The 71,290-nt window shown below is 34.1% G+C and overlaps 6 protein-coding genes across 20 annotated transcripts in view; 4 read left to right on the top strand and 2 right to left on the bottom strand.

The window, feature by feature from the left end:
- Positions 1–316: 316 nt before the first annotated feature.
- Positions 317–3,414, top strand: LOC18428260 (calcium ion-binding protein). Its single transcript, XM_006837296.4, has 4 exons — positions 317–424; positions 1,958–2,069; positions 2,457–2,517; positions 2,787–3,414. The coding sequence occupies exons 1-4, from the start codon at positions 394–396 to the stop codon at positions 3,102–3,104; spliced, it is 522 nt and encodes a 173-aa protein (XP_006837359.1). The 5' UTR covers positions 317–393; the 3' UTR covers positions 3,105–3,414.
- A 20,532-nt stretch (positions 3,415–23,946) lies between these two features.
- Positions 23,947–32,999, top strand: LOC18428259 (nudix hydrolase 8). 2 transcript variants are annotated; one of them, XM_011622885.3, is made up of 10 exons: positions 23,947–24,647; positions 24,933–25,043; positions 26,087–26,349; positions 26,467–26,532; positions 27,106–27,243; positions 27,487–27,564; positions 30,636–30,686; positions 31,155–31,189; positions 32,215–32,323; positions 32,643–32,999. In XM_011622885.3, exons 1-10 carry the CDS (start codon positions 24,605–24,607, stop codon positions 32,817–32,819), a joined length of 1,071 nt encoding a protein of 356 aa, XP_011621187.1. In that variant the 5' UTR covers positions 23,947–24,604; the 3' UTR covers positions 32,820–32,999. The 2 variants fall into 2 exon arrangements, with proteins under 2 accessions (XP_011621187.1, XP_088712301.1); XM_088856175.1 differs by lacking the exons at positions 23,947–24,647; positions 24,933–25,043; positions 26,087–26,349; positions 30,636–30,686 and having other exon boundaries at positions 26,485–26,532.
- A 5,125-nt stretch (positions 33,000–38,124) lies between these two features.
- LOC18428258 (deSI-like protein At4g17486) lies at positions 38,125–44,795 on the top strand. The gene is made up of 5 exons (XM_006837294.4): positions 38,125–38,315; positions 39,191–39,389; positions 42,916–43,203; positions 43,334–43,414; positions 44,340–44,795. Exons 2-5 carry the CDS (start codon positions 39,245–39,247, stop codon positions 44,486–44,488), a joined length of 663 nt encoding a protein of 220 aa, XP_006837357.1. The 5' UTR covers positions 38,125–38,315; positions 39,191–39,244; the 3' UTR covers positions 44,489–44,795.
- A 4,308-nt stretch (positions 44,796–49,103) lies between these two features.
- LOC18428257 (alpha/beta-Hydrolases superfamily protein) lies at positions 49,104–57,227 on the top strand. Its single transcript, XM_006837293.4, has 12 exons — positions 49,104–49,452; positions 51,729–51,813; positions 52,488–52,539; positions 52,698–52,718; positions 52,808–52,861; positions 53,856–53,906; positions 54,320–54,382; positions 54,808–54,873; positions 55,257–55,295; positions 55,881–56,003; positions 56,119–56,211; positions 56,851–57,227. Exons 1-12 carry the CDS (start codon positions 49,356–49,358, stop codon positions 57,064–57,066), a joined length of 960 nt encoding a protein of 319 aa, XP_006837356.1. The 5' UTR covers positions 49,104–49,355; the 3' UTR covers positions 57,067–57,227.
- A 4,632-nt stretch (positions 57,228–61,859) lies between these two features.
- On the bottom strand, positions 61,860–65,712 carry LOC18428256 (Ribosomal L18p/L5e family protein). 2 transcript variants are annotated; one of them, XM_020663691.2, is made up of 3 exons: positions 65,392–65,712; positions 62,343–62,757; positions 61,860–62,115 (listed from the first exon to the last, which is right to left on the bottom strand). In XM_020663691.2, the coding sequence occupies exons 1-2, from the start codon at positions 65,563–65,565 to the stop codon at positions 62,362–62,364; spliced, it is 570 nt and encodes a 189-aa protein (XP_020519350.1). In that variant the 5' UTR covers positions 65,566–65,712; the 3' UTR covers positions 61,860–62,115; positions 62,343–62,361. The 2 variants fall into 2 exon arrangements, with proteins under 2 accessions (XP_020519350.1, XP_006837355.1); XM_006837292.4 differs by lacking the exon at positions 61,860–62,115 and having other exon boundaries at positions 62,309–62,757.
- A 5,128-nt stretch (positions 65,713–70,840) lies between these two features.
- The window catches only part of LOC18428255 (alpha/beta-Hydrolases superfamily protein), a 6,646-nt gene continuing 6,196 nt past the window's right edge, over positions 70,841–71,290 (bottom strand). For all 13 annotated transcript variants that reach the window (XR_016047940.1, XR_016047943.1, XR_016047941.1 and 10 more), the window contains exon 10: positions 70,841–71,253. Coding sequence is in view for 6 of the 13 variants with exons in the window: in XM_011622884.3 (XP_011621186.1) it covers positions 71,182–71,253 (72 nt within the window). In the remaining 7 variants the exon portion in view is untranslated. The remainder of the gene's footprint in view (positions 71,254–71,290) is intronic.

Raw genomic sequence — 71,290 nt, forward strand, 5'->3', positions numbered from 1 at the left:
GACCGCATATTGTACAAATGCGGTCCAGCCCGCATGAAACAATTGTTCATGAAAATAAGATGCTTACATTAAAAAAAAAACACAAGATTTAGACTAAGGAATTTGTGTTAGGGTTAGGGTAATGTCAAAGGAAAGGGTTGGTACTAGAGCCTTTATAGAGGCAAGTGCTAGTTTTAGGGCACAATTGGATTCAAACTTGGAAAAGGCATGGATACCTTGCTTTTAACTTTCATTTAATGAATCCCTCTCCAAACAAGCCATTCCCCTCTTCATGTGACACTCAATAGGTGCCTTCCCAACTGTATATATACCAGACTAGGCACTGGCCTCTCATTGGGAATTTGCTGTTGTCTAAATTCAATTTCTCTAGGATTTCCACCCAAGTTTGCAACAATGAATCCTTTGGCTTTAACAGGATTCAAAGGTTAGTCATTCTTCTCCTTTCTCTTCTTCCATTGTGGTTATATTTAAAAAATGGATTGGTGACTGGGATTGGACATCATAAAAACCGATCCGGATTGATGAATCGGCAGTTCGGAACGCTGTTTTACTATGTGGAAAAATAGTGAACGGATGAAAAAACACACGCAAAGTAGTGAACCGGTCAAAAACAGGTCCGGATCGGTGAATCGGTGTTATTATTGTAGCAAAATGGCGTTATTAGCAAAATGTCGTTTTAATCTAGCAAATCGCTAGTTCTCTTTTAGTCCCAGACAATTTCATATATATTGATAGAATCAGCACTAGGTGATTGATTCCCGAGTCAAACTTGGCGATTCCGTGCCGACCAGGAATCTTTTAAATCATTGGATTTTTCACATTATCAAGAGATAAACCAATTATTGTTTCAAATAGAGAAGGTAAGCTCAATTTTGTAGACAATCAAGGTTGAGATTTTCAATTTTCCCAAATGTGAAGTGAAATATAGGGCTAACAGGCTAGTCGAGATGCTTGAATTAGAAAATAAAATCTTTGAGAAAAGTTTTGAGAAATAAGAAAAAGTAAAAGAAGTATACAATGGGTGAGGTTTGCACAAAGCGCCGACCTTATAATGTAGGAGTAGGGCGCATGTAGTTCCAATATGGGAAATCTAAAACCGCTTGTAAACGTATATTATCCCTAATTTTTTAAAATTTAAAACTTCAAAAATGGTACAGATTGAGATTGAGTAGATCTTTAAACACTTGAAAATCTTCAAAATGGATTGTCAAGATAATTTATTACGAGATGAAATATTTTTTAGAATTTGGATTTCTGTTTCCTCTTCATATCCGCTTATCTTGAAGTCGAGATGATCAATTTGAAGGTTCTCCAACTTTAGAACACCCTCGTCTACAGGATTTTTTAGGTGCATCTTACTTTAATAGTATAAAGTTGCAACTTTTTACAATTCTCCATGATAAAATATTCTAACTTTGGTTAAACAAAAGATCACATACACTATGGCTTCGTGCCAAATGACCTTGAACAGATAAATGGGAAAATATGAATTAAATAGTCAAAGGACCTAATAAAAAACTTATGAATATGGTCAAATAATCTCGTGTGGTCCAATAATCTCAATTAACATTAGAAATTATTGTTTTTTGGATTATATTTTAGTCAATTACCTCTTTAAAAGTATAATAAAAATAACCCAATTGCCCTTATTAAATATAAAGAACTCTAAACAACCAATAAACAACCAATAATATATTGGTAATTTAGCCCCCTTAACTGGCCCAAGTCAAATTGATGTAAGTATGGCTGTCTAGGGTTAGCAACATGGAGCTGCCAAAAGATAAAAATACATCTGATTGTTCATGGTTAGCGACTCAGAAGTCTTATTTTTTTTATTGTAAACCCTTGTTTCATGTTCCTAACCTTGAACAACCAAGGCATTTTCGTCCTTTGATCCAGCCAAAAATAATAATAAATACTCATGCGATGTATTTTTTTTTTGCTTTTATTTGTTCAGGATGGCGTTCGATGCCGGATTATTCGAATAAGATCTACAACAAGATTCTTAATGAGGCCAAAACAGGTGTTGAATTCGAGGAAGTTCATATAGCCGTTCTTGAAATTATCAAGTACTACATCTACCATTTTATAAGAATTGTACAATAAAATTGTTTGCCTTTGCTTAAAAAAGTCACAATCACTTTAAAATGTTGAACGTGAAATCAGTTGGTTGGGGATGTGCCATTGATCATGCTCAAAACTCAAGAAATTTTTCTCTGTTGTAAGGAGAAGTGATATGCCTCAGCCGTTGAATTTCACATATGACAGCTTGAGGTGGTTGTGAACTTTGTCTACATAGAAGTAGCAGTATCACCATATTTAGTCCTTTTTCTATATAATCCCTTCTATTAATATCATAAATCTCCTTATACACTTTGTGCTAATATCATCTTGAAATTTAAGGAAAAATAGATTTTGTAGCAATATTTTGAAACTGTGATGGCTTTGTGTGACAGCCAATTCAACAAAGTAATGCCAGGCACTCATTTCGATCCACCCTCGAGGAAAGTTGTGCAAGTGAGTTTTTTTAGTCCTAGTCTATATATATATATATATATATATATATATAATCTAGTTCCAACAATGCATTTTTTGGATCAAGAAAATGCAACCCAGTTATATTTAACAAAGTTCTTGCTAAAATAATAATAAATGAGAGACTCGAGTGATTATGGGGTTTTCAGACAAAATTGCCGACTTCCCAATCCAGATCGACTCAAGCAATTCCCGATTCTAACTGACGATTTTTGAATCACTGGCTAAGCCAATTCTCTTTCCATGGCCAGGAATTCTACAAGAGTATTTTCGAACCAGCCGAAAAGAAGGACAAGAAGGAAAGGCTGAAGGAGTTCATCAGAGCTCATCTCAATGTTACAAGAGCATCTAGCAAGTCAAATTACCTTATTGGATTAAGTGTTCCCTATCTCTCTCTGCTTGGAAAGAGGGCAGCCCAAAAGGTGCCACAAGTGAGCATGGTATCTGTAGTGCCAGATGTGGTTTTTGTGCCCTTTGCCACTCTCTTAGCCTTGGTGGGTGCAAAGTTCTATGAGCAAACTGGAGGTGGGGTTGATAATTTTCTACTCCCTTCTGGCCCCAAAAGCTAAAGCACCAATCCATCTACATGAGAGAGAAAATACATCTATAGGAGAGAGAGAGAGAGAGAGAGAGATAGAGTTGAATAACAAGTAAATTGCTCAGTTTCATAAGTTGGCTATAAAGTGAAGTGTCACAAAGTAAATTGATTTGTTTCATGAGTTTGGCAGTAAAGTAGGGTGTGGAATTGCTGAGATATGGGGAATATGATGAGGTGCTTGCTCACCATAAATAATTTGAACATCCGAATCCAAGAGGGTTTACAATGGTGTGTTTTTAATGTTGTTTGGTGTTCAATTACTTAAGAATCATTGTTTAGAACTTTGGCTAAGTTGATTATTTGTGATGGATTCTAGTGTGAAAATTGCGATAAAAATTCTCACTCGAGAAAAATCAAGGATTTTAAAAAAATCGTTGGTCTTGATTTAGAATCGCTCGAGTTGATTATCAGCTAGGGAATCCGGTTTTAGGAACCCCATAATCGCCCCGATTCTCCAATTTCAGCTTATTTTTCCAAAAAAATTCTTTGTTAATACCATTAAAAAAAAAGAAAAAAAAAAAGGTTAATTACTAGCCTGATCTGCTTGGCTATCGCTCGAGTCTGACCGATCAGATTAGATTTGGAACCCTCGCAAGTTTGACCACAACTCTTATTTTTGAGGGTGTGGTTTATATAAGGTTCCAACTTTAAACAATCAAATTAAGACGCACCTCCAATTTTTATTATAAATATAATTTTAGTGTACAAAATGCTTAGAATGGCTTGAGAATCTATTTTCTTCTCTAAATATAAAATATTAAACTCTAAAAATGGTTCAAATCAAGTAGATTTATAAACATTTGAAAATCTTGAAAATAGACGGTCTAGATAATTTGTTGCAAGATAAACTATTTTTAGGACTCGAAATCCTTGTTTTCTTTTCATATTCATACGTCTCGATGTTGAGATGATCAATTAGAGGGTTTTCCAACATCAAAACAACCTTCTATGTTGGAGTTTTTAGTTGCCCCTTAATTCTACATTTTAAGGTTACAACCTAATATAAACTTTTTCCTGTTTTTTAAACATTAATAGAAATGTGCAGTGTGACATAAGATGGGTATCTTCAATAGTGTATATCTATTGTTTGTACTTTAGGATGGGTCTAAAGCTAGGAAAAATTATCAAAATACACACAAGAGATTAACTATTTAACATTGGGAAAGTATAGAATGAGACCATTTAGCTTTATACAAGGTGATCACATTAATCTTGACCATGGGATGTAAAATTGGGTGGCTGCAATTATTCCATTGGCACCGCTCTCGAAAGAAATGTTTTCGAAGTTTGTGACACATCCAAACTATCAAATTTCACATCGGATGGTTGTAAGTAATTGTGACCACCTTATATCAAAGGTAAATAGTCTCATTATATACAATCCCATTAACATTTTACCTATATATTTTTATTTAATTCCGTAATACCTATCATGAGTTGAAATAGTTGAAAAAGAACAAAGTGTTGATTTTAAAAAAATCTAAGTGTATTTTGATAAATTTTCCTTGTTGCGAAAACAATCTATCTAAAACAAAAATATGATAATTACATCTATCTCCATGTCATATATATAGATACATTCGTGGGTTCGAGAGAGAGAATGTGCTGTGTGTTTTTTAAACTAATGTCTCAGACTCCAACTTTATTGAAAAATAGAAGAAAAATATTTCAATAAAATCCATGACATGGTTAAATAAATAATTATACTATAAAATGGTTACTTTTACAAATTATTTCATTATATGTACCTCCTCAAGAATACGAATACACTTGTTTTGTAACTTTTGAACAGGTGAATGTAATTGGGCAATTTGACTCAGTTATGTCACTTGAGTTAAATGATATAAATATTAGTAGATCTCATACCAAGTACATGTTTTTACTATAAAATTTTGTTGGAGATCAAAACATGAAACCAGTGTAGATCTTGTGATTTTTTTAAAAACATTAGGGATATTTTAATAATTTGCTCCCACTTTAAGTCACCCCAACAAAATAAAAATTTAAAAATAAAATAAAATAAAAAATGTTAATATCGTTGCTTGCTCCATATTATAAATCCAAAACAATTTTTTTAATAAATTACCCAATTTTTAAAACACTTTCAACAAATTAGTTCATAGAATGTTAAGTGAAGGGCACATATGCTCTGCTTCTGGAGGAGCATACTACAAATTTACTCCCTTGGACATAAAAGTAACTTGGGAATGTTTTTCTTTTTTTTGGCACTGAATTTTGGGAATCGCCTAAAATACACTGGATTATTATATTCAAAAGAATAAATTTGAATTTTTTAGTTCTCAAGCAAAAAATGTTAAAAAACATTATAAAAATTATTATTAATAATAAATGTATATCTAAAGTATGATTAAGCAAAACCCTTCAAAAAAAAATAGCTTTAAAAAAAAAAACAACTTATAAGTGGTGATAGTTTTCAAATAATTTAAAAAAATATAAAAATATAAAAATAAGTATTTGCCAAAATGATAAAAATATAAAAACTCGGCCTGATAGAAACTATTCGGCCAATTTTGCGAACACTGACTTTAATAGAGAGAAATAGAGAGGGGGGAGTGAATCAGAGAGAGAAAGAGAGACTCGGGAGAGAAACCATGTGACCAAATGAGAGAGAGAAGAGACTCAAGTGACCAAAATAGAGAGAGAGACAGAGGGGCAACGCACCTCAACTTTTAACATCTCTCGTGGTTCAAGTGTTGCTATGTCTATGCAGGTACCAATAATTTGTTGCCACCTCACCATGTTTCTTGTTGCTTTTATCTCTGTCTCACGTGTCATGGTCTGCTTCCACAATTTGTAAACTCACATCCTACGTCCTTTCACTCTAAAAAATAAAGAAAATTGTTTCATGCGGGTTGGATCGTATTTCTACAATATGAAGTACAGATGTATAAAGCATCCGTATTAAAGATAGATGCAGATAGGTAGTTCATCTAAAAACATGTGTAACTAATCATGCGGATATTTTTTTAATATAATTATTATTTTTAGTTTTTAATTTTTTTTTTTTCATATTCATGACCTCCATAAAAGATTATATATTTTCTAAAAATTAAGATCAAATTATATTCAAAAAATATATTTAGTGCAAAGCTCGCATTTTCTACAATATGTGAGTTGGTGACACCATGTCCTAAATATAATATGTGGCAAATAATAATTAAAATTAATCGTTCACATCTAATCTCACAACATTATTATTATTAAAAAAAATATTAAATAAGGGGTTGAAATCATTCATAACATTTCAAAGAGATCAAAAGATTACAAATTCAGATAAGGATACATGTTTTTAAGTTTCTACATCAATTTGGTGCACTCTCAAAAAGCTATAAAAAAATTCTTAAATTGTCCCTGTATGATGCTCAGAGGCCTAATCAATTAAGGGTATTTTGATAATTTTACCCAAAACAAGCCTTAATCAAAGGATAATCAGGATAAAATTACCAAAGTACTTTGATTATCCTAGCTTGCAACACCGAACAAGGGCTATTTGAGAATTTTTCAAGTTTATTTAAACTGTACTTGATTGGTATAGTGTATACAACGATACCATTTACTTTTAGTGCAAGAAGGTCACAATTACTTATAACTATATGATGTGAAATCTGATTGTATAGTGTATACAACGAGACCATTTACTTTTAGTGCAAGAAGATCACAATTACTTATAACTATATGATGTGAAATCGGATAGCTAGAGTATGTCATAAAATTCGAAAAAATTTCTTTTGAACTTTGAGTTTGGTCAAAAGAATAAATATAACCACCTAACTTCACATCTAATGGTCAAGATTAATTGTTAGCACCTTGTGCCAAAGGTAAATGATCTCATTGTATACTTTTGCAATTTAAAAACAAGCCCTTATATGCAATTTGTAATATTTTAGTGATATTTTAATGACTTTCAACCCCTTCTTTTTATATTTTTCATTGCTACTATTACACTTTCGTAATATTTTAATTAGTTTCAACCCTTTTTTTATATATTTTTCATTACTACTGTTATTATTTTTATGGATACGATCTCTATGAATCAAAAACTCACTTGTAGAAATGAGGGTTCCTTAATAATTTATTTTTAAAATAAAATTTAATCCTAATTTTTTGGAAATATATAATCTTTAACATGTAGATTATTATTATGTAAGCATAAATAAATTTAAAAAACCAGAAATTATATTATTTGGAGAAAATATTTGAACCGTTGATTTTACTTTTCCTTTTATTTATGGTATACATCTACACTTTCTTTGGTGGATAGTGTAGATCTCCAGGCCCACATAGTAACACGTGCGGGCTTGGATGCACCAAACAATTATAGAAAACCGGGTCCTTATAGAATTGTATGCACAAAAACCATTTACTTATCATACAAGTAGGTAATTGTACACTTGTCCATCAAAATTTAAATCGGATGGTTGTAAAAGTGTCACTGACTTTACTCAAAATTCCAAACTATTGCGCCTGCTCCTACTATTGTTACTACTATTGCTATAAATCCAATTTTTAGGGATTCATAATCTAAGCCATATGATCATGAATATAAAAAAAATAAAATTTTGAAAATTTTAAACATGCCCTTTTATGGGAATTATTTTGCATTGTCTATGCAGTCTTTTTTTGGACGTTGAGGCTTTTGCACCCACTCACTCATATAAAACTTGCCCAACCATTTGAAAGCATAAAATATTGCAATTAAAAATGTATTTTTAAAAAATTTAAAAATAAAATTAATTTATAAAAAATAAAATTTCTTATAAAACCCTAATTCGTCGTATTATTTCATAGTAGACTCTTCTTCCGTTTTTCTTTCAAACGGCATAAGATAACCCCTAAAGATTTCACCATGCCCCATCATCTTTTATCTCTATTTTATTGACTTTTATTCATAAAAAATAGTCTTAATAAAAAATTTTATACCATTTCAACCGAAAAAATTATTTAATAAGTGGAAAGAAAAAAAGATGGTTAAAAACGTGTTTGGGATGAAATGGATTAAAAAAAAATTATTGGGACTAATTTTATGGTAAAAAGTCAATAAAAAAGGGAGATAAGAGAAGAGGGGGTACAATGAAATCCTTAAAGATTTCTTTATACCACTTGAAAGAAAAACATAAAGAGGGTCTACCATAAAATAGTATGAGAAATTATGATTCTATACGAAAATTTCCCTTATAAAAATTTATGGCACTTGCCTCTCATAAGAGGGTCTACCATAAAATAGTATGAGAAATTATGATTCTATACGAAAATTTCCCTTATAAAAATTTATGGCACTTGCCTCTCATAAGGGGCCATGCATTGAGTGAAGCCTCAAACGATCTCATATAATAATAACATATAAATATAAGGAAAAGTATAACCATTTACCTTAGGTACACGATAGTCACAATTAATCTTGACCGTTGGATGTAAAATTGGGTAGCTGCATTTATTCCATTGACCAAGCTCAAACTTCAAAATAAATTTTTTTGAACTTTGTAACACACCCAAGTTTTTAAATTTCACATAGGATGATTGTAAGTATTGTGATCACCTTGTATTAAAGGTAAATGGTTTCATTATATACAATCCCTAAAACTAAAGTCCAACAAATTAGATATGTGATATTATAAAGTGTAAATAAAATAATTTAATATATTTTTAATTATATTAAAAATATTTAACAATAAATTAGTAATTTAATATAGATTTTTTCTACTAAAATAGAGAATTTCATAAACTATTCTTGTAATCATTTAGTATCTAGGAGTCTATTAATTATACGAATAAGCCAATCATAAAATTTACGATAAATAGTTGCATCCCTTTCTAGAATAGATGTACTAAATCGTATAAAAACGTCATTAGTGAATTATTTAATTTTATCTGAATTTATATCTGCTTTAATCAATGAATTGTTTAATTTTATCTTCATTTATATCTTCTTTAAATAAATGAAATATTAATATAATTAATGCAAATTTAATAATAATATTAAAACTATTAACTTTTTTCATTAAATATTTCTTTTTTTATTTTTTATTGGAAATCTTAGGGTTTTATTAATTATATCCTCCATTGATGTTGAAGAGATAATATGTTTTTAAATCAGTTACTGTGAAGTTCATTTACCCATGAATGATTACAAAGGAGGTTCAAGAAAAAAAATGATGTAACCATCAATGAATGTTGGTGCACACCATTATTTGTTAAAGCATCAACTTCTATATTAGTCTCCTTAAAACAATGAGATAACTTAAAAGAACCACTACTTAAAATTAAAAAGATTTAATTGAAAATGCTGCATAATCTCCAATTCTGGCTTCATTTCTCATTTTGCCTTGATATTGCCTGAATCACTTTCAATCATCTTTTAGCCCTCAAGGTTTTTTATTATCTTTAAACCCTCTAAAAGAGCTCTTGCTTCAGCTTCATTCACTGTTGTATGTCCACATGGTCCCTAGTAGGTGAATTTGTAATTACCCATATGATCTCTAATGGTACCGCCATAAGCTGCTGGCCACGAGTTTCTAATCGAGCTTCTATCAAAGTTGAGTTTTAAGCAATTTTCATGAGGAGGCATCCAAATAGTATTTCAAGTTTGTCTGTCATTATTAAACTTAGCAACTTCAGATGAGTTTTAAAAAATATGTGATTTTGAGATAAACTTACGATCCTTGTTTGTTGAAAATCATTCAGTTGTTGTTGCTAAGATGTTGGATTTCAAAACTTCAATCTCACTTTGTGTCCCTTCAAACATTCTTCTATTTTTATCTTTCCAAATATTCATAATACTGCTCACCCATAAAGCTCTCTATAGCACGGTGCCAACTTTTGACATATCAAGGTTCATTCATTGAGAGATGATCAACTCTAGGCTTTGTGAAATCAATATATTTAGATTCAACTACTTTCTATTAAAATCCCACAAGCTTAGAATGAAAAGACAATGTAAAAGAATATAGTTCACACTTTCGTTATCCCTCACACATAGCCTACAAATATTGACAATTATGAAACATCTCTTATGAAGGTTATCCACTGTAGGCAGCATTTTTTGAAGAGCTACCCGCAAAAGTAACTAAACCTTCAGCGGCACCGGCAAATTCCAAATTCTTGCCAAACTATAATCAATGGCTCTATGATTATCCTCATGTAGCAGTCGATAAATATACTTAACTGAAAAATCCCCTGAAGTTATGAGTTCCCACACCAATCGATCATCTTCATTTGGAACATATTATGCAACTGATTCATATGCAATTAGAACTGATGAAAGAAAGAATTTGAGACCCCCATATGCCTACAAACAATATTTTAAGAAGAGTTAGTAAAATCAATTCTTCTGAGATCTTTCACTGAGGCAAATGGATTGTCGATGTAACAATCCTAAAATTTCAAAAAAAAAAAAAAAAAAAAAAAAAAGGGGTGGGAATGATGCTTTTAATAGGTGATGGTCTGATTGAGTATGATGGTCCTTGGGGACTATCACTATTTTCAAAACTTTTACTTTGGTTTAACTTTTGCTTTGCCTGCTTTTGCCTCCTGCTGCTTGCAGTTGGCAACGTCCTTTAGCGGACGTGGTTTTCGTACGATAAAAGCAGACTTTTAACGCGACACCTCAGGTATGAGGTAGAGCGTAATAAAATAATATAATAATACGTTATAAGAATTTAAATAGGGGATGTAAGCACTCCCACCCTAAAACAAAAATTTGAGATCTCTCTCTCTGGTCGAAACACAGTGAACTTCTCTCTCGAACCGAATTTTTTTTATCGAAAGCTCCCTCTCAAATAATTGTGGGTAAGTGACATCGTCTTCCTGAAAAATAGTCTGTTTTTAATAAATAGTGATATTTCCGTCCAAGATCTTTATTTTATAAGTTTTGTGTGTAAGTAACCCCATTGTCTCGAAAAATAATCCATTCTTTTTAAAAATGAAATGAAATAATTATTTTTGCTTATTATTATGAATTTTAGGCGCGATAAATTTTATGCGCACGTGACCTCATTATCTTGAAAAATAATGTTTTTAATAAAAATTGTGATATTTTATCTATGTTAGAAATTTTGAATGCTGTAAATTAGAAAAATAAATTTATTTATTTTTCTTGTCTATTGATAGAAATAAATGTGATATTTCTGCTTTTAGTAAAATTGTGATATTTCTTTCTACTGTTTTGAATATTTAGACATTGTTAAATTCATGTGCAAATGACTGCCTTATTATTTAAAAATTGACATTTTTGCAATTGATTATAGTATTGTTGTGAAATGTTTATTTGTGAATTGATATTCCATAAATTGTGATAATTCCGTATTCTTGAATTTTTATAAGAGTTTTTCTATACATATTAAATTGGCAATTATGCTAGAATGCCTTTACAAACTGCTACCTTTCTAAATTTGAGCCCAAAATATTTGATTGGTTATTTTTGAAATATCATAGAGAGTGACTGTTATTAATGGTTTAAGTGAAATTCATATTAATGGTTTCAGTGATATGTTGAGTACATGATATTGCTGCTTTCGAATGTTTAAAGAGATTTAGAAATAATTTAAGTATGCAAGTGGACTCATCCTATTCGCCGGTGAGGTATAAGTGGACCTATCTGGGACGCCGGTAGGGATTAAGTGGACTCATCCGGTACGCCGGTGAGGTATAAGTGGACCTACAGGGATTAAGTGGACCTATCTGGGACGCCGATAGGGATTAAGTGGACCCATCAGGACGCTGATGGGGTATATAGGTGACCTATTTGGGACGCCAGTAGGGTATTTTGTGAAATCCTTTGAATTATGTACTGCCGTTAAAGTGTTATAAGCATTTCAATTACTCAGATTATACTTAATTATGCATTTATTGAAAGTGAAACTGTTGATGCATTTCTGTTAATAGATCTCATTTTGGAAAATATTGATATCTTTCAATCATGATTATTTTTAGGATTATGATGATCACTTACTGAGTAGCTAAACTCATCAAACTATGGTAAACATTTTTCAGGATAACTACGGATTCATTTTGAGTGCTAGTCAATATCAACCTTGGAAGATACTGTTGTTGTGCTAGCTTTCTTTATTTACTATGTAAGACCTCGCCACTGTAAATTTGTCCTATCAATAGATGTATATATGTTTTGTCTGTCACATCTCAGGAATAACGGTACTGTAAATTCTTGGGGTGTGACAATTATGGTATCAGAGCAATAGGTTTAAGATCCTTAGGAAATTTAAAAAGAATGTACTTAAAATCACATTTATTGTGTGTACAGACCGGGATAAAGTCAGGATCCAGAATAACTGAAGCCAATATGGAAGGAATTCACAAAGCCTTGGAAAATATGGTTGCTCTAATGCAACATCAGATGGAAAACAACAATCCACCCAGGCAGTCAGTTACAGGAAATGGTGGGAGCAATATCGAACAATTTAAGAAATTAAACCCACCTTCTTTTAAAGGTGCTGTAAACCCACTGGAAGCCGAGGGATGGATTATGCAATTGGAAAAAATATTCGAGGTTATGGAATGTCCTGATGATAGGAAGGTGGCCTGGCAGTTTTTATTTTAGAAGGTGAGGCACAACACTGGTGGCGAATGGCAAAAGGAGTATTGGTCAAAGAAAATAAAACCTTGACTTAGGAAGTATTTATAAAGGCATTCAATGAAAAATATTTCCCAGATTTTATTCGAGACAAAAAAGAAATGGAATTTCTAGAATTAATCTAAGGAAATAAGACAGTAGCACAGTACGAGGCCAAGTTTACTGAATTTGTCAGGTTTGCACCACATATGATTAATAATGAGGCAAGAAAGGTGAAGAAATTTGAAAGGGGTCTCAGGCCAGCTATTAGAAGCAAAATATCAGTCTTGAAATTAAGAACTTATGCTGAAATAATGGATCGTGCCCAAATTGTCGAAAAAGATTTTGAAGATTACCAAAAGACGAAAAATCAGAACAGTCATGTTAGACCTACATCATCTAATCGACAACAGTTTGAAAGGCCAAACAAGAAGCCAAGGCCCTCGCCATTTCAAAACCCAATAGAACCATGTAGAAAATGTGGGAAAAATCATGGATCAAGCCCTTGTTATTGAAATACCGGAGCCTGTTTTAAATGTGGAAAATTGGGACACCAGATTAAACAATGTCCTAGCTTACAGACACAACAGCTTCCAAAGCAGGGAGAGATAGCTCCGAAGCCTCAAATGAAGGGAAGAGTATTTGCGATTACCGAGCAAGACGCTCAGACCTCAAAATCAGTGATCCAAGGTACTCTTACTATCTTCAAAAAAGTAGCTCATATTTTGATTGATCCTGGATCTACTCATTCATTTGTGTCACAACACTTTGCATGCCACTTAAAGGTAGAATCAGAACAATTAGAATACATTCTAGAGGTAGCCACACCGATGGGAGATTCAATTAACACCAATATAATGTACAAATCATGTGTAATAAAGATAAAAGAAAATGAACTGTTGGTTGATTTAATACTCCTGGAAATTCAAGATTTTGATGTAATCTTAGGCATAGATTGGCTCTTTGCATACCATGCAAGTATTGATTGTTATAAGAAAATTGTTACCTTTAGTATTCCGAATCAACCAGTATTTTACTTTAATGGTGTCAAAGAAGACTCCCCATCATATTTAATCTCTTGTATTCGAGCTAATCGCCTCCTTCGAAAAGGGTGTCAAGGCTTTCTTGCATATATCAAAGAAGATAGGAAGGAAGAAATAAATTTGGATACCACTTCGGTTATCCGAGAATTTCCCGACGTTTTTCCTAAAGAATTGCCAGGATTACCGCCTAACAGGGAAATTGAATTCTCCATTGAATTATTGCCAGGGGTAACACCAATTTCTAAGGCACTTTACAGAATGGCTCCTGCAGAACTTAAAGAACTGAAACAACAATTGGAAGAATTATTAGATAAAGGTTTTATCAGGCCCAGTGTGTTGTCAAAAAGAGAGATGGGACTATGAGATTGTGTATTGATTATAGACAGTTGAACCAAGTGACAGTGAAAAATAAGTATCCATTACCTAGAATTGATGATTTATTTGATCAATTACAAGGATCACAAGTGTTTTCAAAAATTGATCTTAGATCTGGATACCATCAGCTTAAGATTAAAAGTGAAGATGTACTCAAGACAGCTTTCAGAACAAGGTATGGCCATTATGAATTTTTAGTCATGCCTTTTGGATTAACCAATGCACTAGCTGCATTTATGGATTTGATGAATCGGATCTTTAAGCCCTTTTTGGATTAATTTATTGTGGTATTCATCGATGATATTTTAATTTATTCCAAAAATCAGAAGGAACATGAGCAGCACGTAAGAATAATATTGCAAATATTAAGAGAGAAGAAATTGTATGCCAAACTTAGTAAATGTGAATTTTGGCTTGAACAAGTGATATTTTTAGGACATGTCATATCAAAAGAAGGTATATCAGTTGATCCTTCAAAGGTTGAAGCCGTTGTTAATTGGAAACAACAAAGTAATGTGACTGAAGTTCGAAGCTTTTTGGGATTGGCAGGATATTACAGAAAATTTGTAGAAGGATTTTCTCGAATCGCAATCCTATTGCCTCGATTGACACAGAAAAATGTCAAATTTGAGTGGACAAGTGAATGTGAGGAGAGTTTTCAAGAACTAAAAGTTCGATTAACTTCAGCACCTATTTTAACTATTCTTGAGGGGAGTGGGGGATTTGTGATTTATAGTGATGCTTCATATAAAGGTTTGGGCTGTGTATTAATGCAATATGGGAAAGTAGTGGCATATGCATCCAGACAGTTGAAAGAATATGAGAAAAAATATCCAATTCATGATTTGGAGCTAGTTGCAATAGTATTCGCTTTGAAAATATGGAGGCATTATCTATATGGTGAGCAATTTGTAATATACACGGATCATAAGAGTTTGAAATACCTTTTCTCTCATAAGGATTTAAATATGCGGCAGATAAGATGGATGGATTTATTAAAAGATTATGATTGTACAATCCATTATCATTCAGGAAAAACTAACGTTGTGGCCGACGCTCTAAGTAGAAAATCTACGGGAGACTTAGCTCATCTAATGATCCAAGAAATGCGATTGTTAGAAGAAATAGTGGATTGGCATCCAACTCCGTCCATTAATGGTGTAGTAAGTATGATTGCCAATATTAAGGCGGAACCCCAATTAATCCAACAAATTCGATTGGCACAAAAGAAAGACCATCAGCTTATAACAATTATAGAAGAGGTGAAGCAAGGAAAGAGAGATGAATTCTCTATATGTAGTGAGGATTTGTTAAGATTCAAAGCTCGGGTTTGTGTCCCGAATGATGAGAGTGTAAATAAAGCTATCTTAGAAGAAGCACATCATTCTCGTTGTACAATACATCCCGGAAGTATTAAAATGTATCAGGACCTGAAGAAAACCTTTTGGTGGAATAATATGAAAAAGAGGTAGCACTATTTGTGTCTAAATGCCTAACATGCCAGCAAGTAAAAGCTGAACATCAAAGGCCCGCTGGGTTGTTGCAGCCTTTACCGGTGCCAAAATGGAAATGGGAGCACATCTCTATGGATTTTGTCTCTGGCTTGCCTAGAACAAATTCAGGACATGATAGCATTTGGGTCATTGTGGACCGGTTAACCAAAGCTGCCCACTTTATACCGATTCGCACGACGTACACTTTGGATCGACTGGCTCAAGTGTACATTAAGAAAATAGTGCGGTTGCATGGAGTTCCTGTCAGTATTGTATCGAACAGGGATACTCGGTTTACTTCTAAATTTTGGGCTAGACTACAGTCAGCCATGGGGACGAGACTCGCCTTTAGTACTGCCTTTTACCTCCAAACTGATGGACAATCAGAGAGGACCATCCAAACCCTGGAAGATATGCTGAGGGCCTGTGTTATTGACCTTACAGGAAGCTGGGATGACCATTTACCTCTGATTGAGTTTTCTTATAATAATAGCTTCCAAGCCAGTATTCAGATGGCACCATATGAAGCCCTATATGGAAGGAAATGCAGGTCACTCATATGTTGGGACGAGGTTGGTGAAAGAAAGCTTTTGGGGCCCGAAATTGTCCAGATAACCACAGATAAGGTAGCATTAATTCGTGAAAGGCTCAGGACAGCTTAGTGTCGGCAAAAGAGTTATGTCGATAACCGAAGGAGAGATCTTGAATTTGAGGAAAGTGATCGAGTTTTCCTAAAAATCTCACCAATAAAGGGCATTATGAGATTCGGCAAGAAAGGAAAGTTGAGCCCATGTTACATCGGACCATTTGAAATCCTGGAAAGATCGGAGGTGTCGCTTATAGACTTCCCATACCACCCGAATTGGCAAATGTCCATAATGTCTTTCATGTATCTTCACTACGAAAATATCAGCCCGACCCATCCCATATCTTAAAATATGAACCTTTACCGATCAGGAAGGACCTATCCTTCATTGAGCAGCCAATTTTGATACTGGATAGAAGGGTGCAAGTGTTGCGTAACAAGGAGATTCTTTTAGTCCGTGTGTTATGGCAGTACCATTCAAGAGAAGAGTCGACTTGGGAACGAGAAGATGAAATCAGAGAAAAATACCCCTATCTTTTTCAGTAATCAGGTACACAAATTTAGAGGACTAAATTTCTTTAAGGAGGGAAGAATGTAACAATCCTAAAATTTCAAAAAAAAAAAAAAGAAAAAAAAAGGGGGGGAATGATGCTTTTAATAGGTGATGGTCTGATTGAGTATGATGGTCCTTGGGGACCATCACTATTTTCAAAACTTTTACTTTGGTTTAACTTTTGCTTTGCCTGCTTTTGCCTCCTGCTGCTTGCAGCTGGCAACGTCCTTTAACGGACGTGGTTGTCGTACGATAAAATAATATAATAATACGTTATAAGAATTTAAATAGGGGATGTGAGCACTCCCACCCTAAAACAAAAATTTGAGATCTCTCTCTCTGGTCGAAATACAGTGAACTTCTCTCTCGAACCGAATTTTTTTATCGGAAGCTCCCTCTCAAATAATTGTGGGTAAGTGACATCGTCTTCCTGAAAAATAGTCTGTTTTTAATAAATAGTGATATTTCTGTCCAGGATCTTTATTTTATAAGTTTTGTGTGTAAGTAACCCCATTGTCTCAAAAAATAATCCATTCTTTTTAAAAATGAAATGAAATAATTATTTCTGCTTATTATCATGAATTTTAGGCGCGATAAATTTTATGCGCACGTGACCTCATTATCTTGAAAAATAATGTTTTTAATAAAAATTGTGATATTTTATCTATGTTAGAAATTTTGAATGCTGTAAATTAGAAAAATAAATTTATTTATTTTTCTTGTCTATTGTTAGAAATAAATGTGATATTTCTGCTTTTAGTAAAATTGTGATATTTCTTTCTACTGTTTTGAATATTTAGACATTGTAAAATTCATGTGCAAATGACTGCCTTATTACTTAAAAATTGACATTTTTGCAATTGATTATAGTATTGTTGTGAAATGTTTATTTGTGAATTGATATTCCATAAATTGTGATAATTCCGTATTCTTGAATTTTTATAAAAGTTTTTCTATACATATTAAATTGGCAATTATGCTAGAATGCCTTTACAAACAGCGACCTTTCTAAATTTGAGCCCAAAATATTTGATTGGTTATTTTTGAAATATTATAGAGAGTGACTGTTATTAATGGTTTAAGTGAAATTCATATTAATGGTTTCAGTGATATGTTGAGTACATGATATTGCTGCTTTCGAATGTTTAAAGAGATTTAGAAATAATTTAAGTATGCAAGTGGACTCATCCGGTTCGCCGGTGAGGTATAAGTGGACCTATCTGGGATGCTGGTAGGGATTAAGTGGACTCATCCGGTATGCCGGTGAGGTATAAGTGGACCTGCAGGGATTAAGTGGACCTATCTGGGACGCCGATAGGGATTAAGTGGACCCATCAGGACGCTGATGGGGTATATAGGTGACCTATTTGGGACGCCAGTAGGGTATTTTGTGAAATCCTTTGAATTATGTACTGCCGTTAAAAGTGTTATAAGCATTTCAATTACTCGGATTATACTTAATTATGCATTTATTGAAAGTGAAACTGTTGATGCATTTCTGTTAATAGATCTCATTTTGGAAAATATTGATATCTTTCAATCATGATTATTTTTAGGATTATGATGATCACTTACTGAGTAGCCAAACTCATCAAACTATGGTAAACATTTTTCAGGATAACTACGGATTCATTTTGAGTGCTAATCAAGATCAACCTTGGACGATACTGTTGTTGTGCTAGCTTTCTTTATTTACTATGTAAGACCTCGCCACTGTAAATTTGTCCTATCAATAGATGTATATATGTTTTGTCTTTCACATCTCAGGAATAACAGTACTGTAAATTCTTGGGGTGTGACAGTCGACTTTGGAGAAGACCTCAAGGAAAGAATCTCGAAGGGCAAGGTTTCTCAGACACTTATCAAACCAGAACAAGATGCGATCTCCCTTTCCAATCACTTTGCGACGATGACGAAGATATAATGATCGACATGCATCAATTTATTCCCAAATACTTGAAAAACTAACTTTAGATATTGGACTTTTAAAGTGGTCAATCAATACATCTACTCTATATTTTTCTTTTAATACCTCTCCCCATAAGCTATCTGCTAATTTTAGAAGCGCCACCACCAATTAATCAATAGGCTAGTGTTCATCAATGTAAGTTTTTTAACTCCTAGACCCCCATCTCTCTTGAAAGTGCATATATTTTCCCAATTCATGAATTTCATCATTTTTCTTATTCCTACATTGACTTCATAATATGTTCCAAAGTCTTCACTACCTGCTTTGGCATTATGAAAATGGACATAAAATAGATGGGTAAGTTGGACAAAGTAGAGTTGATAAGAGTAGATCTTCCTCAAACTGATAACACTTGAGATTTTCATAGATCCAGTTTCTAATTAGATCTTTCAATAATAGGATCCCAAATAACCGTCGATTAGTTTTCTTTAAATAAAGGAATACCCAAATATGAAAACTTGCTAAACCCACATCCAATAATTTATGCTAAAGATGCTACTACGTGATCTGAAATTCCAATTCCAATCAAATTTGTCTTTTTTAAATTTACTTTGAGGCCCGTTGCTATTTTCATACACTTTAAGAACACCTACAAATTCTTTACTTCTTGTTCCTCTAGGCTACAAAATATAATAGTATTATCTGCATATTGTAAGTGAGCGATTGTTAGTCTACCAACATTAAATCCAAAAATAAGGCCTCTACTAACCACAAAGTTTAGCATAATATTAAACCTTTATGCCACAATAGTATATAAGTATGGGGACAAAGGATCTCTTTGCCGAATGCCTTTTGATGCTTTAAAATAACCACAAGATTTTTTAATGAAAAAGATGGAGAAATGAGTTGACTTCAGACATTCATGGATCCATACTCTCTTTCCCTTTATATCTTAACCTTGTTTGGAAACTTATAAATATCTAAACGCCCCACTTGCTTCTCTTGCTTTCCCTTCATCTGTCTTGTTCTCATTGCTTTCATTGAATTTCCATGTTTTTGGTGCTCTCTCTCTAACCTTACATGACCAAGCAGCAAGTACTCTCCCTCTTGCATTTAATAAGGTACTCTATCTCTTCTCCATTGTTATCTCTCTATTTCTCTCTCTATTATCATTTATTATCTCTTTTTTCTCCATTGTTTTCTCTCTTCTTCATTGTTATCTCTCTCTCTTTTTCATTGTTCTCTCTCTTCTTCACAGTAGAAAATATCTAACCAAAATAAAAAAAGTTAGCTATGTCCTCGGACCGTATTTTAAATATTATTTTTCATTGGTAGGGTAGTGCTTGAAGGTTTGGGGCACTTTCCAAGCAGTCTGAGGTTCAAATATCCATTTTTTTAAACATTATTTTTTCCTTCTATTTATTATTTATTATTATTTTTTAATTCTATCTTATACCAATTCGCCCCTCTTTTTTTCTTCAATTTTTTTTTAATTTTTTTAATTCCCGACATAGCCTGTCTAGCTAGCCAGCCATAGGAGGAAAAGACCGTGCCGACCCATTACCAGCCCTACTCATGTATGTTTATGTCTCTCTTTTGTTGGTTTATGTAGTCTTTAAAGGCCTTATGAGATACTGTATAAAACATATTTAATAAATGAAACATAAACTCAGTGGGAGTGTAGTTCTTTTGTGGACCATACTAGGAAAATATTATTTGTTGATACTCGAACTAGGCTCGACGAGCTAGGCCAGCTGAGGTTTGGAAAAACCTAACATACCTTGGCATAGGGATCTAACCGAGAAGAGTTTAATGAGTTAACCCTTGATGAAGTCGGTGTATGCTTGGATGAAAGCCAAGGGACCGTGTGGCCCTTGTGTGTGATGAATAACCTTTAGAGACATGGCTAAAACCTCATCACGACATGTACATAGATAGTCATTTTGAAATTTGCCAATAAGAGTGAAATATGCACATATGGGAGAGATTACCCCTATGCACCATAAAATCATAGTTACATCATGGTCTAGAGGACCATGATTTTTTTCTCTAGGGAAGAACCTGAAATTCATAAACTAAGATTGCATCCCTAGTCTATTTGTAGGTGGTCGAATCATGAGTCTTTACAGTGGACTGTGGATCATGAGAACTGCTGCATCAGTTTGATAAAGCTAGACAGATTGTGATTCGCCATTGAAGGTGAAGTGCTCTCATGCATTAATAATTTTCTAGATCTAACGAACCCGATTCTCATAAAAAATAATTAATTTTATGTTATGTAATTTTTAGAATGTTTATTTAGATTTTTCTCATGTATTGATAAATTTCTAAATCTAACAGATCCGATTCTCATCAAAAGCAATTAATTTAATGTTATGTGCTTTTTAGAATGTTTATTTGAATTTTTGTGAATATTCTAATATTTTATTTATATTATTTTGATTTATAAATTAAGAGAAATTAATTTTCAATATTTTAAATAAAATATAAGATTTAAAATTTCTAAATATGAAATAAAATATTTTCTAAAAATATATGGGGCTTCCATAAAATATGGGGCCAAAATTAAAATATAAGTAGATTAGGTCGGGTCCACACATGACCATCAAAAGGTGGCACGTTCCCATCTATTTACATTATTCTTCTTGGAAGAATGTTTATCTCTTAGTTGACTTCAGTATAGCTAACTTATGTGATAAGGTTAAATATTTGAGATATTTATAATAACTTATATGATAAGGTTGATTATTTTAGATATTTACTAAATATTTGTGTTGGTTGATCCAATAATTAAGGATTGGATATATTAAAATATAAAATTTTAATATTATTTGATGGGAATAAATTTAAGAAAATGAGGATAAGGCTCTACCTCACATCTATAAATTTTGATGGTACATCAAGATGAATGATTGAAATCTCTCACCCCACAAGTTTCTTTAAAAAAAAATCTATAAAAGAAGATCTCTCATTTATTAAATTACATAGGTATTATCTTCTCTTTTTTTAAGAATTATCTCTCTCTTTACCCCAAAATTAGCTCTCTCTATATTCCCTTCCTTTCTTTTCCTCTTTTCTTATTTTCTCTCTACCCTTAATTTAACTCTCAATATATTCCCTTTCTCTCTTTATCTCTATCTTCCTTTTGTTTTTTTCCTACCCCAAATTCAGCTCTCTATATATTCCGTCTCCCTATCTCTCCTTATCCTAAATTTAGCACTCTTTATATTTATCTTAAATTTACCCCAAATTTGGCTCTCTCTCTATATTTACCCTAAATTTAAGGCTCTCTCTCTATATCTATATTCCCAAAAGGAGGCTTGCCCCAATTCATCTCTATTTTTATCTCTCCTTCCCTCTTTATTTTTATCTCTCTTTCCACGTTTTCATCTCTTTAAAATCAATTCTTATCTCTTGTTGTATCTCTATTTTTATCTCTCTATCCAAATTGTCATCTCTCTAAAATCAAACTCCAGATTTTTATCTCTCTCCAAGTTGTCATCTCTCTAAAATCAAACTCCCCAAGTTGTCATCTCTCTATTACAAGCTCTTATTTATCTCTCTCTCCAACTTGTCATCTCTCTATAACTTGTCATCTCTCTACAATCAAGCTAGAAGCTCTCGGTTGACGCCGGCAATTTTATCTTTTAAAATATTTATTTAGGTATGTTTTGATCTTTTCTTCTCATAAAGCAATAAAGTATAGTTTTATATAAAAAATTATATGTTTTTAAATATTTATTTATGTTTTGATCATCTCTTCCGATAAAGCAATAAAATATAGTTTTCTTTTTTGAATAAAGAATGCTATTTGAAGAGATAGCAATTGAGAACCGATTTTATTCTTTTTTTATTCTTTTTTTTTTTTCATAACTACTTTGATTGTATTTGTACATTGTAAGTGATTTTACTGGCGTAGAAATAAAGAATTTTTTTTTAGATATATGCACTTAGCTTCATGACAAAAGTCTTTTCATCTGAGGTGGTCCATGCTCATGGGTTCTCTCTCTTCCCCCTTCTTTGTTAGGATTTGAGAACCAGAACCAACAAAGGCTGGTACGAGAGGAGGCGGATAGGCCTCAAGAAGCAAGCCTATACTTCACAATTAATGAGCATGTTAACCTGCAATGTCGCTGGACACCAGGGATTACAATACATGGCACATGGTGAGATGACCTTCAAACTTCCTTTGAGATTAATATTTGAGGGTTTTCATTTGAGAAAATTTATTTTTAAATTATTTTAATCTTACTGGTATATTTTTTCGTTATTATATTTGTATCTGTTTTCTACATGTTATTGTAATAATATCGCACAAATATTTTTAAAATAACCAAATTGCCCACTTTTGGATGTTCAACATCAAAAAGAATTGTATTTTTGAGTCTCTCAATATTTATTTGAAATTTTTTAGATTTTTTAAAAATTGAAATTGCATTTTAGCGTCCCAATAATTTTAGATTCTGAAAATTGAATTTTATTTTGTTGGGATTGAATATTGAGTGTGAAAAACTTAGAATAATACGTCAAATATGATTTTTTAAAAATATAGTTTCATTGCATCACAATGACGAGCAGCGATTTCATGCTCTTTTTTTTTTTGTCTTTTTTTTTTGTTTCTATTCTCTTATCCTTTTTTGTATTTTTCATTTACTCAATCAAAATTATCGTTAACATTCAAAAAATAAAAATAAAAATAAAAAAGGGGGCTTAGGTAGCTACAAAATATTTCTAGTTATTGGAGCACCCGATTCAGATAAATCCAATTTTTTCCACTTTTGAAAAAAATGGATATAACCACTAACAGCTCCATTCAGGCATGTCCAATTTTGGGTGGCTTTGGTGATTAACCGGTATGTAAAAAAAAAAAAAAAAAATGTATATAAAATTTTTAAATAAGAAATTTCATTTATAATGTATTTTTTAATATTCTTTACATTTTGGTAAAGATTAAAAATTGTTTTGATCATTAATATTCACTTTTATATTTTGTTATTTTTAAAAAAAATTTAAAAAATACTTGTAAACACAAATCGAATAATTAAAATTTATTTTTTCATTAATTTTCAATTTTATTTGATTTTTTATATACTTTTCATATTTTTAAATTTTTTTAATTTTTTCAACAATTTTTATCGCTAAAAGCCTTGTCCAACTGAAGCAATCAACCGATTTACTAATTAGGGTAGTTAAACCGCTTTGGCGTCGACGCCTTCGGCAGCAAGGCGGAAGAAATTCAAAACGTGCCGAAGCAACGTTTTAAACACCGAACCGAAATTACATATGACGCCCTCTGTCTCTCTCTTCAAAAAATCGGATCTCTCTCTTTCTCTCTAGTTACATACGACTCCTCTGTCTCTCTCTTAAAAAAACAGTCTCTCTCGTTACATTCCATACTTAGATGTGACCCCTCTCTTAAAAAAATCTGATCCCTCTCTCTTAAAAAAAATCTGATTTGTCTTCTCTCGCTTCAATTTCCGCGTTTAATCTCGAGCCATAGCTCTCCTGACAACCCACAATGATTTTCTTGTTTGTGGGTCTCTCCTGTTCTGGACTGTAAATCTCTCTCTCTCTCTAAGTTTTCTTGTTTGTGGGTCTCTCTCTAACACACACAAAGTCTGGTGTCTTCTTCTTCTGTCGTTGGTGTCACGAACACGTACTGAGTTCCAACTGTAAATCCTAACTTTGAGCCATGGATGTCTCTTCATTTTTTTCTCTCATCAATTCTCCATGTTTTTCATCACTTCCACTATTGGCTATTTCGCATGCTTTCAGCGATGGATGTCTCTTTCATATCCTGCCCCATTTCTTGTTTTTGGGTCTCTTCGAGTCCAGCAAATGGAGGCCCCCAGCAATTTTATCTAATATCTTTTAGTGGCTGAGATTGCTCAAAACCCTATTTTTTTGTGTTTTCTACTTTGTTTCGATGAGACCGACGTCCAATCTTGTTCTAGAGAGAGAAACGCCAGGTATCATTGCTTGTTTTGTTCTAGAGTGACAAACATGGTGTTATATGGGCTTGAGATGTTGCATTTCTGAAGACCCATGTCTGTTTTCTTGTTCTAGAGAGAGAAAATGGCGCTATCTGGGATTGTGATATACTATTTGGCAAGATTTTTTGAGAGTTATTTAATGGTTTTGGCATTGGTTATGGATTGGTGTATATGTAACACACTGTATGGATAAATGCTTCTTGTTCTGTAGCTTTTGGCTTTGAAAAAATTGAATTATGGGTTGTAACTTGTTGGATTCAGGCTCTGTTTTGGCTCTGAAAGCTGCTAGTTTGGTGAAGCCATGCTCGAATGAGTTGAAGCTTATTTACAGTGCAAGCGTTACACCAAGACCATGCTCCTGTTCTTGCAAAGGTTTTTCCTTTATCCTTTTTTTATGCACTATTTCTTCTTTTTTGAAAAATTGGTTTTTTTTTATTTTTTATTTTGTTATTTTGCTAGGCAAATGAAGAATTCTGCTTTGTATATCTTGCATTTTTTTTTTTTGCATTTTTTTTTTAACTGGGTATGTTTAAATATGTGTGATATTGTTGTTTCCATCATGGAATTGTTGGGCTTCATGGAATTCCACGTAGTTTATATTTGAGCTCTGGTTTCAATTTCTATGAATTTATGAAATGAATGTCATTTACTTGGGTGTCCTTTTGTTAATTTATCCCTTTTTTATGTTTTGCCTCTCTCTCTCTGTTTGTCTCTGTGTGTGTGCGTGTGTGTGTGTGTTTGTCTCTGTGTGTGTGCGTGTGTGTGTGTGTTTGTCTCTGTGTGTGTGCGTGTGTGTGTGTGTGTGTGTGTGTGTGTGTGTGTGTGTGTGTGTGTGAGAGAGAGAGAGAGAGAGAGAGAGAGAGAGAGAGATGTGCCCATAATTGAACAACCATTGCCTGCATCAATGGCTTCTCTCGGAATCTGTATGATTAGAGTATCGCGTCTGTTTGCACATTTTGTTTGCTCTGGTCATTTGACATAAACTTTGGGAGAATTTTATGTCGTGTCACATTTTTCTCACTAACATTTAGTGGGTTAGTTATTTTCAGAATTCAATCAAAACCATGACCAGCATGTTCTTTCCACTGAATCATGGAAAAAGATATATAAAAAGAAAATAAATTTTGAAAGTATCAAGAGATTTTATTTCTACTCCCATAAAAGCCAACAAAACCATGAAATCTTGTATTGTACCATAATTAATGAATGTCAGCCATACAATTCATACAAAATGAGCAAATCTCATTGCCATAGTTTGGAAATTTTTTTCTTTGGTGTACATTTGAATTTGGAGTATTTCACCTTAAAAAAAGTGTAAACTTGAACTAACCCACTTAATGCTCTGTAATTTTAAAGCATATCAGGGTTTCAAATAATGATCTGGTGCATGGTGTAATTTTTTTGGTTTCTGATAGATTTCAGGCCCTCTTATCCAAGTGCTCAGGCTTCAAAACCAAGTATTACCATAGCTACCAATACATCATGGCTTGGTGGCAATGCATCTGACCAATTCCGAAGTAATGGGGTGTCGACTTCCTCCATAATTGATAATTTCCGTGGGCTTGATGCCTCAGAAGATGAATACGAGGGAGTGATAGTTAACCCAGAGAGGTTACCAACAAATCCTAATGCATTTGCTTCCATCCTTAGAGTCTCACTTTCTCATTGGCAATTGAAGGTACTCTCATTTCTCTCATGGAATGGAATATTGAATAAGGGGAAATATTTATGCTGGACTGGTGGTTTAAATGTTTAAGCTTTGGCCCTTTGGCTAAGTTGTTAATATTTGGTACAGGGAAATAAGGGAGTTTGGCTCAAGTTGCCAGTAGAACATGTTGATCTTGTCCCTGTTGCAGTCAAGGTAGAACTCTATACTTCTTTTCTGATTATTTATTATATGATACAGATAAACTTTGTAATATAAATAATTTTTTTAAAAATTGTACAAAGAGCTTTAGAGGATTATTTCTTAACTTATGTTCAAGTATGGCATATGACTCCCTGCCTCTAAACTGGTGTGGCCATTTTGTGAGATGAGTGCCAATAGATCCAAAAAGTTGTGTAAACCAATGCATGCATGCATGCAGCCTTAACCAGTTCAAAGTTGAAACCAAATAGAGAGGATTTTCAAAGTTGATAGTGTGGCATCTATTCTCACTACCGTCTAAGCTAAATTCTCTAATGAATGTCTTTCAAAATGCAGTGCATCTCCTTATCCTGACCCCTGGTCATGTTATTTTAAACATTGAATGCTAATTATGCTATAGGCAAAATGTCTTATAAATGTTAATCTCTCTTTGAGGGTACTTTTGCTACTCTTTATTATTTATTTATCTGATTGATTTGGTCGATTGTATGTATGTTATTCATTTCCCTATATTTTGAACCTTTCTTTTCTCATCATTGAGACCTAAAAGTATTAATATGATGATAGGAAGGATTCAAATACCACCATGCAGAGCCAGGATATGTAATGTTAACATATTGGCTCCCAAAAGGGCCTTGCATGCTTCCTGCTAATGCCTCACACCAAGTTGGAGTTGGGGGTTTTGTCATCAATGACAAGGGAGAGGTTAGTATCAAAACTTCATTTGAGAAAAAATAAATTATTGAAGCTATAATATTTATATATTACTTTTTAGAGGCATTAATCAGTTGCACCAGTTATGAAGAAATATTTGCTGCTTATTAAGCACTAACTAATGTATGAAAGCAGTTACAGTTAGAAATCAACCCTTCTTTTTTTTTTTGCCTTTTATTTCTGAAAGGTTACTTCTTACCTTTTGAGGAGCATTGTGTCATTTGCTTCCAACAGGTACTTGTGGTGCAAGAAAAGTATTGTAGTTCAACATTTTCGGGTGTTTGGAAGCTACCAACAGGTTTTGTTGTTGAGGTATTTCTTCTTTCCAGTTAGACCTGTTCGCACGGAAAGAATGATGTTCTTCAAACATCATAGATTTTCATTTTTCCAGGACTATAATCCAGTGAATAGTGGCTTTTGGAGTGTTGTCTATCCATGGCACTCCCAAGCAGTTTCTTTTTAGGATTAGAATTTCCTGCTCATGTAGCCCCCCAAAAAACAATGTTCTTTGATTTTGAGGCATGTCTGTGTGCCACTAGGTGGCCAACACTCTCATAAGCAATCGTGTGCATGTGCACCAGTGTTCGCAAAATCGAACCGGAAGGGATTTAATCGGCCCAACCGGTAAACCAGCCAATTCAACCGTTCTAACCGGGCAAGTCCCGAACGATCAAAAAAGTGTTGAAAAAAATAAAAAAGATATAAAAAAAATCTACTAAAATATGAAAAGCATATAAAGAATGTGATTAAAACAAAACACACTCAAATGAAGTTGAAAATTATTGAAAAAAGTGGATTTTAACGAATCGATTGGTGCCTAGGGGTATTTTTAAAATTTTCTGAAAAAGATGGGAAAATATAAAAGTGAGTATCAATGACCACAATTTTTTTTAATATCGACTTGACCAACTCTTTTTTTAAAAGAAAATGAAAAAAAATTAAGTTATATATAATATAGACCATTCTTTTTGTAAATACATAGTAAATGACATATTGGTTAATAGATCTAATTGGCAACTAAATAGTACAGGTTGCATTGGTTAGTGGGTTTAATAACAAATTATTTCTTTACAAGAACTTTCAAGTTCGATTCATGTGGGCAAGTAAATTATTTGAACTTCCTACCAATGTAATGAATACTTAGAATTGTTAAAATGAACCACATCAATGTTTAAAAAGAAAACCGTTGATGGCGGGATTCGAACCAATGTTCGTATACAGTATAGTCGCCAGCGCTCACCAATACGCCATTGTAAAATATATGATATAAATGTGAAGTAATATTCTATTTAAACTTTAAGAAATCAGTCGATCACCAAAACCGCCCAAAACCGGAACCGGCCACTAGCCGGTTCCGATCTAACCGGGTGGTTAGCGGTTAGATCAGCCGGTTTTGCGAACACTGGCGTGCACGCACACAATGAATACTTGGAAATATGTGCATTTTCTTGGAAATATGTGCATTTTCTTACGGGCAAGCTTTCTATGCTTCCCCTACAGCATAAAACTCACATACTTCCCCTTATCCAACCCTCCATTCTGAATGGAGGGCTAAGATTGCCCCAATCACAATGTCACGCTTTACACTATTTTATTTTTAATGTTTTTTCTATAAATTATTTTGACACTAAATTTTGGACGTCCAATCCTCTATTAAACTCGTACTAGCGAAAAATATTAAAAAAATATTTCCAATAAAATAAAATGACTAAAATACCCTTGAAAGTTTCAAGGGGTATTTTGGTCATTATATTTTATCGAAAAATTATTTTTAATATTTTTTATAGGTGCGTCCCAATGAGAAGATGACACATACCAACTTTCATATTCATACAATTTGTATAAAAAAAAACTAAAAATAAAATACTTTGAGAAGTCGGATCTAAGATCAAACGGTGAGTGGCTCTCTTGATCAAAATTGGACGGCTGGATGGTGGGGGAGGCATAGATCTTCTATGCTATAAGGGAAGTATAGAAACCTTTCCCTTTTCTTTCACTAGCACCAAAATTGAATCCACTCCCCCTGATGCAATTGGACCAAAAGGAAAACAACAAGTTTAAGAAATCAGTTTGCATGTAATAAGCTATTTCATTATGTCAAATGGCAGTATAATTCTTGTTAACGTAAAATAAATGGAGAAGTGACGCAACACTGCCAGTCATCAGTATCACAGGCAGATATCTTCTTTCAAATATCATCTAACACAAACATCCACTATGCAATGTAGGATATTAGATCCATTTGGATTAGGTGTTTAGTCTAATAATATTGTTAAGTGATGTAATCATTGCATTACACTGGTTTTGCCTTTAACTTTGAATTGTAGCACGCATTTTGAATAACAGAATACATTAGTACACAAGTAGGATATTTATAACAATATCATGTCAATACCCAATGCTGTCTTCTTTACAGAAGATGGCCAAATTAATTTTATCTTTGCTTTGATTTGGAGGTATCTGATAATTAAATTAAAGTGTATATTTTCAGCAATAATGAAATCCACTTATGTCTCAACACTCACTTGAGAACCATGTTAATTTTCTTATGAAACATAGTCCTTTGCAAGGTGATTCAAGGTTATTTACATATTAATCCGACTTTGGCATTCATGCATGCTAGAATCCTAACGTTTTGGATCCCTGAAAAGACTGTTTGGATAAAACTATTTCCTGGGAAATACATTTCTTGCAAAAAACATTTCCTATAAAAAGGGTTTTGGCTGTTTGAATAACATCTGGATGCACCCTAGAAGATACACTTCTATTTGGAAAATGGATTAAATGCAAGGAACATCTAGAGAGGAAAATGGATTAAATGCAAGGAACATCTAGAGATGTTCCTTAGATTAAAACATGGTAGAGATAGAGAGAGAAGGGAATGGCTAGAGCTAGATGGAAGTAGAAATAGATGTCTCTAAATGGGGAGAGAGAGAGAGAGATGAGCGAGGGAGAGAGACGGGAAGAGTTTGCCCTTTTTCGTCCAGGCCCAACTAGATATATGCTCGTTTTAATTTTTCTTGTTCGGCTTTGTAAGGAAATCTAGCAGGGAAATTAATTTTTTAGCTAGTGGGAAGAACATAGTTTCCCCGTTTTGGGCTCAAAATATAGAGAACAATTTCTGGTACGAAAAAAATTTTAGCCCTAGATTTTGGACCCAAAGAGCTGAAAAGGGCAATCTCCTTGGAAAATTATTTCCTCGTAATCTTTTTCTAAGGATCCAAATGGCCCTGGAGTTCCCATCCTAGTTGCAGAGTTTTTGCAATAAAGTGTGCGACTTTATTGATTATAAAAGCATTTTCTTTCTTTAATCACTTTGACAACTACTACGAGTTTTCCATGCATATACTAAATGGAATTTTTCTCTTTGTGCGCTTTTCCAGTCAGAAGAAATCTTTTCAGGGGCTATAAGAGAAGTGAGGGAAGAAACCGGGGTAAGAAGCAAAAAACAACCTCTTCTTGAATAGTGTTTTTTCTTTCATTTCTCTTTCTAGGTTGCTTCTTGAATGTCATGAAAACTTCAAGTGTGGCCTTGAGTTTGAAATTAGTATACAACGCTAAAAAGACTCGAGGAAACTACCAAACATGTATTATCATATCCGCATAAAGCACTTGCATTCTTAACATCAGGCTCCACTAGGGGTCATGCTTCCACTGCTAATAGAGCTGAGGACCGCCATTACAACTCTTTGCTAGTGCGTCTCTGCAACATATCTCCATAAAAAACATCATCCAGCCTTGAGAGAGAATTTTATTGTGGTTTCATAAAATTCTTATTTTTATGGTTTGACGGAGTGGTATTTCCAATATAGGAGTGGTCCCCTCAAATATATCCTTTTGCAGTATTTCACATTATTTCCACCAAATTCACAATGTGATATCCAAGTGTTATTGTATTGCAGATTGATACCGAATTTGTGGAAGTTATGGCTATCAGGTAAATATATGTCGTGTTTTCATGTTTTCTACCTACCTAATCTAAAACCTGTTTCTCATCAGATGTACATATATACATACAGAAATTCATATCAATGCACAAATGGCTGTATGCTTAACATGTGTATGTATATGTGCAACATGATGCTCTACTTGCGCTCATGTATCTGCACATATGCAATCATATATAAGGTTGCAAATTTGAAATAAGTTGGATCCGGGTAGGCCCCCATAAGGACACGACCCGGCAGGATCTCGGCTGATCTGGTTATACATCAATGTGTTTTATGTGTGGGTGTTGTGTGTGTGGGTGTCAGGTTAACCCCAACCTGGATAGGTCTGGGCTGGACCCACACCCCTTTGTGCCTGGTCCAGGATTACGGTCCAGACCCGAAGCCAGGTTGGTCTGACCTTGTGGGGCACCCGGCTGACCGGACCTTTTGACCAGCCGTAATAATAAATGTGTTCATGCAGTGGCATAAGGACCTCTGCTCATACATGCTGGTTGCTTGTAAATAAATAAATATATATATATATATATATATATATATATATATATATATATATATATAAGAAATACCTAAAAAACAGCTATAGGTGAAGTACTATAGTGTTTCGCCACTGCCATGGACCACGGATTTGCTATGTCAGTGGCGGTTTATTGAACGGACCCGCAATGGACGGCGCTCTTCCATTGGGGTTTCGCGTGATTTTTTGACCACCATGGAACTAGAATATCCGTGACAGTACCGCCACAGACATGCTAGGTCTGTGGCGGTCGAAAAGAGCACGCCGTCCGATTTTTTCGGACGGCGATGGGCCTACGAGCGAGATCACTGTAGCATCTTGCCCATAGATGTTGTGTAGATGCTTCCTATATATATATATATATACACTATTGGTCCAGAGGTAAAGGAGAATCAGATTAAGCCACGCTGTGATTACTGTTGTGACACTTAAAAGTGATTTGAGTTTTTTGTTTTCCTTTTTAAGACATTAAAATATTTTTGTTTTCATTTTTCTTAGACATGCCCATCGTGTAGCTTTCGAGAAATCAGATTTGTTCTTTGTCTGCCTATTGAGACCATTATCAACGCAAATCATAGTAGATGAACTTGAAATCCAGGCTGCCAAGGTAACATTTAATATCCCCGTAATTGTTTGGTTGATTCTTTGTAAATATTTCCAGAAGAAGATACATATGTCTTCTTCTCTGCCCTCGAGTTACTTGATAGAAATTCCCACTTTTTGAAACCAAATCCCTCTTTTTATTCTCCACAATGATTTATCACTTCTTTTTCAAGCTTTGAGCTCTATTGAGTCTTATCAAGAATATTTGCATTTTTCATCTCTTTATTGTTATTTATTTATTTATGTAGTTTTCACTTGTATTGATGATTGGTAGGTACTATAAATGTTTTCCTTATAGTAAATGAGAAACTGTTTTGTTTCAGTGGATGCCTCTGAGTGAATTTGTAGAACAACCATTCTACCAGGGTGACAGCATGTTCAAGAAGGTCATCGAGATATGCATCGCTCGCCTTTCTAACCGGTACCATGGATTGTTGGCCAATGAAATGGTTTCGGAATTCGAAGGAAAACCATCTTTCTTGTATTATAATGTGATTTAGCTTAGGTAAAGGAAACTTATTATAATGTGATCTAAGCTGAGGGAGATGTAACATCTTGGTTCCATGCACATGTTGTCTAGGGGAAGGACATTCTAATACTTGGATTCATGTATATTCTCAACTGTGTAATTCAGTAAAAGCTCTATATAGTGTACATATATTTATGTCCAAAATTAAAAATTATGGTTAATCTCTGCCGTTCGTTGTTGGGAATGGATGGCACATGACATCGTGTACCATACACCCTAGGTGTATGACTCTTTGTGAACTTTTATTTATCAAATGGATGGCCCAGTTCACGATATCTACTTACCTATTTTCAACAAAAAAAAAAGATAGCAAATAAAAAGGATTTATCAGTGCAGTGAATTATTGTACTTTGGCATGGAGAGATTTATTGGCATATATATGTGTCAGAGAGTGAGGATTAACAAAGAGCGAGCAAAGAGGAGAAACGAGGAGAGAGAGAGGATAAGATTAAATAAAGAGAAATTTATCAAATGCACCTGAGATGAATTATTTTATTTATTTATTTATTTAATTGCAAAAGGAATATTTTATTTATTTAGTTAATTAATTGCAATAAGCGCATCAAAATGCATGGTTAGGAGTTGGAATAGTTGAAAATGTGTAAAATATTACAAATTGCAGTTTCTATAGGGCTTGTAAAAACAAAATAAAACCACACTTGGAATCATTGTCCGGAAAGCTCTTTAAGCATTGAAAATATCTATGATGTCTCTAAAATCAATTTCCTACATCAACTATGAAATTTGAAGCTAAAAAAGTATATAGATCTTACGGATCCATGGATGCTTCGGTGAAATGGACGTCTAGATGATGCATTACAACATATACTAGTGTTATGGCTTGAAACTTCTGTTTTTTTTTTTTACAACTATAATGGTCAATGCCAAAATAATTTTGAAGGTTTTTCGATGATAGAACTATAATTTTTGGTGAGTTTATGAGATGAGGCATTACTTATTTTGTAGTGTTGCAGCCCTATCAAAATACTTTCAATATTAAATTGCTAATAAATTACTATCAAAATACTCTCCAATTGCATGTATTTTTATAAATTTGCCTTAAATAAAATATTTGGGATAATCAATTGGAGGCGTTTCTTATTTCCCTTCTTAATGATTAATTTTTATTTTTTATTCATAATTTTATTTTATTTTGCTTCAGGTTAGTGGTGGATATATAGGGCGTTCGAGAGGTCAGGATTTAAACCCTCGAAGTTTGTCAAAAAGCCCAAATAAACTAACCTATACTTTTTTAAAAAAAAAAATTTCCTTCTGAAATATCATGATTGAAAATATTTGTCCATGGTCTCCATGGATAGATTATATTATAACATATTCCACTAAAGATAAGGGCTCAATTATTAAGGTTTCTAACTTTCAAACTTTTAAAAGGCTAAAAGGTTGTTGATTTAGCTAGTAAGTAAACGAAGCTTAATGGTCGTCCCAAAGAATCAAATTGTATATATGATCCCATTGACAAATCACCTCATTTGTTGTTTTTTATGAGCTGAAAATTTTCAATGATATACGTTTTAATCATTACTTTTTGAAACAGATTCGGTTAAATCCGTGTAACTCGGCCTTGCCCACTCGGACTCGTCCTATTGGTAGGCGATTTTTGTAAGAGTTGGGGTGCTAACACAATAGCACCAAATAGATAAAAAAGATAAAAAATGTGGTTTGTATAGAGCTGATGCTCTAAATAATCAAAATAAAGCTTACTTTCAAATAGCATCGAGAAATGTGATTTCAACACTTAAAGTCTTTAGAGCCTGACTCTGTATAAAAAATTTCCAAAGATAAAAGATGTCAAAAAACAAAAAATGTGGAAAACACCGATATAATATTTAGAAATATATTTTTAGACATGAGTGCGTATAGCACGCTCTGTGGGTTGGATTTTGAGTTCTTCCACATTTAGATATTTAACCCCAAGAATTGGACAGGTGTTGTTCAATCTTAGGATATCATTGTTTAAGGCAAGCAGAGAGCACAAATCATTTTATTTTATTGAGGTTGAACAGGGTTCTTGATATTGCATCCCCAAAGTTTGGGATCCATTAAATATTCGTAGCTTGAGTTTGCTTGAGGGAGCAAAATGGATAGTATGCTCCCGTGGGAGCATCAAAACCTTTTCACTTTAGATATTTTGATGATTTTTAAGATGATGTTGAAAACTTTCATTATTATTATTTGTTGTTTTTTAAAATTTTCTACAACATTCAATATAAATCAAAACTTTCAATAATCTATCTTGATGGGATTGTATATAATGAGATTATTTATCTTTAATACAAGGAGGTCACAATAACTTATAACCATCAGATATGAAATTTGATATATTTTAATTTTCTACAACATTCAATATAAATCAAAACTTTCAATAATCTATCTTGATGGTATTGTATATAATGAGATTATTTATCTTTAATACAAGGAGGTCATAATAACTATAACCATTAAATATGAAATTTGATAGTTTGGGTGTGTCACAAAATTCGAAAAAATTTATTTTGAATTTTGAGCTTGGTCAATGAAATAAATACAGCCACTCAATTTCACATTTAATGGTCAAAATTAAAAGTGGCCACCTTGTATCAATAGGAAATAATCTCATTATGTACTTTCTCTTTATATATTTTTTCATATTCTTTAGTCTTCTAATGATTGAATTTAACTTTCTTACTTTTAACTATATTTTACAAATTTTCAGCATTTCTTTTTGCTTTTTAATATTTTTGGGATGTACATGACTCGGTCGAGTTACACGCCTCTTACCTAATCCATGAAAGAGACTATTTAGAGTAAGTTTTAGAGCGTCAGTTTTGGGCACTCTCCGAATGGACCCCACAAAAAGTCCAACTGTTATTGCAGGACTACCAAATCTTTTCCCTAAACTATATTTGATTTAGTGGCTTTAAACAAGGCCATGATGCTTGTTGGAAACATTGGTTTTTCCTCTCTTTATGATAATGTTGTCCTTGATCTCCTTGTAGAGTGTAATAATGTTGCCCCTCCCCTTTTACCTCCCCATAATGTATTCTATTTTCAAATATTGGGCAAAGTATTTGATGAAGGATACATGACCCAAAACACATCTTAAATTACATTAAAGCTATTATCAGTGATATCTAATAATCTTTTAAGAATTAAAGTCCATAAAAAGTAAAAAATAAAATTATTTTTAATGTTTCTGCGTTTACCCTGGTTTTTTAAAATGTTGGACCTCAAAGGCATTGCAAATCAACAAAAATCCATTTTTTACTCATATTAATGAATTTAGAGCACCAAAAGTAATGTAGATTTGATTATGATTGAAGAATTGAAATGAGAGTAAATAATACAAAATGGACCATTTCAGGGCTCAAAATTCTTTCTTTCTTTGTTTTTTGGGTTCAAATTCATGATCATGATGGTTTGGATGGTAGACCTGTGAAATTTTAAATCCATAATTCCATCTCTAATATGGATTTTGAAAGGGTGGATGAACTGTGGCAACCATGTTGCTAGATAAACCTAAATCATATCCTCAAATTATGTGCATACCTGCAACCGCTTGATCATGATCTGATAGCTGACAATACAACACAATAATGTTACATAAATCTAGTAATGAATTGGTTCAATACACTAAAGATATGCTCCCTATGATATAAATGTTAGCTAGTCTTGTCGGGCGGTAATCCAAAATCACCTCTATAAAAAAATCCTATATTATGTACGAATAGTATTGATAATAATAAGTTTCCTAAATTAGTTGGAATACCTATTTAAGTTCAACAAGATTAGAACTCTTGATTATATCTTAAGTTTGAGATGTAAGTGACATTTATGAGATTATCATTTGGTATGAGATTCATAATCTTATATATAAGAAATGAGAGAGGACGTATTAAGCGTGCCGTAATTGGTTTACCACATGGGTTAGTTGGTTTCCTATAAAGAGAAGGAGGTGGGGGCCCAAATCCCCACTGACTTACCCATTGCTTACCCAAAAATAAAAATAAAAAAATAAAAAAAAAAAGAAAAGAAAAGAAGGAGGTGGGAGCCTCATGTGTGTGAGAAGCAAGGTCCCCACAGATAGTAAGAAATGAACTTGGAGAAACTTTTTAATACCACCTCCTGAATGGCTGAGAAATGAGGTGATGTTGGTCAGGAGAGCGGGTCTAAATGGATTGTTCAACTGAGTTTTGTTAAGGGTTAGAGAAGTAACTGTCTCTAAATCTATAATGTAACTCCCATTGATATAGTACATTTAAGTTTGTCGAGCTCGTAGATCTAGGACTTTAGGGTGAACCACGTAGTTTTTTTTGTTATTTAAGTGTGTGTTTTTTATGTTTTATTTATCATATTATGATTCATATTCTTATCTATTTTGTTTCTAACCAATTAAGTACATGATCATGTTGGGTTCCCAGTCTCAAGATTCTTGTTTATGCATTTAAGAGGATTCTTTAATCCTAACATTAACTATTGGATCGAGATCACATGGCTATATGTATCGAAATATATAAATAAGGGATATTTAAGAAAAAGTCACGGTTAAGTTGGGCATCTAAAATAAGCCCCCTCTATTTTGTATACCACTTTTTTCATATGTTTTTTTATTGAAAAAATTACATAAATATTTGTTTTAGTTTTTGTTATTACCGAATATTTTTCGTTATTATCTATATGTTTTCTTTTTGGACTTCATAACAATTGAAAAAAAAAATTAGACCAATTTCTGATTTTGAAAAACCAAAAAATTTTAATTTTAATTTTCATGTTAAATAATTTGTTTTCGGGTTGACGCAGACAACCCTGGTCTCACTTTGAACCCTTTATTATGGGGGAAAGAAGTTTATATAGAGCCGAGGCTCTAAACAATCAAATTAGAACCCATCTCAAATTTTTTTTTAAAAGAGGTTATTTTGATGTCTAAATGTCTTCAAATTGATCATTCCACAATAAGATCATGGACATGAGAAATAAAAAAAAAAGATTTAAAGAATTGAAAATTGTGTATCATGTAACACATTTTTGGACCGTTGATTTTCAAGATTTTCAAGTGTTCTTAGATGTGCTTGATCTACACTATTTTTAAAACTTTAAATTTTATAATAAAATATGAAAATATATTTTAAAGCTATCCCAAAGATTTTCAATATTTAAATCACATTTCTCGATACTATTTGAAGGTGAGCTCTAATGTGATTGTTTAGAGCCTCGGATCTATACACACCGCACACCTTTATTATTCAACATTTTTAACCCCCTCCGTCTCCTTTTTTTCAATCACTTAGTCTCTCTCTACATATTTCTTGTCGTTCTCTATCTTCATTCCAACAATGGTGCTTTCTCTAGTTTTTGTTCATTGCCACACACTCTCTCTTTCTATCCCTCACTCCGGATCTCTGCGCTTGTTGTTGCCCCAGTAATGCCCCTCCAACAAAATTGGGGGGAGCAATTGACACTCTAGATCCTGGTAAGTTTTAATGCTCTTGATGATTTTAACTGGTTAAATTTAATACTTTCTCCTTTTGAAAGTTAATGCTTTAGGGTTTTTATTTGGACGTAATGCGGTGTTGGGATTATGATCTTTGTTGTATTGAGAGATTTTGGGAATCCATTCCGGGTTCTTCTATTTCTGTTTGTTGCATTGTTGAGTTTGATTTTCTCTCTCTCTCTCTCTCTCTCTCTCTCTCTCTCCCTCTCTTCATAAAGATTTCATCTTTCTGGGTTGTGGGTTTCTTTCTTCTGTTATTTTGTTGGGTATCTGAATTTGGAATCTAGTCTTGGCCTCTTTATTTTTGAGTCCTTATAGTGTATGCTTTATGCTTGAGTTTGGTAGATTGTGGGCTTCATGTTTTGTGTTTCAATTGTTTAGATGTGATACTGTGAATTTGTGTCTATGGCATTGTGGGTTTTATTTTTTTTTCATTCTGATTCCTTTTTTTGTTTTTCTTTTCTTTTGTTAATGTTCAGATGGGAGGAGATATGGATTTGATTTGTATTTTTAATTTTTATTCATGTCTGCATTGGAAATTGTTCCTTTTTCTTTTATTTTATGCTTATTGGATTGTGTCTCCTGTGTGTGTGCGTGTGTGTACACACGCATGTGTGTATATCAATTTATTTCTATCGAATTATGGATTTTGATTCATATGTGCATTTAATTTTGAATAGCATATATTTTGTATTGAGTTCAGTTTCTTTATGGGATCAAATTCATGCCATAAACTTGTTAGAACCATTTAAATGCTTGAGTTAGAGTCTTCTTTTTCCATTTTCATTCGCTTTTTCGCTCTCATTAATGTGTGGGTTGTGATGTTTGAATCCTGCGCCTCTTGTGCGTTTTAGTTTGGAATTGGGAAATGCTGAGGAAGTTCTAAAGGAGAGGATAAGTGGGAAACAATGCCGTATTTTCTATCAAACTCTTCTTTGGAGCGTCGCAATGGTGGAAATCGTACACAACTTTACTTGAATGTCTATGATCTTACTCCTATAAACAACTACTTGTATTGGGTTGGACTGGGCATCTTCCATTCAGGAATTGAAGGTACTAATTTATGAATCCTTGTCCTAAGTGATTTCTGGCTGCCTTTTATTATTCTATATAGAAATGTCACTTTTCTTTGGTAGTTGTTAATGCTTTTATTAAGTGGGAGCATGTAATATTTTTTATCATATTAGGGTGCTGAGGAAGCCCGTTTTAGGATTGGTAGTGCCCTCATGAGTTGGAGGTACTGGTGGATAAGTTTCAAGCGCAGTCACATGACACTTATTTATTATTTGGAAAAAGTGACTTAAGAAAATTTTTAATTTTGGAAGAAATTACCGAAGGAAATCAGCAAAAATTCCATTAAAACTATTAATGGTAGAAGGGTATCATGAGAGATTTTATAAGTTTTGGCAAGTTGTGTAAAAATTTCTGCACTTATGTTGTGCAGAACACTAATTTATATATAAAAAAGAAACACATTATACTTTTTGTTCGCAAAACCATATTGGGATCAATGGTTTGGAGTTTGGACATATTGGGGTGGTCAAAGATGTACATTAATTTGTAGATTGATGCAGTAATTTTCCTCAAGGGATGGCAATTTAAAAAAAAGAGAGTAAAATATTATCTTTGAGAGGGGATTATCTTGCTTTGTTTCTAATATTGTATTCTTGACCATATAATTGTTCTTGAATAATCCCACAATCTTCGTTTCAGAGGTTGTAGCCATTCCGAAAAATAAATAGTAACTCTATTGATATTGCGACTTCAAGGGGCCTACTTCCTTAAACATATAGAAACAGCCACTTCCAGAAATTAAATAACAATACCATTGATAATGCCATTTTGGGGGGGCTACTTCCTTAAACATATAGAGAAAGCTACTGTTAGGGGGCTACCTCCTTGCACTTTTCAACCAAATTCTTCTCTGCTCACCATAAGACACTAGACCCCTTTTATAGCAATCAACTGAGACATGAAGGAAATTAGCAAATGTAAGAAGTCATCTAATAACGTATCCTACCTTCTATTTTTGTTCTTACCTAATATCCGTGTCTTCTCAATTGCCTCTCCAATTAAACATTTTTCCTTTAGCCAAAGAAACACGCACACCCTTCTTTATTTAGACAATTCCTTATTTCATACCAACTTACCAATCCCTTTCCTAAGCAATTGACAATTTGATCCTCAGTCTAAGAAATATAGAAAATCCCGATATTGTTGCCATCATATCGGAGGTGGAACACCTGCTTTGTATAAGGAAGTTCTTGTTCAGAAGGACTTCAAGAGGTCATAGTGGGTCTATTATGAAAGCTAGATTCCCTACAAAGGAAAAGATTGTTTGGTAGAATAGAGTTGCCTTGTGCCACATACTTAAGCATCTGAATATCCTATATTGCGTTCTATTTTCTTTTTTTTAAAATTTAAATATAAGTGGCTGCATGATAATAGCCTTGAAGAGTATGCTTGTGTATTATCTAGTTTTCACCATTCATATGCAATAGTGCTTTATTCGTTGAAGGAAAATTGTTTGGTGCGGCCAAACCCGCACCTGTTACTATGCGGGCCGGAGATCTACACCGTCGACCAAAACAAAGTCCCTTAAGTAATAGTCCTCCAAAGAAAAAGTAAAATCAAATTTTCAAATATTTTCTCCAAAAAAATATCATTTCTAGTTTTTAAAATTTATTTATTTTTATAGATTAATATTCTCCAAGGGGCCCACATTTTCTGCATGTGCGTCCATGGCCCACATGCTAACCGCGTCCTTCATTGAATGCCTTGGTTAACTTTTGTTTGTCAGTTATATAAGGGATTGTAGCTTTACTTGGGTATTTTCACAAGCTATATTGTTCTGCCTAGTAGTATTTATATTAGTTCTAGAAAATGTTCTATAGGTATATCCTTGTGACCCAGCTTCTCACTTGATGGTCAACCCACAAAGTTGGGATTAAGCTTGCCAGAAGATGGCAAATGATGAATAGATCAATCAAGCAATCACTACGGGCCAGTTTGGACAGTATTTTTTATTTTATTTTTTTTAACTATTTTTGCTGTTCTGTCGTGTTCTTGAAATAGTAAAGGCCATGTTCAGTCCACTTTTTCAGGAGTAAGTTTAATTTCTTAGCCCTGCTTGCTTCGAAAAACACCGTTATCTCTGCCCCGAAAAGAAACCTTTTCCTCCGTCTCCCTCATCTCTTAACTCTCTAAAATCCCATTTGATCAATAAAGTAGCATCCAAACTGTGCCCTGAGACAACATGTGAGTTTACTTCTAAAAGAGAACGTAGAAATAAAATATTCTATAGCAATTGGGCCTGGGTCTTCTATCTCATGGCCTCTAGCATGAAGAGGACTCAATAGTTGGTATTCTTAGTTGATGGCCTCCTTTTCACGGCTTTCAAGTCTGTTTCCTAGAGTTACAAATTTCAATGTGTGTACATTACATGTTCTTAAGGAAGTTCTACATTGTGTTGCTGTGTAGATTTGTTATCAATGTTAAGGCTGAATGTTTTGAAGAAGAAAAAAAAATGATAAAGTATGAAGAGAAGATCGCATTTGGTTTATGTTTTATGTTGGGCCAGTTTGGACATTTTCATAATTCTGCCCCTTTGTTTCTGTTAATTTAGATTAGGGGAAAAGTGGTCTTTTAAAATTTCAAAATTATCAAAATACACTTAAGAGCTGTACTATTTAACATTTTACCTATACTTTTTATTTAATATCAGAAATCCCATCAAAATGCACATGATTAGAAGTTGGAATTGCCGAAAATGGGTAAAATGTTAGATAGTTGATGAGTTTGATGAGTCTAGTGTATTTTGATAAATTTTCCTTAAAATTTTTAAGTTATACAAAACAATCCGCAACACTCTTATTAGGGGGGAAATAAAGGGGCCTATTTGCATTGGTTAAGATGGGCGATTTGGTTCAAGTGGAAGGCTCTAAAAGGGCAAGTAGAAGGCCCAAGAGGACATGGATGGAAGTAGCGAGAACAGATATGGTGACGTATGAAGGTGAGCAAAGTGGTGGAACATGATTTGTGTAGCCAATCCCAAACGGTTGGGATAAAGCTAAGATATAATGATTTGAAGATAGCAAGTGTGGGCCAAACTCCCGATTTTTGCACCTTTAAATAAAATTGCTGGATTTCTGGGCCTGCCTAAAGTAGTTGCATGCAAGCACACACTAAGTTTTCAATGATAAATCATTTTTTGAGGTCAGAGCAGGGACAAGAGGAGTTTACATGTCTTAAAGAGCTAATGTCTAAAACACATACAACATTCTTTTAATATTTGCTGGATTTCTGGGCCTGCCTAAAGCAGTTGCATGCAAGCTTGCACTAAGTTTTCAATGATAAATCCTTTTTTGATGTCAGATAAAGGACTAGTGGAGTTTACATGTCTTAAAGAGCTAATGTCTAAAAACACATACAACATTCTTTAAATAGTTGCCCTCCATATCTTCTTCTGATTTTATATTGCTTCATATGTAATTTCTCTTTTACTTTGATGAGCTGCTAATTCTCTCTCTAAACAAAGTTCCTTTTCCGTGTCCAATTTTTTCTCTGACCTTCGAAACAGTTCATGGATTGGAATATGGATTTGGAGCCCATGATTTCCCAACCAGTGGGGTGTTTGAAGTGGAGCCAAAGAGTTGCCCTGGCTTCATTTACAGGCGCTCAATTTTCTTAGGAAGCACTGATATGTCTCTTTCTGAGTTTCGAACATTCATGGAGAACCTTGCTGGAAAATATCATGGGGACACTTATCATCTCATTGCAAAGAACTGTAACCATTTCTCCGATGATGTTTGCATGAAATTGACTGGAAAGCCTATTCCTGGTTGGGTGAATAGACTCGCCAGATTAGGTGAGGACTCTCTCTTTCTCTCCTCCCCCCCCCCCCCCAAAAAAAAAAAAAACCCACCAAAAAATTAACACACAAATCAAAAATTAATATAAGGCCCTTTTCTTACCCCAACACTTTGAGAAAATTTCAGGTTCCTTCTGTAGCTGTTTGCTACCGGAAAGTATTCAAGTTGCGGCTGTAAGAGAACTGCCTGAGATCAATTCATATTCCGGTGAGTTCAGTGACTATTTTCATAACTTAAATGTTTCCTGTGAGCTCTCTTAATTTGTAAAATTAAATGTTTCCTGTGAGCTCTCTTAATTTGCAAACTTAAATGTTTCCTGTGGCCTCCTCCTAATCTGGTTGCTAATGTATGCATGATGCATGTGTTGATCTGTTGAAAATGATTACCGCCTTTGTATATCTTGGGTGAGATGTTTGTCATTTTCAAAATCGAGCATCCCGATTATGGAAGGAATGTATTTTTAGAAAATGATTTAAGTCTGAAAACCTATCTCTCTCTCACACACACATGTATGCATGCACGCACGAACACACACACACACCCCCAGACCCCATAAGATGGATATCTTGAACACGGATCTGGTTTATGTCACTCGGAAATTGCTCCATCTCTCGTTCTTGGGTCTCTCTCTCTTTCTCTCTCTCTCTCTCACACACACACACACACATACACCTACACATGTTATGAATCGGCTGATCTTGAGCACAGATCTCTTACTGGTTTTTATCTCACTGGGAAATTACTCAATCTCTTGCTCTTGGGTTTATGCACCATTCCTCCCCCCCCACCCAAAAACAAAAGCCCTTGTAGAATCTGTAACTACAGGAAAATGAACACCTCCTTTTCTCCTTTCCCTTAGCCAATCATGTAAATATTTTGAATCCAGCAGTAAAATCAAATGATGATGGCACCTCTATATTTTGACCTGTAGCATTTGTATTTTCTTCCATGGAAGCCCTTTAGTTTGGAAAAACAAAGAACAGCAGTTACACAACAGAAATTTATGGCATCTATAGGATTCAGTTTTTTTTCTTAATTTTGCATTTCACTCCTCTCCTCTCTCTCTCTATCTCTCTCTCTCTCTCTCATTCATATCTGTTAAAGTTGTCAAAATTCTCTCTCATGGTTACAGATGATTCGGAGACAGCATCAATAATTTCGATCCATGATTTGGCGGAGACAGACGAGGAGGACCCTGATCAGCACCTTCTCAACTCCCCTAACGGGGATGTGGCATTCTTGAGAGAGAAACCTGTCAAATTGGCCAGGGAGCTTCTCTGACATTTTCTACTTCTTCCTCTTCTTGGTTCTTGTATTTTTGCCTGACCTTGATGTTGTTGTTTATTAGTTGGAAGTGGTTTGAAGAGTCCATTGTTTGAGTGTGATTCAAAGCCTCTTGTATATGGTCTCTCTGTAATTAATATTGAAACTCTGGGTCCGTTAAAGGGCTGTTGAGTATTTGGTCTCTCTGTAATTTATATTGAAACTCTGGGTCCATTAAAGGGATGTTGAGTTTCTAAGTCCTTTGCTCAGCTACATGGATTCCACCCATCTGTGCCAAGTGAAAGAGGTGATTCTTTTGTTTTAATTTCCATTGAATCTCTCTATCTGTCTCTCTTTCTCTTTCTCTCTCTCTTGTTAGTGTACGTGAACGCCTTTGTGAGAGAAAATCTCAGAAATAGCCCTGGGCAGGTTCCAATAAATGGCTCCATGTCTGAGAGATCATGCGCACAGTTTGCTCCTACAGGAGCAAAACGGGGTGCATATAATCTTTTAGCTAGGCTCAGTAGAAGGAGGTGTGAGAGAGTGACAAATTTTAGATAAAAAAATTAGTATTATACCGTAGGATTCATTTGGCGTTTAATTAGAGTAGGAGCCTACGGGATTACAAGAGTAATGTTGAAGAGAATTTTACAACGAGTTTGTATGACTTACCGCTGAGTCTAACTTAATGTCTATGACTTTATAGACAAGTACCTTCATTCTTACTATGAGTGGAATCTATATTAAAATAATAAAAACATTTAGAAAAAATTACAAAAAAAAAGAAAACCCAAGATTACATTTTTTATGCAACTTACTTCAACCTACCTTTTTCTCTCGCTTTTTTTCTAAAAGAAAGTTTTATCCAAATACCCCAAGGGAAAATGTTATTATTTTTCTCACTTTTTTTCCAAAACAAATTTTTATGCAAATACCCTCAAGGGAAAATGTTATTATTTTTAGTTCGTAAATGCCATTTTTTTACACAAAAATCATTTTGGCCTGTTTTGACGTTGACTTTTGGGGCCCCAGCATCACATTATCGGAGCGCGCCATCACATTCGCACTATCACATTGTCGGAGCATGTAAATGCCGAATCGCTTCCAACAATGTCGAATTGCATCCATCACATTCGCACCATCACATTGTCGGAGCACGTAAATGCCGAACCGCCTCCGACAATGTCGAATCGCATCCGACAATGCCGAACCGCCTTAAGGCAACTACCAGATCGAAACTGAGTATTGTTGGACTGCTCTTTACATAGTTCCGCTCTAAGACAACTACGTTTGAAACTGAGTATTGTCGGACCACCTTAAGACAACTATCGGACCGAAACGAAATTGAGTACTGTCGGACAACTCTAAGACAACTATTAGACCGAGACAACTATCAGACCGAAACTAAGTACTGTCGGACCATCCTTTACATAGTTTCGCCCTAATACATACATAGTTCTGCTCTAAGACAACCACCAGACCGAAACTGAGTATTGTCGGACCTAGTTTCGCTCTAAGACAACTACCGAACCGAAACTGAGTACTGTCGGACCACCCTAAGACAACTACTGGACCGAAACGAAATTGAGTACTGTCGAACCACCCTAAGACAACTATTAGACCGAAACAACTATCAGACCGAAACTAAGTACTGTCGGACCGCCCTTTATATAGTTTCGCCCTAAGACAACTACCGAAACTAATTATTGTCGGACTGCCCTTTACATAGTTCCGCCCTAAGACAACTACTAGACCAAAACTGAGTACTGTCAGACCACCCTAAGACAACTACCGGACTGCCCTTTACATAGTTTCGCCCTAAGACAACTATCGAAATTAAGCATCCCTTTGTATAGTTCCGCCCTAAGACAACTACCAGAACTGAGACTGTCGGACCACTCTAAGAAAACTACCAGAACTGAGTACTGTCGGACTACTCTAAGACAACTACCAGACTGAAATTGAGTACTGTGGAACCGCCTTTTACATAGTTCCGCCTACCAGATCGAAACTGAGTATTGTCAGACCGTCTGACAACTACCATACCGAATTGTGGGACCACCCTTTACATAGTTCCGCCTACCAGACCGAAATTGAGTACTGTCAGACCACCTTTTACATATTTCCTCCAGACGATAACTATCGGCAGTACTTGTTCTTTACATAGTTCTACCTTAAGACAACTACCGGACAGAAACTGAGTATTGCTGGACCGTACTTTTCATAGTTCCGGAATCCTAATGCCGAACCTCATGTACAAAGTGCCGGAGCCCTATTTTGGTGAGATAGAGGAGAGAGAAGTATCGTGAAGTAAAAGTAAGGGAGCCCTATTTTGGTGAGATAGAGGAGAGAGAGGCATGGTGAAGTAAAAGTAAGGGAGGGTAGTTTACGCATTTTTATTTTTATATTTGGTTGGGAGTATTTGCATAGAAAGTCTATTTTGGGGAAAAAAGTGAGAGAAAAAATGTAGTTTAGGCATTTTTAATTTTTATATTTTGTTCGGGAGGTATTTGCATAGAAAGTCTGTTTTGGAGAAAAAAGTGAGAGAAAAAATTAGGGTGGGGTCAGTTGCATAGAAAGTGTACTCTTGGGAGTTTTTTGTAATTTTTCCAAAATTTATATAAAGTTGCAATCTTATACTAGAAAAGTAATTAAATGAAATATATATTAAAATAATGAACAATTTGACATAAGGTTGCAACTTTATACTATAGAAGCAAGGTGCACATAAAAAAATTGAGTAGAAAATAATGTTCTAAAATTGGAAAGCCTTCCAATTGATCATCTAGACCTCGATATACATGGATATAAAGAAAAAAAATTAAATCCTAATTATGAATACAAGTCTATCATTTGGACTATAATTGTGAATATAAAAATAATATTATTCTTTTGACCATAAATTCAGGGGTTAAAGGTTATCAGGTCTAAACCAATATTATCAAGATCAAAATGCATAAAATATAATTAGTTAACTTTCATACAAAAAACCCATAGTTGCTTTTAGTAGTCCTATGTGAAATATGAGGGCTAAGGGTGTACCTTTGATCATCGACAGGCTTTGAGATTAATTTTTTGGACTTTATTATGATATGACAAAATGACGATAGCCGCAAGTAATAGTGAAATATTTTTATCGAAGGTAAACAATATAAAATTATACAACACAACCAATGCAAAAAGTATACAATCCCACATAGAGGGGCATCTAAGAGAGGAAAAACAAAGAGAAAAGGGTCAGGCATTCAAAGATAAATATAGGTGTCGTAGGAAGTAGGAATGAGAGAGAGAGAGAGAGAGAGAGGGGAAAAAAGATAAAAAAAGGTACCTTAGGAAGTAGGAATTAGAAAAAAAAAAAAAAAAAAAGAAAAAAAGAGAAGAAGAAGAAGAAGACAAGATTCTTAGGAACAACCAATTAGAAAGAGAATACAAGGGCAAGGGTGAGGTTTGTATAAGGGGAAAGCTTTATATGTTGCCCTACAACATAATAGAAGTTTTATGTTCCCTCTTATCCAACTATCCATTTTTATAGAGGGCTAAAATTGTCTCAATCGCAATGTATCCCAATCACAACGTGACGTCGCTATACTGTTTTATTTTTAATTTTTTTTCTATAAACTGTTTTGACACCAAATTTTGGATGTCCATTCTTATAATAATTCTCGCACTAAATAAAAATATAAAAAAAATATTTTCAATAAAATAAAATGACCAAAATACCTCTGAAAGATTTAAGGGGTATTTTGGTCATTATTTTTTATCAAAAAATTATTGTTAATATTTTTCATAGGTGCGCCCCAATGAGAAGATGACACGTACCAAATTTCATATTCAAAAGAATTGTATTAAAAAAATTAAAAATAAAATACTTCGAGACGCCGAATCTAAGATCAAACGATGAGTAGCTCTCTTGATAAAAAATGAACGGCTGGATGGTAGGGGGAATATAGAACTTCTATGTTATAAAGGGCACATAGAAAGCTTTCCCTTGTATGAGTGCATCTCAAAACTATGTCTAAAATACAGTTTAATTGCTGCAAAGCTTTGCTCCAAAAATGGTGATGATCAATCATATCTATAAACAATTGAAAAACTTGAAAATAGATCATCCAAACGACGTGTTAGAAAATGGATTAGAAATCCCTTTTTTTTCACACTTATGAATCTCGCGGTTGAGATGATCGATTTGAAGGTTTTCCAGCATAAAAACAACCTTCTCTATCATTTTTTAAAGTGCACCATACTCCTATAGTATAAGGTTGACATCTTATACAAACTCTTTCCAGAATTTATAAAGGGTATCTTGAGAAGGTTTAAACAAGAGTGTCGTTTTAAACCATTCAATTAAGGTGTACTTCCAAATTTTATCATAACATATAATTTTGGTGTAAAAAATTATTAGGATTATCTGAAAATCTATTTTTATATCTAATTATAAAATTTTAAGCTCTAAAATCAAGTAGATATATAAACATATGAAAATCTTGAAAATGGACGGTCTAGATAATGTGTTGTAAGATGCATTATTTCCAAAGCTCAAAATCTTTTTTTTGTAATATTCATACATCTTTATGTCGAAATGATCAATTAGGGCGTTTTTCAACATTAAAACAACCTTCTTTGATGGAATTTTGAGATGCATCCTTATTTCTACATTTTAAGGTTGGAACCTTATATAAACTTTTTCCTTTGAACAAAAACAAAGAAGAGCCGCTCCAACAAACGGTCCAATAATAGGAGAACATACCTATCACTTCATCAATTATTTTTATTTTTTAAAAGGAAATGTTGATGTGAAAAACGAGCTGAACCCCTGTTTTCTGCTGAACAGCAGTCGCAGGAGACCGATCTTCTCTCCTTTCCACAAACCGCAAAAATCAAGCCAATGGGAACTCCTTTCACCACTTTCTCTCTCTTACTTTCAGCCTTCTTCCTCATAATCCTTCCACTTTCTCAATCTATTCCCTTCGTCGTGTTCCATGGTAAGTTCTCTCTATTGTTGGTGAATACCACCTCTCTCTTGTGGGTGAATTCCATGGACTGCTCATTTAGTTCTTACAGTTCTCAAAATTTTATGGATTTTGATTGAGACCTTTTTTTTTTTCTTCTTCTCAAATTACAGCCAAATTGGGCATAAACAACTACACTTGTTCATAATTTATAACTATAGCTTTAACACTGCACATGTCACCTGAAATTCTCCATTGAATTGGTTGGTACTTTTTATTTTCTTGATGTAATGCTACACTTCACCTGGATAAATTATCTAAACAGAACTCTATCACTTACTCTCTTTCACTCCATCTGAATCTACCTACCTGCTGATCTACCTAGCTGTATTTATTAGTTTGTATTGATGTAACATGGACATGTGTGGTTTTTGTTGGGTGTCGATACGACAAGGACATGATATTCTTGTCTCATGCTTGATGATTCTTGTTAACCTTTCTCGCTTACATATCAAAATAAGAGTACAACAATGTCACGTAACATCCCATCTCCCCTATTATCTAAATGATATAGGGATGTATCAATGTCTGAATGGCTAATTTCAAGGTTGGCATTATATATAGGAGCGGTGGTAAATCTCTTATTGGTCTTATTATCTTATATGTAGTTATGTATGATCTTATTTATTATTTTATAATGAAATCTATAGCCATTATTAAGTTGGGTTGGCTCTTTAATAGTATGCAATTTGAAACTCAAAAAGTCCAACTCAAACTCATCTGGCTGCAAAATCTGAATTGAGAACTTTTGGAACTGGCCGAGACTTACCAGTTCTCAAGGTTTGATTGTTAATTGTTTAATAGTCGGCCAATCTTTGAAAGACCAGACTGATTTGCCTAACTGGGTTCGGGACCCAACTGATTTCCACCCTGAATCCTTACTTTAGAACACTAGACTCATGTTAGTTCCATTAATTGTGCTTGAATCCTAGCAAACCCACTCTTTAAAATTTCTCGATGTACTTTACCGCTGCTTGCATACAGAAGAAAACAAATCTGTGCTATGTTAAATATGAGATCCTATTTTCCCAACACAATAATAGTGTAATCGCAAACCCCATGCATATTCAATGCTGTTCAGTTTTAATGGTGGAAACTTCTACCTTGCTATATATGCTTGTATCTGCATTATATTTTGATTGTTCAATAAATTAAGGCCATTTATTTTCCAAATCCAATAATTAAGGTCATTTGCAAAGAAAGATCAGTTCTACGTAAGCTCAAAGGCAACGTAAAATGCTATTGCTATGTATGTTATGGGGAACTTATTCTTGATTACAAAAGGGAGCATAATTGGTAATGACTGATTACCAATGATTAGACTTGGTGAATTTAGATGCAAGAACCTTGTACTCAAGTTGTGTTCCATCTTGCACAATTTTCACTTCTTTTGTAATAGTTTCCTTGCTCTTTCATTCATAATGCAATAAGGCCTATCATAGAAGACATTTTCTCCGTCGTTATAACAAAATATGCAGTAAGTTGCTTTATACAATATCTTTATTTCCTAGATTTTAGAAACTACTATGTTATTCTTATCGGTCTAAGAAGGGTGAGGGCTTTAAATTTTCCCAACCCTTCCCAATCCCGGGTAAAGGAAGTAGATTATGTTAGTCAGCCAGCTAGCGTAAAACTTTGCCAAATCTTATCATGAATCTTGAACCTATGATATATGAGAGAAGAATAGAGGAACATGATAGCCGACCCCAACTAATCGGGATAAGGCTTGGATGATGACTCAGTTATTCTTTTCTTTTTCTTTTTTTCTATTCTTATATGTTATTTCTTACTAATTATTGTACTAACTAATGTTGCATTTCATTTGTTACATCTATTCTAATTTGATATCCACTTTGATTTCAAGTACAAAATTTGTCTTTGGGTGTCTGCGTAAACATGGGCAAATATTTTCTGTAGGTAAGCTGATCATTTTGAGAATTGTATTGTGAAAAAACTATATATATTTTAGATTGGTAGAAGTCTCTGAGAGATATCGTAGAAAAGCTACTTGGCGACTGCATCTTGTTGACATTTAATGTGCTGAAAGTTTGGGATTTATACTTGTCACTACTGTTCTCTAAAGACTAGACTTCCAGGTTTGGGTACCTTCTATCCATCTACTCTAATTTTTGGAGGTAGAGTATGTCATGATCCTGCATGAGAAGACTAGAGCTCGCTAAACTACCGGTTTTTTAACAGTTACCCAATCACTATGTTAATTCTCATGCTGTAACATTGATATATTACAGGTATTGGAGACCAGTGTTCCAATCGAGGAGTTACTCAATTCACTGAGCTCTTAGGCAATTGGTCCAGCTCTAAAGGTTATTGCATGTATGCTTTTATCATCCCCTGGATCTCAACTTATGGAATATCATTATTGATTATGGTTTTGATGAGCATATTTAAATGATAACTCAGTACTAAGCATGCATCTTGATTGTGGCTCACATGATGAAGTATTTAATGGCATTTGTGTCTCTTGGTTGGTTCCTGAAGGTCTAATATATTTTGGGTTCATGCTTGAAGTGTAAGGTGTAAAAAGTTGTCATGAGATCTTGTACTACATATATTAAGTAATATAAAGTCATGGTTATCCCAAAAAAAAAAAAAAAAGACCAATCAGAATTTATGTTGTCAGGCTCCTTTATCCTTTAGAGAGAATTTGAACCTCCTTTTTGTATTGATGGTTTCCAACTTTCTATTAGTGATATCTAGTGCATCTATGGAAGAGACATTATAATTGAATGGGCTAGAGAAAATCATAAGTCCATTTTGGTCATCACCATATATGAAATGATGGATGGTATAGGTAAGAGTCTGAGATCCACCAGAACAAGCGGTGATCCCAATGGCAGTCCCACTCTGTCTCTCTATCACTGTTCATCATTTTATTGGGTAGTGGCAACCCTAATGGAGTACAGTCTTTCGCAGTCCATTGGATTACAGTGTACTTTCCTTTTGTGTAGTAAATTGTGGCTCTGATTTCTCCCTTGTTCTACTTGTAGAGAAATTGGAAATGGGTCTTGGGATTCTTGGGTTCTGCCCCTTGCAGAACAGGTAAGACTTGATCGCAGAAAATTACAACCACATGTCTGACTATGTGAGGGTTTTTTCGCTGTATATTTTTTAAGTCTTTTTTTTTTTTTTTTTTAAATCAGGATTTTGTTTTCTCTTTATGTCTTTCACTGACTGAGGATTACTTTCTCTGATTGCAGACGGAGATTGCCTGTGTAAAGGTGGGAAAGTTGTCTTGGTTTTTCACTCATAATGGCCAATCAAGCATTTAAAACATTTGCCTCATTGATTTCTTGATGAATTCTGATAGGTGAAGGAAATTGAAGAACTAAAAGAGGGTTATAACATTGTTAGTCTTTCCCAGGTAATTGGACATTAGTATATGTTGCTGTATATCCTTTATAAGATAACCTCATTAATAATTGAAAGAAATAATCAAATGAGAGGATGTCGTCATCGATGGTAGTTAAATGATATCTGTTTTTCATGTCAGGGATTTGGGGTTTCATATAAGGTTGGGTTTAGTAATAAATTTTGGTTTATTTTTCAGATTAGAAATTTGTATAGAAGTTGCTATTAGGTTTAATTTGTTCATGTAAAATATAAATCTAATATTGGTGTTTTTGGTCTATTTTCAAGGTTTTGTAATTTTTATAGATATTCGTTGCTCTGCTAGTTTCTTTAATTGTTTTTCGTAAATACAAGAGACTTTCATGAACCAGGCCTGATGATTTCGTTTTATTAAAAAGGAGTTTTGCCTCTTTGGAACCGCAGTTACTAAGCTGTTTTATTTTCCCTGGATATTGCTTATTATTATCGACAGACCACTTAAAATTGATGGGATCTATGGCTTCATCTATCTAGAATTGGAATTCCAACTGTGTGTTACCCCAGTCAAAACTGGAAAACTTCAGGGCAAGTTTTCTGTGTCAAAGTTGTACAATTGTGGCTTTTTTGTATGAGAGCCACTGCTAGTGCCCATTTTCTATAGTTATTTTGTGTACTCTGAAGTCTGAAAGAGTGTGCTTTACGACTAACATGTGCCATCTCTTCCGGATCCAGTAGCATGGAAATTTAAGAATAAGTATCTTCGTTCACCTAGTCTAGGAGTGATGGCTATGTTTAATAATGATGGCATTTCTTTTGGTAGGTAATTAGAGATTATCGCTAGATCCATGAACCAATATATCTTAGATTAATGTATATAATATCATGTTTTAGATTAATTTGTAACTTATTTACTTGCAATACAAGCAAGTTGATGGTTATTCTCCTCTCAACTGGTGTTCTTTTATGAGTATCTCAGTTTCTTCGTGACAGTTAGAATGGCAATTCCTGATCATTAAGATGTCTTGCAGGGGAACTTAATAGCTCGAGGGGTTATTGAGTTCTGTGAAGGAGGGCCTCCAGTAAGATCTCTAATCTTGTATTTCCCTTTTCTTTGAAAAATACCTTTTTGATGGTTTTATCCCTTCTAAACATTAGAAAAGTTTATCAAATCACACCCGAAAGTTGAACTATTTAGCATCTCACTCGGTTTCTTTGCCTAATTTCAAATAGATCATAAGTCTTTTGATCAGATTTCACATAGCACATCAAAGGACACATCATCATGGGTCATAAATTGTGGATGGGTGAAATATTAAGTAGTTGATATCTCAGGTGTGATTTGATAAATTTCCTCAAATTTTATGTTAGGAAGGCACTGGGATGGTTTCCTAAGAGGATTTAAATTTATTATCATTTGTCCATATCCATTGCTGACCATTGCTAAATTTGAGCTGTGCAAAATAATGTTGCTTCATGTTTCATCTTTTAACAGGTCAAGAATTTTATCTCTTTAGCAGGGCCTCATGCTGGTACTGCTTCAGTACCGCTTTGTGGAGTGAGTGTTCTATAGACATACCTATCTGGTTTATTTTATAATTTCTTGGTTTTCATTTATTTTAAGAATTGGGTAACTATCATGCTTTAATGGCCTATCCAATATGGAAACCTTGACGCTTTGAAGGCTGAAATATCAAATACTGAGCCGGAATGGGATGGTCAATTACAAGAAGAAAAACAAAAGCAAAAGGAAAGGAAGTGGGATTAGAGTCGGTCAATTGCCAAAAAATAAAGAATCAGAGGGTTTTGAGGATGCACTTGTAATATAATTTGGGAATGCTTTATATATTATGCCCATATTGATGTGTTAGTGTGCATGGGTTTTGTACGAGATAATGCCAATCAAGATTACTTTTGACCCTTAGTTTGAAGCCAACAAAGGATACCGAAGAGAATTTATTGTGATTCTACTACTTTTTGCAGAGAGGTTTTATATGTATTCTTGTGGACACCCTCATCAAGTCAGAAATCTATTCTGATTACGTTCAGGTTTGCTTCTCTTAAGCACAAGTTGTCCTGCGCCCCCCCTCTCTCTCTCTCTCTCTCTCTCTCTTCACAACAAAACCACAAGGGAGTCGTAGCAGTCAATTTGGCTAGTTCAAATGCCCAACCCTCAAAAGGAATTGCATAATTATGGTGGTTGGCCTCTTGGCTGGCAAGATTGTAAGGGCTCAAACGTCAACACTATAAGCTTGAGTTCAAATTCCTGGTTGCCCACCTAAAAACAGAAAAGATGAAAATGAAAAAAAAAAAAACTTAATAGCATTGTTACTCCTCCTAGAAAGTAGTATGTAATCGAACAATCTTACATTATTAGTACTGAACCTTAAAGTTGGTGCATATTCCTAACTGTGGATAGATCTGATTTGCAGGAACATTTGGCTCCAGCTGGCTTTCTCAAAATCCCTACTGTAAGTGAATTTTTTTGGCTATTCACTTTTATCTTGGTTAATGAAGGGTGAACATATCATAACTGTCATGTTTTATTTATTCATGTTTTGTCCAACATTAACGAATAATCGCACGCCTCATCTTCATCTATTAGTTGTTGCATGATTAACGTGCAAGATTTCCTTTCCTATTTCTTCTTTTTCCTGGTATCCATTTACAATGATCAAGAACAAGGTATCCAAAGGCGTTTATAGCTAGAACTTCATTGGCAAAGAAGTCAAATGAAAAACAGTTTGATGATGATGATGATTGTGTGCGTATGTGTGTGCGTGTGAATGTGCACTCATACGCGCGAGAGAGAGGGAGAGAAAGAGAAAGAGAGAGAGAGAGAGAGAGAGAGAGAGAGAGAGAGAGTATTTGCATGAATTCTCTGGTTTCATGTTTTATGCCAATTTTCTAGAGAGAGAGTATTTGAATGAATTCTCTGGTTTCATGTTTTATGCCAATTTTCTCCATTGCTGTGACAATCCTCTACTGTTACATGTTCACTCGAATGTCTAGAACTTTTAATTCTTAAGTCTTCTATCTTATCTTTTCTCTGTCAGGATATTGAGGACTACTTAAAAGGATGCAGGTTTCTCCCAAAGCTCAACAATGAGATTCCCAATGAGAGAAACTCTACCTACAAAGAGAGATTTAGTAGTTTGCAGAATTTAGTTCTTATCATGGTAAGCAAGTAGTGTTTCCTTGATATTATGAATTCTAAGGATCAATTGGATATCTTAGTGTGAGTGAGTGTGTGTGTGAGAGAGAAAGAGTGATGTTTGGTGATTGTTTCCACAGTTTGAGCACGATACCGTATTGATACCGAAAGAAACCTCCTGGTTTGGATACTATCCTGATGGTTCCTTCAGAACAATTTTGGCACCTCAAGAGGTGATCTCTCTCTCTCTCTCTGAGAGTCGTACTGTTGAGGGTTCCCTTATCTCATATATTTGTCTTATGATTCTTGTAAAAATTTAATCTTCATGATTGATGTGCTCAAATGTTTAATGTTTTTAAAAACCTTAAAAAAGTATCATGATATTTTAAAAGAAAGAATTTTGCTTGATATAATGAGACTTGTATCCTTATCCCATTCTCATTTTCTTCATTCCAAGTTTTATATGTAACTATATTATAAGTTCAATAGAAAACTATCAGTATAAAGGGTAAGAATTTAACAAAAAGAACGAAAAAAAGTTAAATGAAGATTCCTTTCTCTTATATCTTTTGTTGAAAGGGAAATATGTTTTGAATTTCTGTTCGAATATTTTCCTTCTCATTTCCTTTAAGCTTTTCCCAAGAATTTCCAATAGACAAATTTGAAAATCACCCCAATAAGATAATTTGGAGATCAACATACCTTGTCTCTTGGCTTCCTCTCACTTCCCCCTCTCTCTCTCTCTCTCTCTCTCTCTCTCTCTCTCTCTCTCTCTCCATAGGAGAGAGAATTCTTTCCCTTTTTTAATTGCATGTCCTCTATAATTTACAAACTAATTTCGACATGCAAATGCCATGCTATGGAATTTGCAGACAGCCCTCTATGTCGAAGATTGGATCGGTCTCAAGACATTGGATGATGCTGGGAAAGTGAAATTCATAAGTGTTCCTGGAAATCACCTCGGCATCTCAAAAAGCGACATGCGAAAGTACATAGTTCCATATTTAGGAGATGAAAATTCACCAAAAATCACAAAAAAATTACCTTATGAGAGGATACCATCCTTGAGGAAACTGATTATGGGATAGAGGTATTCATCAGTGTGAACTGTGAGTTGACTGATGAGATTGATGTATCATGGTTAAGACTATTGTGGTCATTTGATGTTTGTGGGACATGGAGTATATGTATGAATGGTCCATAACATTTTACCGCATTTTTTCATTGAAATTGAGAACCGATTCACCGAGTTCCTGTATGGGAGAGAGAGAGAGAGAGAGGGTTCAACACAAAAGCATGAGTATTCTTTGGAGCTGAATAAAATCATTTGAAGCAAGTTGTTGTCGCCCTAGGTGAGTTTGTAAAATCTAGGGACTTGTAATGATCATACCTCATTGAATAAAAGCAAGGGCAGGCAACTAGCAAGACCAGGGCTTTAGCTCCGTCAGGCCAAAGAAGCCCAAGCCTGACTTAGGGCTTGGGGTGAGAATTTACCTGGATTGGATTCAAAACCCGAATTTCAAATTTTATCCGGATCTAGATATGGATCTAAGATTCGGATTCTATAGGGATCTAAATAGTAATTTGGATCGGATCTATGTACAAGTAGATTCGATCCGGATCTAACCCAATTATTAAAATATTTGTGCAAGCTTTCTATTCTTCCTTTACTGCATAAAATTTCTATACTTCTTCCTTCCAACCATCCATTTTGAATAGACGGTTAAGATGACCCCAATCACAATATCATGTTTGTACACTATTCTATTTTTAATTTTGTTTTTTACAAATTATTTTGACACCAAATTCTGGGTGTCCACTTCTCTCTTAAACTCGCATTTGTAAAAATATTTTCAATAAAATAAAATGATTAAAATGCCCCTGAAAGTTTCAAGGGATATTTTGATCATATTTTATCGAACAAATTGTTTTAATGTATTTTTTTGGTTGCAATCCATTGAGAAGATGACACGTATCAAATTTTATATTCATAAAATTTGTTAAAAAAATTTAAAAATAAAATATTTTGAGCCGTTGGATCATTAGATCAAACGGTTAGTGGCTCACTTGATCTAAATTGAACAGTGTGATGGGTAGAGAAATATATATCTTCTATGCTATAATGAAAGTATAGAAACATTTCCCAAAGTATAATACATATACTGGGATGGGAAGAGAAATATATCTCTTTTATGCTATAATGGAAGTATCAAAACATTTCCCAAAGTATAATACATATACATATATGTATATGTTATATAGCATTTTTTGGAGAAATTATTGTTAATATACTTTAATTTTAAGAAACCTCGCCCACACTTTTTTTTGCAATTTTCAGTATTTTTTGGATGAAAATACACTTTACGGTAGTCTTTCTACCGTAATGCATTGCGACCATTACAGTAATTAAAATACCGTTGTAAATGCATTCAACCATTACGATAATTAAAATACCTTTGTAAATAGAAATAGAATTACGGTACTTATAGTATCGTAATAAGATAAACATCTATTACAGTACTTTAATTACCATAATAACAATGCATTGCACCTATTACGGTAATTAAAATACCGTTGTAAATAGAGATATAATTATGGTACTGTAATAACATAAACATCTATTATGGTACTTTAATTACCGTAATAACATAGAGTATTACGGTAATTAAAATATTTTAAAGTAGTATTACGGTAATTTAAGTACCGTAATATTGCCCAACTCATTACGAAAGATTGTTTACTCTCTCGAGCCTACTATTTACTTCCTCTCTCGACAAAAATCCACGTTAGTTCTAATTTTTCAAATCTCAAATTTTTAGGATATAATCTCAACTTAATTTTTGTATGGTTCTTAAAATTTTAGAACTAAAACACGTTTAAATAGGTGTTTTTGAGCGAGAGAGTAGATCCACATGGTGCTCCAATGGGAGCATAGATTTTTTGAAAAGGGTAACCCTAACATTAGCTTTTAAAGTATTATGGTACTTAACCATAATATTGTAAGTACCGTAATACTTTAAAAGCTTCAAACCAAAGCTAATATCAAGGTTACCCTTTTCAAAAAAATCTATGTTCCCATGGGAGCACGATGTGGATCTACTCCCTTGTTCAAAAACATCTATTTAAGTGTGTTTTCATTCTAAAATTTTGAGAACCATATAAAAATTAGGTAGAGATTATATCTTAAGAATTTAAGATTTGAAAAATTAGAGCTAACGTGGATTTTTGTCAAGGGAGTAAATAAAAAGTAGGCGTGAGAGAGTAAAAAAATCTTTCGTGTTGAGTTGGGCAATATTACGGCACTTAAATTACCGTAATATTACTTTAAAATATTACAGTATTTTAATTACTGTAATACTTTATGTTATTACGGTAATTAAAGTACCGTAATACTCTATGTTATTACTATAATTAAAGTACCGTAATATATGTTTATGTTATTACGGTACTAGAAGTACCGTAGTATTCTATCTCTATTTACAACAGTATTTCAATTACCGTAACGGTCGCAATGCATTTCGGTAGAAAGACTACCGTAAAAGGTATTTTCATCCAAAAAAAAGCCGAAAATTGAGAAAAAAGAGTGTGTCAGAGGTTTTGGAAAGTTTGGGTTTTTTTTTGTGATTTTCTTAAAATTAAGGTATATTAACGATAATTTCTCTATTTTTTGTTATTTATTATTTTATAGATAAAATAATATATAAAATATTATTTTTTTTATCCGATAGAGTTTGAAACCTGATCCAAATCCCATGTATGCTTTTTGGATCCAGATTCAGCTTTGAATATTTTGAATCTGATTGGATCCAGATCTGAACCCATGTATATTTTTCGGATCTGAATATGAATTGAAATCCTAGTGGATCCAATCCTGATCCAACCCATGCTCAGCCCTACCTAAGGCCTTTGGTTAGGTTGCTGGCCGAACCCGGCCTTGGCCCATTAGGGTTGTAGCAAGCCTAATGGAGATTAAAAGAGAAAATATATATAAATTGAAAAAAAAATCAGGCTGGACCTACCGGGCCCAGACCTCAAGCCAAATTTTGTGGCTCAGGCCCTCTTTTTCTAGGTCGGGTTGACCATGCAGTCCAGCCCTAGCCCTAAAACCCATTCAAGCTAATTGAGTGCCTACGCGAATTTGAACAGAGGAGATATAGTTTGCAGCAAGAGTTTGGACCTACAAACAAACATCATCAGCAGGCAGCCTAATACCAAAATAGACATAGCATAACTTCCAGGTCCCCCAAGCCAGTTATAGGTATGACAACTTACAGTCTCATCAGAAAATTCTCACCCAACAATTGTGTGTGCGATTCTATTTCGGAGCCACCGCTGAATCAAAATACAGGAAAAGCATGAGCTCGACTACCAATTTCACTGACAGTCATTTTCTAAGTAAGATATGGATATGAAGCTTCATAGGCACTCATTTAACACCATCAGTGTTGAGTCTAACTGATTTCAGTGATCCAAATCACTGATCTAACACCTTGATAGAGCCAATAGTTTTAGTGGTATAACAGAATTGGAAGTCATCAGACTTTCAATTCAGAACTCACTACATTTTCCCCACAGAAGACTGAGAAGTAAAACAGGCCAGCAATTGAAGTGTTTAATGTCAGTTGAAAGTTTCAATGAGCTTCCCTTCTCTTTTGGGTATGTATTTTGTGGCAAGATTCCGCAAGTCTACAGATGGTATTATATAGGGAAATTATCGTTAATATACTTTAAATTTAACAAAATTAGAAAAAAACCTCAAACTACTCAAAATCTCACCCACACCCTTTTTATCAATTTTCGTGATTTTTTAGATGAAAATGCCCTTTACAGTAGTCTTTCTACCGGAATGGCATGATAGAATTACGGTACTTTGAGTACCGTAATACTCATTACGGTAGTCTTAGTACCATAATGCTCCTTAATATCATTACGGTCATAAAAAGACCGTAATGCTCCGAAGTCCATTGAAACTCATTACGGTCCTAAGAGTCCCATAATGCTCATTACGGTACTCTTAGTACCGTAGTGCTCCTTAAGACAATTAAGGTCATAAAAGACCGTAATGGTCCAATATCCACTGAAATTCCAACGAACTTCGGACTATTACAGTCTTTTTATGACCACAAAGAAGTTTAAGAACATTACGGTAAAAAAACTACCGTAAAAGGCATTTTCGTCCAAAAAATCGTGAAAATTGGGAAAAAAAGTATGGGCGAGGTTTGGGAAAGTTTGCGGTTTTTTTTCAATTTTGTTAAAATTAATGTATATTAACGATAATTTCTCTATTATATACTATAACATCATCTACCTATAGTATGGATAAATTAATCACCCTTAGCTATCGGATATGAAATTTGACAGCTTGAGCTATCACACTTGTAAAATCTTATTTAGACTTTGAACCTGATCAATGACACAAGCTACCTCCCAAATTACACGTTTAATAGCTAAGGGTGTTTGTAACTTCTTTGTACCTTCTTATTGTATACTTTTCCAAATGTGAAATCACCTCAACAACCTCAAAGCACATTTTGTGGCGGCATGCAAATAAGGGCCTCACATTGTATCCAACTTTGAAAGCCCTTGATTCTAGTAGTAACTTAATGTACATAAGCTTCATCATTTTCTCATGCTTTTTATGGAACCCCTTGATTTTAAAGAGTAATTCACTAAAATGCCACTAAATGAGCATGTAGATATATGAATAACTAATGGAAATCAGTTAACAAAATGGATAAAACATTCGAAAGCAGAGGACCCATGGAATATTATGTGCTTTTATCTATCCCCCTCAATGTCTTTTAGTGAGCCTTAGAAATTCTATTGTGCTTGTTCTCCAGCTTTGGAAATTAGTTGGCAAATGTGTCACTCGATGTGCATGTAGCAAAATGTATTGTATTCAAGAGAGAGATGATGGAGTGTTGTCCATCTTCCTCCTATATATAGGAAGCAGATTATGGGACCCATGCTCTTGCTCCATTGGGGATTCAAGGGGAATCCCTTGATTTTGGAGTTTGGACTCCTTTCTACAAAACCTCTCTGCTTTTCAATGGTCTTTTCACTTTGCACTCTTCTTCTCATGTCCTTGTTATTGCATGCTTCTCCGCATCTTGAAGTACAATGCTTACATGTTATACCTAAAAGAAACAAACAAACAAAAAAAAAGTTGGCAAACCCTAGCTCTTACAACCATCACAGGGATTAGGGATCTAAATCTTAGGCTTGTAGAAAAAATAGAGAAAAAAAATGGCCCCCTTCATCCTAGGGATTAGGGATCTAAATATTGGGTTTTATCTTTCAAGCATATGCTAGATTTCTGAAATCAATAGCTTAGAAAGAGAACAAGAACAATATAATTACATACGAAGACATCCATACAAGGTTTAGACAAAAATGATCCCATTTTCTTTTATAGTGTCGAGTAGAATGCCAATCTTCCCTTCAATTCTCTCACCCTTCCTCGGTTCATAGGACATAGCAAATACATCAGCATCTTTTGATCGCTCAGCAATCAATCTCCCAATGGTCCGGCAAGCATCCACATCATTGAGAGAAGGCAATGTATTCCTCAAATCCTTTGCATTTGTGGAGGCCACTGAAATCACTTTGCTGGTCCCTCGATGCATCACCTTTGCATGGATGAACCTCTTAGAGAAGAATACATCTAGTAAGAACGGTCTCATGTACATGTCGGTCTTCTGTTTCCAGGACTTCCTATTTGGTTTCTTTGCAGCTTCGCTGCGAGATCTACGTGTCCATGCACATTGCACTACATTTCTCTACAATACCAATTTCATTGAATACTTTTAAGTATGTACCCAATCAAAATCAGATAATTCAGATGTGAGAAATGAAAATTATTTTAGTAAAAGCGTGTGATACTCATTCTTTAGGATTTCTTAATTTTGTACCTAATCATACATACAATTGTTGCCCCAAATTATTCACAGGAAAGTAATGTATACTCCAATGGACTGTTCCATTGGAATCACCCCAGGCCAATGGAATTATGGATCGCGGAGGAGAGAGAATGGAACCATCCAGAACCAGAGATGGACCAAATTGGTGAGCCCCTTCTCTCTAATGCCTGCCCATCATTACACTGGAGAACGATCAACATGGACATATACTTTCCCGGAATTCTTTAGGCAAAGCTATGGTGAGAATGATACAAAGGTCAAAAGAAAAACTGTGTAGACGTTTCAAGTGGGTTTATTGTAAAGCCAGGCTATTGAACTGCTAGTTAGTAAAATGGGCTTGTTTAAAGTTTCCAGGTATGCGTTCTGCCATTTTCTTTCTCAAATCTCCATTCCCTTTATTTACGAGTTGCATTCAACCGATGTATCTGAGGCATGTAGTGTATGTAGCCCTGCATAATTGTATGTTCAAGTCCTAGACCTCAATCAAGTAATATAGGGCTCAAGAAATGGTATGTCAGATGAGGTATCAGGAATGAGTGAGATTCAATGATAAAAAATCAGAAGACTACAGGAAGTTCCAGTGAAAAATGCCTAAAAGAAAGAATTGGACAGTGTCTTGATCCATGAAATCAAAGGATATGTTTATGTGATTTACATAGTGTGGTGCACACATAAGCTTTCCAACATCGGGTCTAATTGGTGGATGGTGGAGATGAGCCGTGTTCTAGTTCTTAGGGCATTTTTTTGCTTTTAGGTCTATGAGCAGGAAAATGGCTTATCCCCCCTGTTCATTGACGGATCGCAAATAGCTGGTCTGTGTACCCTGTATTTAGAGATGCAACTTGTACAATATACCAAAGCACATGCGTGTGAGGATCTATAGAGATCTCACCTTAGCTAAATCCAAAAACCATGGACTAATGGAGTGAGGGCCAAATCCTTAAAGACCCAGGATTCCCAAGCAACCTCAGTATATTTTGATTCTCATCCAACAGAATAACCATTTGCATAATGGCAGATGGTCCTTACTCATCACTATCACCAAGTAATTTCAGCTTCTATAACTGATGCATTCAGATTTTCGACTCATCTAGATTTTTATATCAATCAACCAACCTGTGGAGAGAAGTTCTAAGTAAATCTATTGATGCTAAGAATCTTGTTCTCAATTGAGTAGCAGAGAAAATGATTGGGAAGGCTAAAGATATCTCAAATGTTCTTATGGTATCCTTTGTATAGTTTTCTGATGCATATAAATTTTCCATCCAAATACTCTATGGTTCTCAGTAGTGTTCTAAAACAAGGATTCAGTGTGGGACTGGCTAGGGTCCGACGCCCTAGTTAGCTCAGACTGTCAAAGACTTGACCGAGTCCAAACAAAATAATAAAGGAAATTTATAAAAATACACCTAACTTTCAACAATTTGACAGCTCAACCTTTTTCAACCATTCTAATTCATGGTCGTGTATTTTGATTGAAATTAAACTGCAGAAATGGGTAAAAGGTTGAACGGTTGAACTCTTACGTGTATTTTGATAAACTCCCCAAATAAGAACAAATTATTGAGAACAAATGTTTGGTTCTGGCTTTGGTTCTAGTATTCTAGACTCCACATCTGGCCGAGCCTGAATCACTCGGACGAGTCCGAGCCACACTCGCTGAGTTTTAATACAACGCTACATTCTCATTTTGTCTGCCTAAATTAAAAAATATTCTCCAGTCATATCGAAATGTCAACCATTTTGAAACTTTTCTTGAACTGATCAGAAACGAATACCTCTTCCTTCAACAAATCTTTCATTTCCTTGACATGAAATCAAAGAAACTCAAGATGAAGGTCATAGACACCAACCAATAATCTCAGAAACAAACAGTTGTCGATTTTCAATTCTATAAAGGGAGAACCTTGAGAGAGAGAGAGAGAGAGACAGAGAGAGAGATAGAGAGAGAGAGAAAAACTTCTAAGGAGAGAAATGAAGATCGAGAAACCTTGAGAGAGAGAGAGAGAGGGAGAGGAAGATAAAGAAACCTCTAGAGAGAGAGGGAGGGATGAAAAGAGAGAGAGAATACGATAAACCTTTAGCCTTTAGATAGAGAGAACCCTTTAGAGAGAGAGAGAGAGAGGAAGATAGAGAACAGTTCTAAGAGACTGAGGAGATAGAGAATTCGAGAGAGAAAAGAGAATTCTTTCTGGGTTTTCTACTCATTTGATTGGCCAACGAAGGACATTGTGTATTTCAAAAACACCGAAGAGAGAGAGAGAGAGATACAAATCCACAGTCCAGTTGAGTGTTATCCATTCTCTCTCTTCTCAAAAACATCAAAGAGAGAGATACAAATTCACAGTCCAGTTGAGTGTTACTCCCTCTCTCACTCAAGCAATCAAACCCCAAGAAGAAGCAATCAAAAGGGAAATGCAAGTTCTCGAATGAGATCAAAAGAAAAATTTGTTCAATGAAGCATTAGAAATGCCTAAAAGTAAGAGTATTTACCCTCGGGGAAAGGGGCTCGGCCTGTGAATTTCCTAGAGAGAGATTGTGTAATGGAAACGAGGAAGACCATGAGAAAGAACAAGGTTTGATTCTCCTCTCACTGTTTCCATCAAAACAGAGGCCATTAGGGCTGCTGATTTTTAAGAGAGATGAAGTTGAAGCAGCGACCGCCATTTCCAATCCCAACAATAGCAAAACCAAGGAATAACAGAACCTGAAGAAAACTAGGTTTAGGGTTTTTGGTCTAAGGTTTTCAAATTTTAGGGTTCATGGAGGATTAGAATTTAGGGTTGATACGAGCAGAGAAGCCGGCCTCAGGACAAAGATTTGATGCTAAGAACCACGAGAAGAGAGTAAGTCAGGACATTGACGTTTCCAACGTTGGACCAGTAAGTTGGACGGTGATATGAGTGTGAATTCCACCAAAGTCAGGTGCTTGGGCTTGAGTGGTGGTTCGATCAATACGTTGAACGGTGATGGAGGAGTGAATCCCTCTTGGGCTTGAGTGCTTAGCACTTCACTTTTAGCGCTGCTGCGTCTCAAGTTTGATTCCCATGGAAAAATAATCAATAAAAAATATGTGATTGGATCTTGACCGTCCAAAAATTAGATGGATAATCTCCCGAGTCTTAGTACACAATGCTCTTGAGACACATTTAGAGTGTATATTAAAGAATTTATAAAAAGAGGTCTTATTTTATTTTTAATAAATAAATAAATTTGACCACTTGCAATATTTAGGGGTATTTCAGTTTTTTTATTTATTTCAATATCTTTATTTATTTCAAATTATTTTTGTACTTAAGGCAAGCAAGTGATGACGAGAAAGATAAATATTAATCCGATGTATAGAAAAAGTGCGAATCGAGTTGAGGTCGTGGTGGAAGACTTGAGCCTTGGTTTAGGTTTCCATTCCGTGAGACAGTCGAAAAACCGTTAATTATTTCTAATTCTAAAAACGAATAAGGGCATGTATTCCCCACTGATCTACTAAAAAAAAAAAAAGTATAAACGGGTAGGGGCATGTATTCCCCACTGAGACTTAAAATCTTTATGTTTTTCATTGTCATACATCTCGATGTCGAGATGATCAGTCATAGGGTTTTCAACATTAAAACTACCTTTTTCGATGGATTTTTTAGGGGCATTCGTAGTTCTACATTATAAGATAGCATCCTTATATAAACTTTTTCCATGGTAAAATTTGGAAGTGTGCCTTAATTAGATTGTTTAAGGTTGTAACTTTATAGAAACCACACCCAAATATAAAAGAATGGGATACTAATTCTAAATTCCGATAATAAAATGAAATGCTTCTTAAAATTTCTTTTTTATTTTTGAGGTAATTATTGCATATATACCCTAATTGGAAAAAAAAACCTCAAACTTTCGTTTATCTCGTCTATACCCTTTTTTTTCATTTTTAGCTTTTTTTGGACTAAAATGACCTTCACAGTAGTCTTACTATCATAATACATATCATTTTATAAATACCGTAGTAACTTCAAGTAATATTATAGTATTTTAAGTATCGTAAAACTCCGGTAAAGTACCCTAAAATTTTGGTCATGACCGTGAAGCCAATTACGATACTTTAAGTACCGTAAAAACTAATATACGGCATTTTAAGTACCGTAAAAACTTATACGGCACTTAAAATGCCGTAAATCCTTTTATCATTTTTTTATATTTATCTCTTTCATCTTTAATTCTTTTTATGTTTATATCTTCTTTATCTTTAATTCTTTTTAATATTTATCTCTTCTTTCTCTCTCTAATTCCTTTTTATCTCTTCTTTCTCTCTCTAATTCTTTTTTATCTCTTCTTTCTCTCTCTAATTCTTTTTTATCTCTTCTTTCTCTCTCTACAACCTCATCATTGTTTTCTTAGATAGATCATATCATCTGTTTTACATAGCCGAACTCAATGTTTGATTACTCTCTCTAAGGAAATGATGATGAGATTGTAGAGAGAGAAAAAAAAGGTAAATATTAAAAAAATTAGAGAGAGAAAGAATAGAGAAACATAAAAATAATTAGAGATAAAAAACATTTACGGCATTTTAAATGCCGTATAACATGGGTTAGTGTTTACGGTATTTAAAATACCATATAAGGGTAGTGTAAGTTTACGATACTTAAAGTACCGTATAAAATGCCCTCAGTATTACGGTACTAAAAGTACTATATAAAATTCTCTAAATATTACGGTACTCAAAGTAGCATATAACATGCACTAACTATTACGGTAATACGACTACCGTGAATGTTATTTTAGTAAAAAAAAAAAAAACCAAAAATGAAAAAAAAAAAGAAAAAAAAAAGGTGCAGAAGAGATAAACAAAAGTTTGAGATTTTTTTCCAATTAAACTTAAATTAAAATATATTTATGATAATGTCCCTTCTTAATAAATTATGTTCATGGTTCTTAAAAGGGAAAGGATATCTGTTTTCATGAGAGTACATTGCCTATTTACTCCCTTGGGCCCAAAATTTGGGAATGTAATCTCTTCAATCCATATGAGAACCTCAATAAAAAAAATTTCCTGAAAAAAATAATCTCAGTATTAAATAAAGATAGTTCTAAATACTAAAAAACTCATTTTTTTTATTTTTTATTTTAGAATAATCATCTAGAGTTAGTCAGGTTGTCTCAACATTTAAGTTCGAAAAAAATCGACCTTCTGACCGAGGGAGTAGATGTATATTGTGCTACCGCATGAGCATGTCATATGCGCTCATTGGTGGGCGGTGATAGCCTCACCATATGGATCATATTATAATCACCCCATTATACTCATCTCATGATACATGCATGGTTTCATTATTAGGATCAATATTTTAAAACCCAAACCCAGTGATTTCTATTGTGGATTTGTGATTTGAGAATTGGTCCAGTGATTTCTATTGTGGATTTGTGATTTGAGAATTGGTCCAGTGATTTCTATTGTGGATTTGTGATTTGAGAATTGGCCCAGTGATTTCTATTCTGGATTTGTGATTTGAGAATTGGTCCAGTGATTTCTATTCTGGATTTGTGATTTGTGAATTGGTCCAGTGATTTCTATTTTGGATTTGTGATTTGAGAATTGGTTGGGACCGAACAGTTACCAAGATAGTATGGATCCCGGCCCGATTCCCTTTAATACCCCGTTTTATGTATTTTCTTTCTTCTTAATTTTAAACTTATCTAATTTTCTTTATGCCCCATTCTAAATCCCCACCTCATAAACCCAATTTTAATTTTAATTTTTCAATATCATTCTAGTTCATGGATTCGGACTGATTCATAATCGATTTGAATCACGGATCCAATAATCCAATACAGATACGTGGATGAACAATCCACCCCACGACATCCACACATATTTTAAGAGATAGGAAGCTGATTTGCGAACTTCTAAGTAATATTATAAGTATCCAGAACAATAAAGACAGAGAGAGAACAATTTCTATTGAACATAGATATGAAAGAATAAGTATCCATAACAACAAAGACAAATGGGGGAGAGAGAGTGAATAATTTCTATTAACCATGGATATTGAATCCGTTTGGGTACCTGGATAAGGTTATCCAGGTATTGGATCCTTATCCTTTGTTTGGGTAACACAACGGGATAACCTTATTCCACCCAAAGAGGTGGAATAAGTTAATCCAAACTTTTTTGGATTACACTGTCCCACCCGAAATTATACGTTCACTTCAATTTGTTGAGCTATTTTCACGTCCACCCACCATGAAATACATCGCAACTATAGACCTTGAGATGAAGAAGCCCAAACACTGTCGCTCTCTCTTCCTCACACAGCTAAGAATCCCTTCCTTGCTGTGATAATTACTCCATTTCCTTGTCGAAGAGATTCAGACCATTGCCAAAAAATTATAAACTCCAAAAAATTCTTAAGATTATCTCAAAATCTATTTTTATATTTAATTATAAAATTCTAAACTCCAAAAATAGTTCAAATCAAGCAAATCTATAAATATATGAAAATCTTGAAAATAAATAGATAATATATCGTAAGATGCACTATTTTTGGGACTCAAAATCTTTTTTTTTTCTTTAATATTCATACATCTTGATGTCAAGATGATAAATTAGAGGTTTTTTCAACATTTAAACAATTTTTTTCAATGGATTTTTTAGGTGCATCTATAAGTCTACATTTTAAGGTTGCAACCTTATATAAACTTTTCCCAATAAGCTGGTTGCAAAGCACATCCAGCTTGACCCCAAAAAATAGGGTATGTCTGACCCCAAAAAATAGGGTATGTCCCACAAAATGTAGCCTAAGGGCTGGGCCACCATAGGTAGAGGGTTGGCCCGGCCCAATCCTATATCTTCATTTCTTTTGTTTACTCTTTTTTTAAAAAAATTAGGCTCCGCCTAAACAAGCCCAAGGTCACTTCAGCCCGATAACCTAGACGGGATCGAGCTAAGGCTGCCTTGCCCCAATCCCGGACAATTGCAAACCCTAGAACTAACAAATACACTTAAAACACTACGCAACGTCGATAGGCAAAAATGAACAGTGATTTATCCTATGCTCATTACCGTCCAAAGTTCATCGCATGATCATAACTGTACGGTAGTATTTCATTTTTCATTTTTTTTCTACAAATCGGAATGATCTAAAATTTAAAGCGCATGTTCATAAAAAATAGAATGATCTAATTAAAATATAAAAAAATAATTTGAAAAATATAAATGGATCAAAATACCCCTGAAATTTTACAAGGGTATTGGGGTCAATTTATATTTTGTAAAATATTTGTTTCATATTTTTATTAAGTGTACCTCACTGAGATGTACACATGTTCCAAATTTCAAATCATTAAAATTTATAGAAAAAAAATGAAAATTGAAACACTACCTAACAATCGTGACCGTGAGATGAACTTTAGACAGTGATGAGCATAGGCGAAATCACTGTTTATTTCACCTATAGGCATTGGAAGGAACAATAAAAAAATATTTTCAATGGAATATATATATATATATATATATATATGATACAATGGAAGGAACAATAAAAAAAATAAGGATTTCACCATAGTTCAAAAATAATAATTTCAAGTTTGAAATGAATGTGTGGAAATAATTATTATAAAATTAATTGTACAGTAATAATATAAAAACTGCAATTGAATTTTTATAGATTCACTTATTCCAGGCAATCCAAACAATAGACAGGCATATCTATGTTTCTTATCAGGTGTTATCCAAACAACAAACAGTCTTATCTCAAGGAGAGACCGATTCCAGGAGAAGCCAATTCCAATATAAGCCTATCCCCAGATAGTCTAATCTGGGTACCCAAACGGACCTTAAAGAATAAGTAGCGAGAACAAGAAAGACAAATGGGATGGGGTGGGGTGGGGTGGGGTGGGGTGGGGTGGGGTGGGGTGGGGAGGGGGGGGGGGGGGAGGGCGGGGGGAGAGGGAGCAATTTCTATTAAACTTAGTGATTAAAGAATACTATCCTCTAAGCTTCAAGTAACATATTACACATTCTCATTTTTAATTAAAAACAACCCCACTCACCAGCTCTTCTTAAGAAGGGCTATGGGAGACCTTCACCTTCATTATGAACAATAAAAAAATTAAGAAATGAAAATTTCTTAAAATAAAAATATGATGAGTACCCTGTAGAATCATCAGATATGCTCCCCTCCCGGTCATTCAACAAACTTATCTGAGCTGAAATAAGCAGCTCCATTTGCGGTGGAGATTGTAAATAATTTCTCCTTGAAAAAACACCATTTTCAATATAATCAGATTTTCTCCTTACTATGTAATGAAATTGTCGATCATATGAAGAATGACATCGGCACCCTCGAAGTGTGAAAAGTGATTTTTGACCTGTAAATTTCGACCACCATATCAATCGCAAACCAAA

This window comes from Amborella trichopoda, chromosome 13, assembly GCF_054954075.1.
Source record: "Amborella trichopoda isolate Santa Cruz 75 chromosome 13, AtrichopodaSantaCruz75HAP2 v2.0, whole genome shotgun sequence".
Taxonomy (NCBI): Eukaryota; Viridiplantae; Streptophyta; class Magnoliopsida; order Amborellales; family Amborellaceae; genus Amborella; species Amborella trichopoda.

What these genes read in the sequence shown, in the direction of transcription:
- LOC18428256 (XM_020663691.2), bottom strand. Translation starts at nt 65,565, where the DNA reads ATGGCGGTCGCTGCTTCAACTTCATCTCTCTTAAAAATCAGCAGCCCT. An exon ending in CCGAGCCCCTTTCCCCGAGG is followed by an intron (nt 62,758 to 65,391) that starts GTAAATACTCTT and finishes TTGGTATTGTAG; the next exon opens with AGAAATGTAGTGCAATGTGC.
- LOC18428259 (XM_011622885.3), top strand. Translation starts at nt 24,605, where the DNA reads ATGAGACCGACGTCCAATCTTGTTCTAGAGAGAGAAACGCCAG. An exon ending in TCTAGAGAGAGAAACGCCAG is followed by an intron (nt 24,648 to 24,932) that starts GTATCATTGCTT and finishes TGTTGGATTCAG; the next exon opens with GCTCTGTTTTGGCTCTGAAA. An exon ending in TCATCAATGACAAGGGAGAG is followed by an intron (nt 27,244 to 27,486) that starts GTTAGTATCAAA and finishes TGCTTCCAACAG; the next exon opens with GTACTTGTGGTGCAAGAAAA.
- LOC18428260 (XM_006837296.4), top strand. Translation starts at nt 394, where the DNA reads ATGAATCCTTTGGCTTTAACAGGATTCAAAG. An exon ending in GCCGTTCTTGAAATTATCAA is followed by an intron (nt 2,070 to 2,456) that starts GTACTACATCTA and finishes TTTGTGTGACAG; the next exon opens with CCAATTCAACAAAGTAATGC. An exon ending in CCTCGAGGAAAGTTGTGCAA is followed by an intron (nt 2,518 to 2,786) that starts GTGAGTTTTTTT and finishes TTCCATGGCCAG; the next exon opens with GAATTCTACAAGAGTATTTT.
- LOC18428258 (XM_006837294.4), top strand. Translation starts at nt 39,245, where the DNA reads ATGCCGTATTTTCTATCAAACTCTTCTTTGGAGCGTCGCAATGGTGGA. An exon ending in GAATAGACTCGCCAGATTAG is followed by an intron (nt 43,204 to 43,333) that starts GTGAGGACTCTC and finishes AGAAAATTTCAG; the next exon opens with GTTCCTTCTGTAGCTGTTTG. An exon ending in TGAGATCAATTCATATTCCG is followed by an intron (nt 43,415 to 44,339) that starts GTGAGTTCAGTG and finishes TCATGGTTACAG; the next exon opens with ATGATTCGGAGACAGCATCA.
- LOC18428257 (XM_006837293.4), top strand. Translation starts at nt 49,356, where the DNA reads ATGGGAACTCCTTTCACCACTTTCTCTCTCTTACTTTCAGCCTTCTTC. An exon ending in CTTCAGTACCGCTTTGTGGA is followed by an intron (nt 54,383 to 54,807) that starts GTGAGTGTTCTA and finishes TACTTTTTGCAG; the next exon opens with AGAGGTTTTATATGTATTCT. An exon ending in AGAATTTAGTTCTTATCATG is followed by an intron (nt 56,004 to 56,118) that starts GTAAGCAAGTAG and finishes TTGTTTCCACAG; the next exon opens with TTTGAGCACGATACCGTATT.